The sequence below is a fragment of the Rhipicephalus sanguineus genome, chromosome 1, assembly GCF_013339695.2.
Source record: "Rhipicephalus sanguineus isolate Rsan-2018 chromosome 1, BIME_Rsan_1.4, whole genome shotgun sequence".
Classification (NCBI taxonomy): domain Eukaryota; kingdom Metazoa; phylum Arthropoda; class Arachnida; order Ixodida; family Ixodidae; genus Rhipicephalus; species Rhipicephalus sanguineus.
Window position 1 is genome coordinate 232,271,095 of NC_051176.1, and position 72,089 is coordinate 232,343,183.

The following is a 72,089-nucleotide window of genomic DNA, read 5'->3' on the forward strand; positions in this document are numbered from 1 at the left end:
AGTGAATTTGCCAGACCGGCGTCCCTCTGGCGCGAGACCCCAAAGCACCACTGTCGCCCAACAACACTTATCGAGCGCCATTTGAGACGCACACATATATAATCTAGAACGTGCTCTGCAAGAGAAAAATAATGCCGCCCTTGAAATGGGCCTCGCATGATATACACTTCGTTATTACCTTGCATGCTTGCCACGTGTTGATTATGAAGTACATACCCACACAAAATAGCGAAGTGGCATTCTTTCTACGCGCGTGCTCTGAAGTCACACATCACAAGTATAAGGTGGGATGCAGAGGTGGCGGGGAAAGTAACACCTGTTTGCTACGGGGAAAACAATGCACTCTGGGAACACTGTACGCTGGGGTTTTGTTATCCTGCTTTGTGGAACACCATTTGGTGCAGCCGGCCGGGTAGACTCGGTCGGCTTGAGCCGATTCCGTCTAAAGTGAGCCGACTGGAGTCGACTCGAGTTGACCTGGGCCAACATGAATCGGCTCGAAGCAAGCTCGAGCCGACGTCCGATGCATACAGGCGAAGCGAGCTTCCTTCCTGTGGCGCACGGATCTGGTCCGCTCCAAAAATAACGTGCCGTCAAAACTTCTCTATAGACCGCAAACGTTCACAACCTTCTTTGTCCCTTGTGCAGCCCCTGAAAGTACGCCCCGTTAACAGGAGGCGACACTCCTGCGCCGAAAGGCCCGGGCGCAAGCAAACGTTCGGATGTTATACACGCTGTGGCCAAGCAACATGGCGCTACTATATCTCGTTACGTTCTTTGCGCATGCGTCTGAGTCGCTCAAAATCTTTCGTCGTCTCCTGCTAAGCTGCGTGAATACAGGGGCGCCGGAATGCATGGACGCCGACGTTACAAGTATATATCGTATATGTATAATATATATGTACTTTGTGCGCGTGGACATAAGCGGTGCTTCTCGTGAACGTGCCTGTACAGCACACACACACATATACACACATCTGGATACCACTGTGGTCAAAGCTAGGCTATTAACTACGAGCTCTACGCGCCGCCACTGGCACTGTAAGCCGCGAACGATGAGGTGACGAGCCAATGGCGGCATTTCACTAAAACACCCTGAGTTCAATTGGTTTCAAGAACACGCGTAGAAGGGGAAAAACAGAGAAGAAGAAGGTTTTCTTACTGCTCTTCTATATAATCGTGCAAATAATACGTATATGCCGTAATTTATGCGCGTTTGAATACGAAGCCTTTGTGGCCTGCATTATTACGACGCCATCCACACTTCTAACTGTAGGTATATAAATAATGCATTTTTTTTCCTACTGTATAAGAGTTATGCTAAAGCTGAAAGCAGTAAAATGAAAGGAGAGTACTGCATTGCATAATCTCATAACCAGTGCGACATGGTTATTTGATACGAGATGTGGGCAAAAGACACCTGAGGGATGCCCACGAAGCTATTGTGGGGCAGACCTGCTGTATCAGAACGTGAAGAACTCTCTGGAGCTCCGTGAAGGAATAAATAACTTTCTTTGAAACGACGAAAGGAATTATGAAAATTACAACGTCTTTGCAGTTTTTTTGTTCCCACTCACACACATGGTTCTGTCGCGAATGACTGAATACGCATTGATGGGGGGGCCGAAAGTGTTGCGGCGAGTACGGATACATTAAGCGTGAAATCATGTGCTCCCTGCCATGTTCCGCATCAAGCTGCCTCGCGCCGCTAATGCTGGGGATCACGTGTTGTTAACCGAATGGATGTTTCCTGCACGCTGAAGAGAAGGCCTCCCGGAGAAATACTGTGTTATACAGAGAAGCCCGCCGCCTCTAAGTGGAGGAAGACCACTGGTTGGAGTGATGACGCATGCGCGCCGCCTCTAAACTTCCCGTATTAGCTCCTCACAAAGAAATGCCACGAAAAAACAGCGCGTCCACGACGGGGACGCTTTTCATTGGCTATGGTACTACATCTTCAGATACACGGGCCAGTCATCATGCGCGAGCGCCGACGTAAATCGACGGCACGTCGCAAGCACCGTGGCCCGATCTTCAGCACCGACCCGGAATGACTAAGCGCAAATCAGCGGCGAGTGTGCACTCTAGGCACCGGCGTTTACGGAAACCTTGAGCTGCGTTATAAATGAGACCAGTTGCTGTTTGCTAACATATATGCCCTCGCATTATTTCCAGCAAGGTCACACACGACGTCAACGTATGGGCGTTGCAGCGGCTATGTACACATAGGTTACATTTTTGTTCCTCGTTACATTCGCACTATGTAAAATAATGTGCGCTACGCTTAAACATTCACAGTTTTGCACGCGTATACTACATGTATGGGTTATGAACGGTGGAAGTGCAGCGCGCTTTGGTCGGAAAGCGTTTTAAAAATAAAATGCGCCACTTTGTAAAATAGAGCTTTGGCACGCACGTTGCCACGCATTCAGCAAACACACAGGGGAGCGTATGTGCCGTTGAACATTCAACGTATTTAGACCTGAATAACTCTGTGTTGACCATACTGTGTGCGTCAGCGGACTTTTAAGGTTCTGAGCTTTCAAAGTCAAGCGCCAACTGCCTGCTGCTGGCAATCATGTTATATTTTTTTTTTGGTTAGCATGATTTCTTATGCAGGTATATTATTTCTAATGAGGGAGGAATGCCAGACATTGTCGCAGGGAAAAATTGAACTTGCGACAACGAATTCTGTTGTCAGCTCTCGGACCACACGCAACTGTTGCTCGTGCTGACCGGCGTAAAGCTTCCTGTTCACGTCTGGCAGAGAGAAGATGAAACGAAAAACTAACGACAGGTGATCTTGCGCGAAGTTCTGCAAACAGCACGTCAAAAATATGAGGCCTGCGTATGACACAACACTTCGATCGTGGTCCACAACACGTCACACTACACAGAACGAGCCTGAGGCAAAGCATTACGAAGACACACAGTACTGTCTATCGGACGTCGCAAGAACGAGGCAGTTCGGTTGCGCTTAACTGGCCCCTTCTTTGGATGCTACGATGCCTGCGCATTCGTGACCTTTTGTCAAGGATTGCATGACTAACTGTGCCAACAGGAAAGCGTTACACCGCACATATAATTTAGACGAGGTTCTCGAAACGAAGGTGGCGTGCTGCAACAACGATATGTTTTGTCGCGCTCTCTACACAGTGACTGACGCTCGCCATTTGATCCACATAGTACTTGTGGCGGTGCAAGAAAGCTAACGGGACGGGACCGTGCAAGGATTCTTAGACAACTTAGGTGCAGCTCTGCATGGCTCTGGTACAGTTCGATTAAATGCGAGGCTCTGTACAGCTTCAAAAGCACGGTTATATGCAACTGCTACGACTGCGGTAGGTCCTGGGAAGGAAAACCGGGGGAGGGGGAACACAATTCCCTAACCACTGGCTAAGCTAGATCAAAAGGGTCGAATGCACCGTCACCGAACACGGGCGACTTACAAGCTAGGACCAACGTTGCGCTCGGCTCAAAAACTGCCTCTGCCAACTACAAGGAAAGGGCGCCACCTTTCTAGGACAATGATGTTGGTCCCCAATGTGACGTAGCTCGTAGTACGACTGAGTATCGTCGAGTAAGACGAGCGGGGGGCAGCGCGCTTCTATAACAGCCTTTTCAGCTGCTATTTCCATCTGGCGAGACAAATCCTTCTGCAACAGCGTGGACTCAACCTCATTCTGCGCCTCACTGCACTGCCCCACGTCACAAGGATGCTTGAGTTCAACCTTTGGCGTGTTGCATAATCCCAAAGTTTCACACCCTTCGTATAACTGTTGCCGCTTGAGCGGCGGCCAAGCTCGGCGGTGTTCGCGCTGAACCTCCTAGCGAAGTAGCCGTGTAGCACAGGTGTCCGGTCACCCCCCACATTTCCCCACAAACACCACACCGCCGATGCGGCCAGTCATTCGGCACACGGGCGGCGTTCAAGCGAGCACGCTGGCAGTCTTCCCTCACAGCTGCTGCCGTGGGAGCCACGCAGAGCAAGCACGGAGGGATGTGTGAGATAGTGACTTTGGCTCCGAAAATCTTTGGCCCAAGAAGATACACACTCCAGTACAAATGGGCACCACCGGTGCAGTCACAAAATGCCACATGTCCACAGCAGGGGTGAAGCTCATGGCAGACGCTCGACGCTTCACACGTAGGTCCAGTGGCTCAGCTGTAGGAGAAATTAACGAAGAAGAAAGAGAGAGCAAAAAAAAAAAAAGTGAGTCTCAATCGACTCTTCACATTGCGAAGGAAAGCGTTATGCGGCCCACACAGCGCGGGTGCGTGAACGTAAAGGTTCTCACGAAAATTGTATCGAAAAGAAAATCTCGGTAATAATTTCAAGCGAAAAAGAAAAACGAGGGAAGGTTAATCACGTTTAGGGGCTACGCTACTTGTGACTAATTATATACATGCGTTACAATAGGGATTTTATGTGCCATAAGTTCTAGCGGCCACCGTTGAGACATGCACACCGCCCAGAAGTTCGAGTGTCAAGAGTGCCGCGGCAGTCATAAAACGCAGTCGGGTCATAACACATGTGGGAAAAGCGTTCGTATTACTTTTGATAAAGGCTGTACACATGATTTGCTACGCGACACAAGGGAAAACGTGTGAGGTGCAGAAAGGTCTGCGAGCGTGCGTTAAGGTACGACATGAATGAACAAATTTTATGTCTCATTCACAGTCACACGAAGAACGAAGCGCTCTCTTTTTTGCTGGCAATACATGCGCAAAAATTCATCTCTGCGTTTTTTTAGCTAATGTTAACCGGTGGTGACAAGCTAGTATGCAGCAAGCGTACCTGCGTAGAACGTGAATGGATAGGTTAATCTATAGCTTTTGCTTTTATCGCATAAAGTGTGTATACTCTCACATTTAATGCCGAATATAGGCCTGAAATTTTCTATTGTACTAGGGCCACTGTATAGCTGAAAGCACTTCCGGCGGCTGGACCAAAGAAAAAAAAACTGAAGACATTCCTTGAGAAAAGTGACATATCTACGCTTATTATGAGCAGTATAGAGTACCGATGGCTTAGATTTTTATTTATCAAGGTATACCGAGTAGTTTTCGCAAACCAGGAAAGCGTTCAGGAAGAGCTTACCTTGAATCTTTCGACTGTACCCTTTTCTTTTTCCTCTTGCCTTTCAGCTGCCGGTGTGATGGTGTGTGCAATTCTCTGCAAAGATAGTTTTCATTTCAGATAGCTTCATTTTCTCACGCATTGTACGTTTGCTTTTCTTTCATCGCTATAATCACGTTTTTCTATCTTGTAAAATCGTCGTATAAATGTTATGCTATAATTTTAGTCACTATATATAAATAGTCTGCGTGCCAGGACACTCACGGGTTGGAGAATCCACGGCTACGGAAAACAAACAATTTGCCTCCGCATAAGGCCTAGTTAGTGTATATGTTTTTTCTAATGGGATCATAACGAATAATGAAAACAAATGCACCTCAGCGATTGACTGCAAGGACCTTCGTACCAGGAAAGCATTACAGCGAGTACTCAGGGCTGAAAACTCTTCTAACTTCTTATGTACACCGACAAGCGCGCTCAGCAGCGACTATACTGCGCACCAATTGAGCTCGTTTCTTGTTAAGCGTAAAAAGAAAAAGGCTCCTGAAACTTCACTCGAATCATCGACATACTGCCGAATTTTGGCCATGGACGGTATGCGACCTTCGCTGTGGTAAAAGTATTTTTTTTTTGTTTTGTTGCATATCCTTACAAAATTAAGTCAGCTTCGCACTATAGTGGTGCCAAGCCTGAATGAAGTGCGGAGCTGCGTGGCCTTCTTCGTTTCTCTTCCTTCACCTCTTTCTTTCCTTTTCTCTCTTCTCTCTCTTTTTTCTATGGCTTTTCTCTCTATCTCTTTCTCACTCTTTCTATCTTTCTTTCCCTTTCTTTCTCTCTTTCTATTTATCGCTGCCTCTTTCTTCCCATCCCTTTCTGTTCTTTCCCTTTCTTTCTCTCTATCTCTCTCTTTATATTTCTTTCTATGCTACTACTATTTTTTTCCTCTTTTTATTATTTTTTTTCCTTCCTTACCTTTCTCTCCCCCCTTACCCCTTCCCCAGTGCAGGGTAGCAAACCGAAAAACTTTCTTCCGGTTAACCTCCCTGCCTTTCACTTAACCTTTCTCTCTCTCTCTTTCTATGCTATGCTTTACTCTCTCCCCCTCCTCTTTTCCCTCCTCCTCACTCTCACTTCGTTTTCCGACCCCCTTGTTATACTATACTATACAAGGGCATGTTTTGCTCTGCTAGCGTGCCTGGATAGCCGAGTGGTTAGGATGCTCGCCGTCGGATCGTGGGTACGCGGGTTCGAATCCCACCTCATCAAGAAATTTTTTTCACCAAGAATTTTTATCCATCTCTCTCTTTCTTTTTCTCTCTCTCTGTACTCTTTCTCTCGCCCATCCGCGTTATTGCATCCCACGCCGGACAAACCGGCGCAGCGGGAGAGCATGTTTAGGTACAGCGCGAAAACGACGAAGACGAGTGGAGCAGCTTGCTTTTGCCTTCACGTGTTTTTCATACAAACTTTTTCTGCTGCGAGTCAGCGCTGTGTCCGTGTCCCTTCTGTTTTACTCCGTCTTCGTCGCTTTCGCGCTGTGCCTAAACATGCTACCTCACCAACTAGACCAACTTTCAATACGATTGCAGCGGGAGAGCGTGCGCCGGGGACACGTGTTCGGGGAGTGAGGCAGGAGATGAAGAAAAGGACGAAGAGAGCGCGCGCCGGCCGAGTTATTACGTTGCACGCGCTAGAAATGCAGAGGCCGCTCATGATGACAGTTTGCGCAAACGCGCTACGGCATAACGAAAAGCATAACAGCTCCACCGTAAAACGCAATAAACGTAAGGGTTAACATTTAGGTTTGCTTTTTTGAAAATTGATGGTCCTTGGGCGAAAGGCACAAGGCTCACCTCGGTACAGGTTCCTTTGGCCCTGCACAGTTTGATGATGGCCACTAGGGGCACCATGGAGACGGAGGAGAGCGCCAGGCCCCAGCCCATGCTGATGGCCCACGGCGGGTACCGATAGTTGTGGTACTCCACGGGCGCCTGGTTCACGATGCCGCTGATGATGACCGCCTGCACACGTGTCAGCGCGCGCTTCTGTGAGGCTGAGCACAAAGCAACGGCCGAACTCGCGAAGATTTTCTTTCGTGAGCGCTCTCGGCCATTCGTCAGCCAGCTGGTCCTTAATGATATGTGGAGCACCGGGATTGGCTGGAGTTCGCTCTTACGAACAATGCTAGCGAAATACGTTTTTGTAAGTACGGGCGGGAACTATAGGCGGGGTAAGCCTAAAGCAGATAAAGCGAAGCGCTCGTGCATAGCGCAAGCTGAATCGGGTAACATCGGAAAAGGGGTTAAGACGATGCTTCGGTGTGGCTAGCTATGTTTACAAAATGGAAGCAGTTAGTGCTATTCCGTCTCGCCAGCGTAAGATTTTCAGATGAATGTTTTTAAGCTACCATATACGTCTATAAGGACCCTCAGTGTCGATATAAGTATCGATTCTTTCTGATACTACTTGATCCATTGTCGCATGGAACGCCGATCTCGTCTATGCTGGTGACAACGCCACCGAATAAACAAGAAAAGACAGAATTTGTAATGAAGCTCGGAAATAATAGTAGCTATAAACAATCCCGGCTTACGTTTAGAAACACATTTTTTCCCACGACGGGAAAGAGCGCGTAAACATGAAAAGAAACGACAGGACAAGAAAGGACACCGTTATCTAAACACGGCTAACACTTCAACTGGAACCATTGCCCCAGAACGACAACGCATGTACTTTGTCCTCGGCGCGAGATGACACTAAGTGACTGTGGCCAATTTTATGCCATTTTTTTCCTCGCTGTCACGCCGGAGTGAAAGTAGAGCGATCTAATTAAGATTGAAGCGAGAAGCCTGAACGCTGCCATATACTGTTACGCGAACACATTATTGGCCTCGAGGAGTTACGGAGTCGCCCTCTATCGGACGCGCCTCGATTGCGCGCTAGGCAGGATACCGCCGGTGCGCTCCCCATAGTTTTTGCTGTCGGCGCTCTACAAAAACACCTCGCGGAAGTCCTCCAGGGCATTTCTGTAAGTACTTTCGAAAGGAACTGTGTTCTTTACTGTCAAAATAATCATTTTCGACGAACTGAAAGCACAAGACAGTCTACAGTCGCTGTCTCTTTGCAGAAAACCGAGCACCCGCTTCACGCTGTCACCGCGTTGGAGACCCCTGAACCGGCTTCTTGCGTGAAAGGTAGTCACTCGCTGAGTGCAAACTATGTGAAATATCTCGTTAGAGTAGACTGCCTGTATAACCAAACGGAGCATAACAGAAAGAAGCCTCAAGCCAGCGATCGCACGGGTTCGCGACGAGTGAGGGTGCCTCTGCAGGTATGAGCGTCTGCATGTATGTTCGTACTGATGGTTTCGCTTTTGCTACGAGCGCATTTTGGCACCGCGCTGTGAACTTTATAAGGCCGCAAAATATGAGAATTTGTGAGTAAACAAACAACTACTGTTGCGCGGACGCTATCAGAGCAGTTCAAAAACAATTTCCTTACAACTGCGGCTTCGGTGCGCATGGCAACTTTGTGATCTGCCGTCCCGACGATCCAGTGTTTTTTTTTTTTTCTTTTTCGGTCTAAATTTGGGTACGTTTCAATGTCATTTGACAAGTTGTCTCGCACTGCGTATTGATCGGTCTTCTCAGCGGGCAAATGCCGCTGCTTCTGTTTCTTTATTCAGCGCATTCGTTTCGTTTGGTGCTAACACAAAACGTGAGCAAGTGCGACGCCTTTTTTTTAATGCTCCTTCATTATCGTTCCGTTTGCATTCCAGTGAACTCGCCGCTCTCTGTCATCAACAAATTCATAGACCAAAGCTTCACCACTTCGAGATTGCTGGTGGAAGGAGAACCAGTCTACGAGCCCGAGCATGTAGTATCATGCGACGCCTAGGAAAAGAAAGAAAATACAGTAACGTTTGCCGGACTTGTTCTGCAAACGACGGCTGTGAACTAGGACACACATGAACTTGAAATAGCGGTGAATAAAATAGAAGGTATTGCAGCAACGAGCAGATTATTTGGCGAGTACCCCAGCAATTTTGGCAGCAGTGTCGTGTCTAACGCCAACAGGGTGGCATCTTTCCCACGTAAATAAATGATCTCCAAGAAAATACATGGGGTTGGCCGGTGGGCCAATCACGGAGGCAATGCAAAATTTATGTAGCTTATGAAGCAATGCATGCCTCATCAAACGGGAAGGTTGCCCGGCGGCGTCAAAATATGCAGATCGCCAAAATATGTAGCGTCATTATGACGTCACATAATGTGACGTCACATGATGACGTATTCACACGTCATGGTCGCTTTGCATAGCCTCCGTGATCGGTCACGGAGGCCGTGCAAAACCGCGTTAGGTGCAGAACGCTTTTGGAGGGGGGCGCGGGAGAATCAGTACATCGACTGACAAGAAAATGGCTTTCGCCTTCTAGTCATCTTTAACGAATGCATAAGGGAGCCTGTGCGTTTTTTTAATTCAACGTATCTAAACAATGACTTGCGCATCTGCAGCCGATTTTGTGGACGCTGAGAACGGGGCCGACGATCAAGAGATCGCATTGGAGGGTTCTGAGATGGCATCGCACGTGGTAAAAGGTAGCGCTTTTACCATCCTGTGGCAGATAAGCATCATTTGCCGGCGGGAAGCGCGCGCGAGTCTCAGTGCGCGCTGTCTGCTACTCACCGAACATCGCAGGCCCGACGCAGTAACAAAAGTCTTCGTCACGGAAGTGCTTGTTGCACACACTCGTAGCGGATGGCTACTTGCCGGTTCTTAGCTTTACAACCCATGCTTCACGCTGTTTCTTGTCCCGCGGTTACCAGTGCAGGCTGACACTGGGCTCCTTTGCGTAAGCGCGGCACTGCGGCACCGAGCGGTAGAGCCCCATGTTCGTCGCCTTCGGAGGCAGCCACTCTATTACAATGGTTTCAATTGAGTAGAAAATGAGAGAAAACTTCCGAATTTGAGCAGACCGCAGCGCATGTGGGACTTGAAACTCGTTTTCAAAGCGCGCGGCAGTGCGCCACAAGCAGCCGACGCGGCCGCTGAGACCACGTGATCCTGCCAAGCACGTCACGCCGACGGTGGCGCCGGCGTTTCCAGTGGTGGGCCTCGAGGCCAATACAACCGGGGGCGTCTTGGTTACCGGCAACCTGTAACCTCTGCAGTCGTGACAGCCGCATTACGGGCAAGACGGTAACTACTGTTAAAACCCGCGCGTCACGTACTGTGTGTAACAGACGCAGAGGGGATACGTGTACTTACCCAAAAATGCTTCGTAGAAAAAAAAAAAAACACACGGGGAGCACATGTCTCCCCGCGCAATACACATAACGTGACACTGCTTTTCGCTGGCCTAGCTGGAAGTAACGAACGTCGCTTCCTTACATGCTGTAACATAGTTTCCAGAGCAAAATCTATAAACCAACGAACCCAAAAGCAAGTAATCAAATATTTTTCGTAGGAATAAACGAATCGGCTGTTCAACAGGCACTGTACTACGTTTCTTAAAAAAATGTCCTATCACTTTCAATAAAGCTTTGCGTCCATCCATCCATATCACAAATATGCAGGTTGACGAAGGGTTCTGTTGCAATTCCGTGTGGTCATCAGCGCCGCCGTGTGACTTACCACAAGAAAAGTCGGAGTGATAAACTTCCAGCAAAGCCTCCAGAAGATTCCCGGACGAAAGCCCAGCATCTCGTGTATGTTTCCGCAGAAACGGTCCAATCCTGCGGGGGGAGCGAACAGGGTAATGGCAGCGTCAGGCCTTTTTTAAAATGAAGTGAGAAGTATCGAAACTTGTAGTATAGTTATTCAGTATTCGGTCACACGCCAAGGAAATAATGCCGCACTGCGCCAGGAATTAAGAAAAGAAAAAAGAAAGGAAGAAACCCTACCCTTTTCTAAGACTGAGAGTTATTTAAGTTATTTGCGGTGTAAATTCTACTTTTTTAGAGTTCTGTTCTCACAGGATACCCGACCCGTGTCTGAAGAGATGGAGGCTGTATACCGAACACCTATTCGTCGCTACTTCGACACTACAACAGACTGGAGCGACGGGTGTACCCTCCACCACACCCAAACCTGAGTAAAGAAGAAAGCGTGATCTTCAGACGCCTGCAAAGCAACACATATACACATGAAACACTGATGCACCGCCTCTACCCAACATATGCCCGCTCTGCAGCGTACCGGACACCCTGGCACTCTTGCGCCTTGAATGTCATTGTCACACAAGCCGCAATATGCAACCGGAGACGACTGGGAATGAAGCACGACAAACGAACGACGACCACCTAACGGAAACGTGGGAGGCCACGCTCGGTCTCGAGGACCTGGAAGACCAGCGACAACTCGTCACCAGGGCTAAGAGGGCAGTCGAAGCCGCAGGGTTCCTGGACTAGTGAGCCCTCCCACCTCTGCGTGACACCGGGCATCGCTCGGAACACTGTTTCGAAAATGAATGTTTATTTCTCTCTCTGTTCGAAGTACCTGTTAAGCGTGAAAAGCCTCCGGGTACACAGGCGAGCTCTCGTCTCTGCCGCTCATAACACTGTTATTCAAGCTAAATACTGCGACACGGTCAAACGCTGTAGTGTACTATCCAGCAAGAATAGGCAACCGAGGGCCTCAAAAACCGAACTTTGGTAGACTGAATGCTCGGCTCGGCAACTCATCCTCGGCATTCAAACCAGAATGGCAGTGTCGCGTGCAAAGGGGGATACTTGGGCGAGGACCAAGTCGCGCGTTGAGCTCACCATAAATCCAGGCGATGCCTATCGACTCGAACAGAGCCGCACAGAGAAGAGAGATTCCAGCAGAGTAGGTGTCCAACCATGTGATCATGTAACCGCCACCCTGTGCGAAGAGAATCAAAGGCGATTATTCAGTTTCTTGGTATTGATACCCCAATTTACATTGCCATGACGACAAATGTGCGCAAACACCCTAGCAACGGCGAACACGAAAGAAGTGAAGCGTGTCACATATTCGTGACAAGGCTAAAACGTCCTACAGTGCGAGCAATATTTACAAAGGTTTCAATAATAATTCAGGGGTTTTACGTGGCAGAACTACAATACGACATTAAAGTACGTCCTCGTGATGGATTCCGGATTGAATTTAACTTCACTGGTTCTTTAAAGTGCACCTAAATCCAAGTAGACGAGTGCTTTTAGCATATAAGTCGTGACAGTAGCGATACAATAAGTGGCGATAGCTTCTACAGCCTTTCAGCGATCGACAGAGGTGCGTGGGAATTGAAGTTGCTCCTATCGGTCACCGTAGCCTACATGCCATGGCGTAGCACTGCTGAGCTCGAGGTCGCGGCTTATATCCCAGCTGCTGCCGATGCTGCATTTCATTTGGGGCGATATGCAAAAACAAACGTGTACTTAGATATAAGCATGTCTAAGAGCCCAATGTGGTCAAAATTAATCTGGAGTTCCCCACTTCGCCATGCCTCAGATCGTGGTTGGTCACGACAGTGTTTCCCCTCCCATTAAAAATAATTCAAGCAGTAAAACAGTAAACTTCTTGCGAGTAGTAAGGATTATTGCTGGAAAACTGAATACGGCGATACAACGCGTGGTCGCCGACGCTGCAGAGCAATGTTGACAATTACAGCGTTATTGTACAAGCTTAACGGTAATTATTACATTTTACTTCGGTGCGTTCGAGGCCAACGATTGACAAATTTCGTGTCCTCGGCAATGGCCCGCTGCGGAGGTCAAGTGTGCCGAATCCGCACCGGCTCACTGAACTGGTAACTGTAACCACTTTGTAACTGCACATTTAACTAGCTATACTACTCATGAGAGCGATTCGTGGGAGAGGGCAGTCGCAGGGTTCTCATGAATGAGCCTGGATGTGCTTCAGGCAAACTTTGACGTTTAGTCAACAGACGCCTTTCCAACGTGCGCGCTTTGGAAGGACGCGGCATTTTCGAGCGAGCGGTACGTTACCACCCTCCCGGGGAATCGGCGTCGAGACCCTCAGCCCCGCTCTTTCCGTTTTTGTTGTTGTGAAGGCGTCGTCTCGCGACACGCGACTGCGTCGACCCAGGGTAAAGAAGTCCAGCCGCGCCCAGTGGCTACTCTGGGGACACGACCAATTAGGCGCCGCCTGCGAGTCAATCGCCGCGGGCCTCTTTTTATTGCCGCGTGGCGTCTGTTTGCGCGCAGACAAAGCGGGGACGGCAGTGGTAATTGCGCCCGCGGCGGAGTCGCGGTGGCCGGCGCAGCTGGACCACCCATACCGGCGACATTGAAACGCTCCCAGTGCAGTGCCCACATAGGAGCCGGCCGCCGCGCTCTAATTAAAGAGCTACTCGTGGCCGTCGCCACGCGTTGACTGCACGCCGCCGTCTGCGACAATGATCGGCTAGGATCGCTACTCCTTGCCGTTTAACGCGAGCGCAATGACGCTGTCCGGTGTGTGCCGAGGTACGCGCTTCGTGGAAGTCAGCAGTGAGTTTCCTTCATTTTATGGCCCGCTGTTCTCGGTATCAGGAGCCCGCTTCTGACTAGCGCCCGTTTGTTATTACCGTTTTTTTCGTGTCTTATTTTGATTATTGATAACTGCCTCATTTTACCAGGTTACTCATGTGGTCAGGTAGGCGTTGGGTGTTCGCAGCACTTAAAGGCGCTGCGCTGTGTTCCAGTCCATCCTTTTGCTCCTGAAAAGCGTGCTTTGCCTTGCGCATAGTTGCGGTTAACAAAGCACGCTTTCAAGGACATAAAGCCTGTGCCAGCAGGCGTGCGCGCTCGAGTGCCGAAGTATGTTCCTTCCTTTCTTAATATTCAATGAAAAAGTGTAGATGTCATTACAATTTTTATAAGCATTACGTACCCCGCTTACTTTCTAAGAAGCGAAAAAAAAAAAGCAATAAGAGCTTCATATGAACCATGTTATTGAAATAATATTACCGCTGTATTCTCTTTGTTAGTTTTCTTACAAGACGCTGTACAGGGGGTCGCATTTTAGGAGCCATAGAAATACACCGCGTGATTGAGCAAGCACGTAGTTGGCCGTTGTCATGGCGCACCCGTGCGAGCGCAAGCTCAACCCTTATCAACGCACTCTAGCGACCGCAATCCCAGCCTCATTCACAAACTCTTTCCCGCGTTGTTGTGTACGGCGCCCGAATATCGCTGCAACCCACTGCACACCATCGCAAAATTATTAGTTCAGAAGCACCATCATCATGCATGCATGGACCATCCGAGCGAAAAGAGCCATTTTATATTTAACGCTCTATCCAAGTTGTGCGCGGCGGAGTGCGAAAGTGAAACAAACGACGCCGGCCTCCTGTAACGCTTTAGATGAGCCCATAGAGCAGTGAGACGTTCCAAATTTCAGCTTTAAACCTTATTTTAGTTATCGCGTTGTCTTGAACATGCGTGGAATAAAAATTAAGTGATCTAAGGAATTTTAGAAGCGCCTTTGCGTCGGAGAGGTACAAAAATAAAAAGAAGGCATATGCTGCGCACACAATAAAAAAAAAAAAAAGGCATATGCTGCGCACACACTTGCAGGGTGAAAATAGAGGAATAGTGAGGCATAAGCAGTGGTTCGTTGTATATGCGAAATTGTTCTCATCTACACTGCAAGCAATGTATGATGAAAGTATTCAAAGTAATGCGACACGGATAAAAAGAAGCGGTTGTACAGGAAACAACGTAAAAAAAGTAAGGAAACAAAAAAAAAACGCGCATTTGCAGTGTTGATTTTTATTTGACTAACGAGCGCCCGTGACAGTTGAATGCTCTGGCTTGTTTGGTTCCGTGGTATTGAATGCCAGGAATTCAGTAAAGCGTGTACAGCTGTTCTTCTGAGTAGGAAGCACACATCAATTGGCGAGCTTGTGTTGTGATGATAGTGAGCGTCGTGTTGCTGCTTTAACAAGGCTGTCGCTTTCGTGACTATACAGGCATCTTGATGGTTCTCTTGACTAGCGAATTTTGGTACGGGTTGTTAAGGAACAGACAGGTCTTGACAATTTCTTGAAATGTTCGTGTTTTCTGCCAGCAGCCTTATGTGTGCATGCGCGCGCGCGCGCGCGCGCGTGTGTGTGTGTGTGTGTGTGTGTGTGTGTGTGTGTGTGTGTGTGTGTGTGTGTGTGTGTGTGTGTGTGTGTGTGTGTGTGTGTGTGTGTGTGTGTTCGTATCTGCGCACACTTATGAATACGCAACGCATTTTTGTTTGTATCGCGATGCAGCCTCGCCCTAAGGCATGATGGTTGGCGTGAATGTGTGCTATATTATGCACGTGCTCGAAAGCCACTGTTGTGTATTAATTGAATCAGTGTTTCGTGGCATCAGTTGTCATGTATCAAGTGATCTTAGGATACCTAACAAGTACAAGCATGTAACGGGTGTACGTCTCGTTGAATAGAAGGGTAATCACATGAAAGAGTCGTTTAAGGAACAGCGGTTAGCGGAGCGTTTTGAAGGGGATGCAAAGGCGCGTCTCGGAAGCCCTGCAATCAGCAGCCTCTAGAGTTGTTCAAGTCGACCTCTTCAGGCAAACGTGTTCCCATGTCGACTTGTGAAGGCGCACGATTGATTCGGTGCGTGCGGATACCGTTGTGGCGGCTAAACTGCATACATGCGTTTCGGTCACGGTCTCTCGCGTGTGCCGGAGGGGGCGCGTAGAAATGGTCAGCGGAAACTAAACTCACTAGCCTTTGCGTCCTCCTCCGCTGGACGCACCACGTGGAAGGGACACCGTGCCGCGCGGGAAATAGTCACAGCACTTTGCCACATGCAGCATCGTGTGGGAATATGCGAGGCTACTTCTACGAAAGCCGCGCGATGGCTATGAGAGGAGCTGAAATTCGTGGTGGTTACTGCAGCAAACGGAGTTGAGACTGGCATCCTCGGCCATCAATTGTTCCGCCAGAGCATGCCGTACGTTGTTAGCGAGGCTGCGTCGTCGCCAAGCGTTGATCATCTCAATTTGACTCACCGAGGAAAATGTTGTAGCACTCCGTTCCCTGATTATTCCGGGCACTTGTTCAGAGTAATCAGGAAAGAAGTATCGAACTATAAGCTAGTTGTGAATGCAGACGTCAGCAGTCGATGCACAGGTGACGCGCTGGCGGTGACAATGACGAAAAATAAAAGAAAGAAATACCTTACTTTCGCGTAATTAGCGATCTCAACCTCAAATATACACTTCGAAAAATTCATGGTGTAATATACAATTACGCCACCAACGGTGCTCTGTTTAGAGTCGTCTAAAGTGTCGTTTAAAGGCGAGTAAGAAAAAAAGGCCTCTTTTGCTTCCCCGTCTCGTCGTCGCAACTTTCCGTGTCGCTCATGTGACGGGGATAAGACTAAAGGCGTCCAGCGGGTGTACTGACCCTGGTGACGTTGACGATGGAAACGCAGAAAGAGGCGCAGATGACCACCGCCGTGAATACCTCCCTGCGGCAGCGCCAGCGTGAGAAGAATGTCTTGAATTCGTCCATGAGGCCCGTGATGACGCTCTCAAGGCCGCCCATCTGCGATGTCAACACCCCTCCAAGTCACCGTCAGCGGCGTCGAAGCGTACATAGCGTTCATTACTTACAAAGCTTCGATACAAGAAGTCTGAAACCAGGGCTAGCTCAAAGGCCAGGCCTAGTTCCTTAAGAAGAAACAGTTACGCTATAGAATACATGGCCATAGTTCAAACGATGAGAAGGTATGCCTCCTCATGACTTTCGCAACTGTGCCAGTAAATAATGAAGTAAATAAAAAACGCCACCTGGAAGAACCGAAAAGGAAACAAGACGGCGTGTGCGATGCGAGTGGAACTATACGCTTTCAGCTGAGCAGAGCAGAACCATATTGTAGAAAACGCCACTCATTTCCTTAGTTGAGCAGCGCATACTTGTAAAGTTTACGAAAGCAAAATATGTGAACTCCTTAAAGAGCGACAGAACGTTGCTTTAACTATACGGCGACTACAGCGGATGGTGTAAGAATGAAATGGATATAAAAGGTCTAAAGTGTTTTAATAACGCCTTTTCATTAGACGTTGCACCGCAATTAAAGCGAAATTCTAAGCGCATTTTCAGCTGCTTTGAAGTGGTTGAAGGTATTAGTACACGCGTAGTGGTGGCAAGAAAGGATTCGAGCAACGGGAGTTATGCACAGACCGCGCTGTCCAATCCGAGCGTCAGCAGCATGACGAAAAAGAGCACAGCCCACAGGGGACCTCCGGGCAGCGTGGCGATGGCCTCGGGGTAGACCTGGAACACGAGCCCGTGTCCCTCGGTGGCCACCTGCTGGATGGGCACACCTTGCTTGGCCGCCATGTAGCCCAGGTACACGAAAATCACGAAGCCGCTGTAGAAGCTCGTGAAGCTGTTCACCGCCGTCGTCATGAGACAGTCCCTGCGATAAGGCCAACACTTGCAGCGGCCCGGAAGATACTGAGACCATCGTGCGACGGCAGCTGTATGATTAACAAGATCAACACACCTCTGTCTCTCTAGAGATAATAAATTATAAACCCTTTAGAGCACATACCAAGTTTCACCGCGTGTGCTTGAATCTACTCTAAGATTCTGCTAGAATGAAAATCCCGAAGGAAACTGAGCGAGTGTCGCGAGAAAAATTTCTTACGCTATACCTGTTCGCGTAGCAGCCAGCCAAACGGGACTCCGTGCACGTTAGCAGCGAACCCGGTCGTCGAATGGCAATTTAAGAGTACTAGTGAACGCACGACTTTGGTCATTTGACCTCTGGTTTCTTAAACGGAAGTTCACTTAAAATTACTGCATCCTTAAAGTGATCGAACCTGGAATGTTGGTCGTCGGCTGGTCTTTATCATGGTTCACGTATTGAAAGGGCTACGGCACTGTCTACTTGCGCTTGTGCCACTTTTCCAATTTATATGTGGTTTTACAACATTAAGCTTCCAGTCGTGAGTCAGTGCTCGTGTTATTTTGTCATTTTTGAGTGCTTAGTTTATTTCGTTTCTGCTGTAATTAAATATGCAGCTATTTACCCACTCGCCCAACTAGTGGTATGCGATTTCTCAATGCAGAGAAAGACGAAGGTCGTTCTTGGATTAGCACAGATTTTTCTGTGGTGAGAGGAGTCAGGAAAGAAAAGTCAAAGCTAAAATTTTATTTGAGCGTACTGTTGGAGTGCCGAGGTATTATTTGAGCAAAGAAATTAAGTACGAACGAAGGAAAAGCTGTCCCTATCAACGCTAGGCGTTCATAGGAACAACTCTAAGGGACACCGATACCGAACGTGGGGTCGTAGAAGCATTTCATATCAAGAAAAAAGGAGAAAAGTGCGTCAGTGACGCGAAAGTGAATTGTGCGCCTTCTTGGTGAAACACTTTCAGCCTGTGACTCTTTCAGTGTTTCCTGGTTAAAGACGGAGACATAAAAACGCTCTTCATTAACTAAAACTTGTTGAGAGTACAGCGCTCATCGCGTTCTCTTTCTTCGCCCATGTTCCTCCAGTTTGTGCTGCTTTTCATAACTCAATATGCAGCTACAAGTACTGCCGAGGTATTAATTTCCCGGTATACGGAACAACGTTCAAAGTGCTATAAAGCTTATAACGCGACCAGAGCATATACTTACCCGTAATATGATCGTCGGCAATGCGACATGCTAATCCTGTACACTTCCTTTTGCTTTTAATTGATCGCCACGAAAAACCAATATGCGTATCAGTGTTTAGAGCCATTAGGGACCCCTCTCGATCAGGCTATAACTAAACGCTTACACTTGACTAAGCCGCTTCAGATTCTCCCGCGGACAGCCAATGAATTTGAATAACTGCATACTGACGGGCGTTCAGAGAGCGTTAAAAACGCAATTACACTGTAAATACCACCTGCAACGTACCGATATGGTTCGGTGCATGAGCTAGTGCATTTCTGTTTTTCAATATGCTTCATTCGAGGAGAGTCACCACTTTACGAGGCACGCAACCGCTGTCACAACGCCCATTTCATGCAGGTAATGCGATGGAGTTGCAAAAGCCTATTTGCGGCAGAAACAGTCACCTAACTCTTTTTGCGCGTTTTATTTTTTCGCGGCTCCCACGTACGCGCCCCCTCCCATTGGCTTCTCATCGCATAACTTGGCCTTTGTGTAAACGGCGCATGAAGCAACGGCTCCGAAATGCGTCAGGCATTCTGGCGCCACATTTCTAGACGCAAAATTTGCCTTTGAAATTTTGTCGCTCACGCAAAAGCGCTTGTCACGAAAGTCCTTCTCGTATTGACTGGAATGGAGCGTTTACCGGAATTATTCCAAGTCTGTTCCCGTTAAAGTTTAGAGACACGCACGGCGTGTGTCAGCATTCAGGTCGAATGACGCTGCTTCGACAGCACATCGCCCACGACAGGCGAGGGGCGCAGGAAATCGCAAGTGCGTAGTCAGTGGTCATTGTTTGGCTTTCTTGGTCGTCAATTTCCAGCCATGGCTATAGACAGTCCCAGCTAATCACTGCGCAGTGACTGGCCATGAGCTGCCATTTTGTGGTGCAAAGGTGACTTAACCGAATAATATACTGGAACATCGTCGATGATTGCGGACAATTTGCCATCTTTTAATGTGTATCAAACTTGATTGTTTCCTGAACGTCTTCAGAAAGCATTATGGGATGGTGGCCGCATCTGTTGCTCCTGCAAAAAGCTATTTGTACTCCACTGGCCTTTGCTGCATCTTACCATGTGCGCGTGGCGTTTGCCCTCGCTCTTTTTTCCGCTCTTTTTTTTTCTAAGACTCCTGCCACGTGTATATAGGGTAGCCAATCGGACAAGAGTATGAAAGCGCTGCGTACCTTTGCTTCTTCTTGCTTTCTCTATGGCTCTTTGAAGTAAACATGTCCTAAAACTGAGCTTGAGTGTTCTCGTTTTATTATTACCGCCGGACGCCTTTTGTTTTTCCATGCGAAGAAACGCCTTCTAGGTGAGAACGACAGCCAACGCAGAAGATGGTGCGCAATAGAGAAAACATAACATATAAACGGACAATAAACTCAAGATAACGACATGAGACATTACGGAGCAGCAATGTTTCTTGTCAGCAAGAAACAGCACTGTTTTTTGACTGAGCTATCTAGAAATCGCAAATCTGTACGACGTTCGCGACGAAAGTATTTCAATCCGACGTGGTCGGTGTTGGGCGAAGAACGCGCCTCGCCATTCAGCAGCGCAAGGGCTCGCGTCCTTTGCATCGGTGCCTTTGTATCAGCGGTGGATGTAGCGCGCTATGTTTTACCAACGAAGCTACGGCGAAGGCTGTGCCGCGGTGTATTTTTGTGAGTACTTGCGTATATCTATACGTGCATTCATAACCAAGCTCTGCGGTAGCGACAGCCACTGTCATAAGCGGAAATTCATTGCAACTCGCAGTCACTTCGGTCATTTGGCTGTACCTATATGCCCTTCACCCATACAGCAATGAACCTGATCCATAGTTCTTCGGACGCCTTTGTACGGAGTATACCGACAGAAGATACATCTAGCACTGGTGCGAGCGTCTTCGGAACCTCCTTCGAAAACGCTTGCTTAGACATGCTACGGAACAATAGAACATTGTCGGCCTAATGAACGTCGCGCACCATGCGCGATAGCCATGCCTCGCGAACTCGTTTCGCGAGGCGTTTTGCACTGGGAGTTCGGCTAATAAGGCACCACGCGGCGCCCGCGATAGAGCGGTCGCTGATACGGCGTGTGCGCGGCCACGGGGAGACGCTGCGGGGGAGCGCGAAAGAGAAAGACAAGCAGGACGTGAAGGAGGGCTAGAGTGGTGCAGATGCAAATTCCCGCCGAGCACGTGACCGCAGTCGAGAAGGGTGCGCGCGTGTGTGTACCTGTAGCAATTGTTGTGGAACGGGTTGTACGAGGCGTACGTGAGGTGAACGCCAAATCCGACTCCCACGGAGTAGAAGACCTGCACGGCGGCGTCCACCCACACCTGCGACAGAAAGACAAAAAAATGTACACGTACTCGCGGCCGTAAGCCGACTGCCACCGATCGTGCTTGCTCTCGGACTCTCGGCACGCTGGGAACCCACGCCGTGTTTACAAACACGCGCGTAAATTGTGCCTCCGCGTAGCAGAGAGCTCAAATCGGTATATATATGCGCGGGTGTCACGCGCGCTGTTGGAAATAAGACAGCTGCCGGGAAAATTTGAGATGTTTTTTTTTTCTCCTTAAATAGCCAAATCCACTTCAAGTGGAAATGAGAAAAATGCAATTGTTTGCTGCTGACAATATGGCAGAGCCTGCTCCAGAAACTTTTTTGTCAGTGTTTTCATGTCATCAAATCACCTCAAACCTGCATTGCACTTTAACATGTGGGTAACATGTGGTATTCAGGAGTAAATGTTTGATTTGACCCTTATAGATATGTTACATTAGTATTTGGCTCATTCTGATTCAGACTTTTTACTTGAGCCATCATTTTTTACGCCGATTTGTCTAAATGAAAGCGCATGAACCATATAACGTGCTTCTTTCAGTGTTATCATCGGTATTATTAGACGACTCGTCGACAGTCCTTGATGTCGCTAATAGTCCGCGGTGGGAGCATGAGTTTTCTGTTGGCCGTCGTTGCTTGACAGGGCACGGCGTATACATCAAAATGAAAACGTCACGCTACCTTTTGGATGTGCTTCTTCTTGCTCTCTGACACCCCGCGCTGATTTTTCATTCTCAAGAGCACATTGTAGATATCTTTTTTTTCTCCGGTTTGCACTTGGGAACTTTTTCTTCTCGGAACAGACCTCATTCTCTTCATCTTATAAATAATAACCTCTGGGCGTTTACGTGCCAAAACAACGATATAGTTGTGAGGCCCGCCGTAGTGGAAGGCTCCGGATAATTTCGACCATCTGGGGTTCTTTAACGTGTACTGACTGACTTCGCACAGTACACGGGCATTCAACATTTCGCCTCATTCGAAATGCGACCGCTGCGACCGGGATCCAACCCGCGACCTTCGGGTCAGAGGCCCAGCACTATCAGCACTGTGCCCCGGCGGTGGCTCAATCTCTCCATCTTCACCTTCAGCCAGTTCAGATGCACCGCCTTGGTACAAAAACAGGGCAACTGGTCAAACGTGAAACGGCCCGGAGGAGGCTATGTTTGTTGTTTCGGTCACGAGGTGCTCACGAAGCACAGCCGTCAGTTAAAACTGCATCTGGCTTGCAACCAGGTCCAGGATTTGACTCATCTTTAATTCGAAACTAATTTTGCAGCTGGCGTTTCAATAGGCAATTGACAAATTCTAATTAAGCGTCTTCTCAAAATAAAATAAACCTAGATGGGTTTCACGGTGTGTCGTAAAATTTAGTGCAATTTAGGTTTCTGGATCTGGCTCATTCTGAACACACACACACACACACACACACACACACACACACACACACAAAAAAAAAAACACGTGATATCTGTCCTGTATGGGGAAATGTTTTATCGTAGACATCAGCTGGTATCGAGTCGCCGTCCCGCTGTTTAAAGGTCAGCGTCTGTAATTTTCTCAATCGAGAGACAGATATACGCGTGAGTGTCTCTTGCAAACACAGTGGATGTCTAAATAATGGAAAGAATAAGCATACATCAGGGCAACGGAGCAATATAGCTGCTAGCCAAATGTTCGTCTCGAATCACTAGAATGGCCTTGAAACCTGCGTTCGTGTTATCGCATCGCGCTGCATTCTCGCTCCACTTAGTGGCGGTCCTGCGCCGCATACGGTAGCTTCAGGTTTTGGAGTGACGCCAGACACGATCATCATCAGCCGGCGAACGACGTTCTTCCGCGCAACGGGACATAATGATACGGCTGCAAATGCGGTAAAAAAGCAAGAACGCCGAAGAGGCTAGCACCGCGTCGGCCACACCTGCGTGTCCAGGAGCTTGTTGAAGTTTGGCTGCAGGTAGTACTGAACACCCTGGCCGGCACCCGGCAGCAGCACGCCGCGCAGCAGCAGCAGAGTCAGGATGAAGTAGGGGGCTGTGGCCGTCACCCAGACCACCTGCGTCACGCGCAGCATCTATAGCGCTCTCTGTACACACACGGGTGGCTGCTCGACAACGACGCCGGACACGTTCGCACGTGCGTAATTGCGAAAGTAATGACCCAAGTCGCAGGCAGTTTCCTTAGAAACAAGACGGCGCTCCGTCACTGCAAGGCGAAGAGATACCAGCCAATCGTGGTAGAAACAGCGATACCATAGCCAAGGCTCCGACCATTCGCAAGCCGCAGTTAAGCGAATATTTGTTAGCGCACAGTCCTTCGGAACCCTATTTGTCATTTGTGGTGTGCCGTCGTAATTATGAAAGAATTCAGCGCACGGTCACAATGAGACTTCATCAGCAAATAGTGGCGGTTACGTGTCCATGGAAAGCTCCGCCACCGCGCTCATCTGAAACATGTACTATAGGAAACGTGATGCATAGCGGCCGTGGTGCATACCTTTCCGGAAGAGCTGACGCCCTTGAAGAGCGCCAGGTAGAGGATGATGAAGACCAGGAAGACGCAGAGCAGCAGCTGCCACTTTGGACTGCCGAGGTCGTGCATGCCGGGGCTCGTGTGCAGCTCGAGCACGGCGCGGCTGTCAAAGGAAACATCGCACAATGCTAAAGAGCGGCGCGAGCTAGGCCATGCCACCGGAACTAAGACTTTGGAGAGACTGCAGTTTCAACGCGCATTACATTTAAAGCTCTGCCGTACCAGATAACTGAACTTTTTCACGTTGCCCAGTATTAGAGATTAGCTTGTGTGTTTGTCTATTGTTTCGTAGCAAGATTTTACGTGGTTTTCCCTCTTTCAGGCCTGCTTTACGTATAGATGCCGCAACTTAGCTATCGTATAGGTGCTACCCCGCAAGGTTCTTGCATTCGTGTGTAAATGCGCATTCTCTTCTGGGCTACAGTCTACATGCAGTCTATAACTATTCTGTATAACAGAGGCTCAGTCACACTACAAGAACCACACTCTTAAGAAAAAGACGGGCGAGGGGTAAACCGAGAGATTCAGCGTATAATGTGCAGTGTTGTGAAAGACACTGCCTCTTTCTCCCCCCCCCCCCTCCCCATTAATACTTTTTTATTATCGTTGTGCGCACCGGATGCGTCTTGTTCACGCGTACCTGCGATACTTATGTTATGTGTTGAATATCTGTCAGTTTCACATTGTTTACTTGATTATCTATACTCGAACCACAAAGTGAGCATCATTCTTCAGCTCTCTATTCTGCACACTACGCAACTACTGGTGGCAGGCGCCACTTCAAGGTGCCAACGTTTCCTTCAAACTGAACCAAACAAAGAACGATGGTTAAAGCTGTGAACTCAATCTGAGACCCGTGCAAAGCACTTGAAGGCGGCGCGCTCCGACTGCTGACCTGCGCCTCGATGCGCGCGTCCAACCTTCCGATATATGGGCGGTGGGGCAGGGAAGGAGTCAGAAGAGAAGGTATAAATAGCGGCGGCTGTGGGGGCCGCACCCAAGAAAGAGTCCACAGTGAGGTAAAAACAAAGGCGAGCAGGGTGAGAAGTAGTGTTAGTCGGGCACACAGTGCACGGTGTGATAGTAGCCATGGTAACCGCAGGGTCCCGTGCGCGTCCGCCCGCGGTGCTTTCCGAAATCGCCCAGACCCCCTTACCGCGGGCAGGGTCCGCGGAGGCCTGAAGCGGAAGTGCGAGATAAAAGAGTGCACGTGGCCTCGTAGCGCGCGATTCTTTACGGCTGTCCTAGACGGACCTTTTAACGGTGACCGTCTATCAGGACCGCGCACCTCTTTATTTGCTCAACGCAGCGCTTCTTAACCCAACTCGCCCCCAAAGCCGCGTTCTAACTGGGTGTGATGCCACGAATCCTTGCTCGATCTCGTCTGCGTCTCTGGGTTGTCTTCGCCGTTCCTTTTCCCGCATGCAGGTACCGCATGCTGTGAGCGGACACACGTTCTCGTATACATATACACACTCGCCGCTCCAGGAACTAGCGTGAGTCGACCGCTTCCTGCGATGCTTCTGACGTTCCTGCTAACCAAAGAGAAGTGAGAGTTATTTGCCGCCGAAAGTGTTCCTGTCTCGCTGCCATGTGCACTTTGTGTATGGGAGATCGTTTCTTGTTTATCAGCCGCCAGGCCGGCGCGCGATCGGGTGTCAGCATCGAGGTTTCGGAGGCCGGTTTTTTTTTTTTTTTCTCACGTGTGCTTGCTTTTTTTTTTTGCTTTGCTTTTAGGGTTCAGCTTTCACTCCGCTATCACAGTGGGCCGCGGGGGACTCGGTTCGGCAAGGTGGGAGACAGAGGCACGGCCCTTCTTTGCGGGTCGCGGCTGCCGGTGTCAGCTGTCGGCAAAAGCGGGTAACACAGGGCGCAGGCCGCGGTACAGTTTGAAGTAATTGTCGCTGGCAGCGGGACATTTCCTTTGCTGTTTGCACCTCAGATAAGTTGTTTATTTCCTCGACGCGACAATGGGGGGACGACAGGTTGCGAAAGTGGCGGAGAGAAAAGCTGGATTCCAGTTTCTGTATTTCTTTTTTATTTGACATCGAATGCTTCGACTTGGTGGTTCGCTTCTTCCGAACAGGCGACCCATTAGGAACTAACGTGTGGAGAATCCTTAGATAGAGGCGCATGGTGTTGGGAGACGTGGTGTCTAATTTCGGTGTTTGTATTTCTGGCACGACAGCATTAATAAATTTTTGCTACACGATGGTAAATGACTGAGTAAGGGTAAATGAGAAACAGGATAAAAAAGAAGCTCCCAACTGACGAATCAGAGCCTGCATTCATCTGCGCCATCAAGCGAGACGCGTCGTATGCGAGCACCTTAAACTACTGTTAAGTGCATTTTTAACGATGCGCTCACGACATCCGAAATACTTCGTTGTACCGGTCACTTCGTTGTAAAGGTAACGTAACGCCCGAAATGCAGCCGGGGCGCAAAGAATCCTTCAAAATATACAGTGAACTGCCTTGTCGAGGCGTTCCATGTAAAGGCGTTCGATTATATACAGATTTCGGGATATCTTGTTTGCAGATATCTTGTTTCCAACTGCCGAAGGCAGTTGGAAACAAGATATTTGCAAACAAGATATCTGACGTCGGCCTGAGAGATAGATTACGCATTGGCAGTATTCACGTTAGACCTTTTTTTTTCCTGACGTCGTTGAAACCTTCAAATGGAAATGAGGATTTCTCATATGTCTCTGACGAGGTTGCAGTGCGCTAAGCCGTATATTTACGCGTACACAACTGGGGAGACGCGCATCGCCTCCCTCAACTTTAGAACGGAAAATGGAGTCATGAGCGAATTAACTTCGAACATTTAGAAAAACCGTCTATGCATTGATTCTACATAGGAGACGCTAACAGTGGGATATGAACACGCAGTGTCGACCCTAAATGTTTGTTTGTTGCAGCGTAGTCCCGGCGGAACTATACATAAGCTTGTGTCGAAACAAGAGATGCAAGACATGCAAGCGACATTCCCCGTTCAGTGATTTCTCACCATTCCACTGACCGGCCACATTTGCTGTAACATGTACTACACCGCATTTGGTCATGATATAATCATACGGTTAGTTCTGGCACAAAAATTTGCTCGTGAATACTGGACCAGGGGTCTAGATCGTTGGCCTTCTATTGCGTAAAAAAAAAAAAGAAAGTCGGCAATTGGCTTAAGAAAAATTTTTTTTACGCTAACACAGCCGTAATGATCGCCATAATATACATAACGCTATAATGTCGGAATGATAATGGTGGCGTGATGATGCATATGACGTTATCTGCGATGGTCCGATCGTCGGATCATCGAAGCTAATAATATTTACGTTATCATTATGTTGACTATCGCATATCCTTAGAAAGGCTCTACTCCTCATGAATGAGTGCGAACGCGGCTTTAGTGGCCTAAATTTGTGAAGTTTTATCTCGCTATCCCTCTTTTTCTTTTTGGCCCGCAAGAACTTATTTTTATTGGCAGGACGCCTTAAGTAACATATCCGGTATCACGATCGGCCTACGGCCTGTTCTTGAGAATCACGCTTTGGAACTGATTTGTGAAGGCCGAGATAAAGATCGGGGACAGTATTCTAACGTTACAATTGTCCGTAAGAGCAGACTCAAGCCAAACGTTCTGATGTACTGCGTGCTATTAGCGAATGCCAATAAGACACAACACTTTCGGGCGAAAAAATAAAATTACGTGAATTGAGTCGGTAACGCGCGACACAAGGCCGCCGTCGCCTGGCTTACACTGCACGGCATCGGGCGTCCCAGCGAGAGCCCGTTGTGATTTGCGAAGCGAATGGGCTCACTTGAAGAACTCCAGCGCCGGCGAAGTGCGGTTGTCGGTGGCCGGCGCGTCCGTGTCGTTGTTCGCCAGCGTGCCGCTGTAGCAGCTGGCCGTGTTCCACGGATTGCCGCACTTGGACCACGGCAGCTCGGCCCGGAACGACGAGAACATGAAGTACAACGCCCAGCCGATGATGACGTTGTAGTAGAAGGAGACGTACCACGACACCAGCACCGAGCAGTAGCCCACGCCTGCGAGCGCAGAGGCGTGTCTATAATGGCAAAATACCTATAGACTGGCAATGCGTTTTTGGTTTTAGGCTTGTTACCAGGCGCCTGTAAAGAGAATCGCGATCACATTTATGGGCCGAATCGACGTATGCCTGCAGGAGTGATTATACCTGAGTGCATGTGTAGAGCTAGACGTATCCGAGTGTTCTTACAGGATCACGGTGCTGCATAGAATATTCGTAACTTTGCATTTTGACAACCATGGTTCGGAATAAAAAGAAGACCAATCCTTGAAGATTGGCTGAAGCGCTCGAAATGTGTAAACAGAGCTGCGCGTCCGAGATATGCCCTAAATGGCAGATAATGAAGTGTTACTCCAATTAGAACAGGTGGAAACGAGCTATATCGTGAAAACATGTCCAACTTGCCTTTAAAGAGGGGGCACACCTTCCAGACGCTTATGGGACCTTGTCTGTTATACTGCCCCAGTACGAGCTCCATGTAGAAAAGTGGCAGCGCTCCAAAGACCAGCATCAGCATATATGGTATCAGGAATACACCTGAGAATGCCAAGAAAAGAACAAATACCGAACAGAGCACGCGAATGTTGCGTACAAGAGCGAGAGTACTGTTCGATACATGCCGTAGCACGAACTGAAAAAAGACTAAAATAAGACTCTAAAATTCAAATGAAGTTCGTCGCGTCTGTATTAGCAGAACTGGATTTAGCCCGAATCCAGTGACGCTATGCAGAAATAAATGCATGAAGTGCGTGAACGTTGACTTTGTGCGTCTCAATGAAAACGCGCTTCCCGGAGGTTAGCTTCGCCCGGCCACCCGTGTCTTTTCAGAGCAGAGTCTCGTTTCAGCTGACGAACCGGAGAAAGCATCCTTCCCTCTCCCTCTTTATGCCACCCCCAAACCTTTCATTTTTCGTTTTACAAAGCACGTCGAATTCGCGCACACCTGCTTAGGGCGTAAAGCTCGCAACTTTTAAAACACGTGCATTGTTCCGATCACACCAGGCCTGGCTGTAAGACCCGATTCGGGGACAGCAGCAGCTCTTAAAAGTGTACGTCAATGTTCGTCGATCTGTCGCAACGAGAGTAACGATGCCGAGATTTACATTATAATTGATCGGGCGTATCAAACTTCACTCGAAGGGGAGGGATGCATTGTGTAGCGTGTCATTCATGTGAAAATCAGCCCGGGTCGCAAGGCCGCCCGGTGTTAAGTGGCTGCAAATTTCCTCCCGTTTCACGGCCTTTGAAACAGTCAAGCTAGCTCCGCTTTTGTTTTATGCATCTGTAAAAACGCGCTGCGCGGCGCCGCATCAGCGAATCAGCGAAGCGTGCTTTGCTTCATCGGCAACATTGAACACGTGCATACAACACGGCACGCAAATTTGCATCGCGCGCAGGCATCGCAGCCTTTTGGAGGCGTTGCGGCCCCAAAATAACCGCTCCGGTCTGCCAATTCTGTCGAGCGCTGACATATCAGCGCCGAGAAGGAGGCATTTCTGTTTCGGATCCCGAGAAGCCGGATTGCCGAACGCGCTTCACGCGATCAGCAATCTGATCCGCTTACGAGTTGGGACGAATTTCACGACTGAGCAGCGGTCGCCGATAACCTATGGACCATTTTACGGATGGGTTTCCCTGCCGCCATACTGGGCTGCTAACTTTGCCGACTCTATCTTGAACAGCTAAACGAACAGCGCTACAGTATACACGTGAAAACAGTTGGGTTGGCGCATTCGGCGTTTCCTGACCTTATCAATTCGCGTCACGAGATATAAAAATAAAACATTCGTTTAACAGCCCAAGGTCTTACGTGATATTCTTCTCTTTTTTTTCTTATTTTTACTGAATTTGTGTTTCTGAGGCCCAGCGACCAGGACAAAACTCGGGGTCGTACGACACCGAATCTGTAGCATTGCGGTAAGGATTATCGGCAATCTTGTGATCTTGCTGTACGTTTTGTAAGTTTTCTTTTTGTTTTTAACTCCGCTCATAAATATGAACGTGAACGATTTCGAAACTGCTCGAACGCATTTTTTTTTTCGTTCCTATGTCTCCAGCTGTGCTTGTAACAATTGATGAATTAACACCCCAAAAGATATACGTCAAAAAAGTCCGCACTTTACAGACAGGCTATATAGCCCGCGAACTAGGCATCGCGCTATAATGTGACCACACGTAAGAGGACGTTCGTAGCTATTCGCGTTTCATTTATTGAGCACTGTGCAAACTAACATAGGCAGATCAAACATAGGCAGATCATCTCCGCCCTAATTCGGTTGTTCCCAATTTCCCCAGTGTCATTACCAGCACCTTATACGAAAATGGAAGACAGTTTGATTACTGAATGAAATGTTCGTGTCGTGTGCAATTCGGAGTAGAGGCTTTGTGCTTGTAGTCGATTGCGAAACCAACGATTTCTTTTGTCAGGTGTAGATGTCAGGCTATGCTTAAACGCCAGAGAAATCGAACGCTACAAAGCCAACTCTGCGTCGTGGGCCACGCCACCATGGTGACGTGTCGAGCAAACCCCCTTCCACGAGCTGTTCTCGCTCATTTGCAGTAGCTTATTAAATGCAGGGTATTATGTTAAAGCAAGCAGTTATCCTTCAGTTAAGCAATGCCATGTCTGCTGGCTGTATGAATTTGTACACCGCCACATAAAGCAGTGTCAGTATGACGTAAGGTCTTCTTTAGAGCTCATGTACCAATTACGAAGAGCGTGAAGAATTAGATTAAGAACGGAATGATGTAATTTAGAAGTACACGTTGCTGAGCTAGTCGGTTCATGTTCATGTACAGAGTCGTCCACATTTAAGCTGAACACCTCATTAGTATTCAAGACCTCATTGAAGCTGTTGTTTAATACATAATTCGGAAATCATTACTGTGTTTGTCGACACCATGATTAGACGTTCTATAACGGGCATTGCACTCGTGAAGTATAAGAAACGTACTAGTTTTACCGGTTTGAATACTAATGAGGTGTTCAGCTTAGATGTGGTCGACCCTGTACAGGCCACAAAAGTATGGCTGTTTTTGCGCAAGGAAATAACGAGGGAAGGCGTCAAAGGGAGCGCAGACTTTCGATTGTTTATTCAGTATACAATACAACGAAATATATACGCACAGACATGCGCAGCGAGCTAGGCAAACTTCGATACCGCCCTAATCACAACTTGTGATCTAAGAACTTGCTCTCTGCCTGCGATAGAGACAATGAAGTATCACTGATACATAGAGAACCTCGTGCTTTTATATGGAATGCCTCCAACGATTCTCGAGTCGTGGTGTCCCTGCTTCCGCCCAGAATCTGAATCTTATTCAGGCACGGCTCACTCTTATGTGAATTGCAGTGAGTCGGCAAATGTGCCCCATCTTTACCATTCTAGCGAAAGCTCGTGTTCCCGCGCACGCTTATTCACGATAAGCACTTGGTATCGCGAAAGCGATGCCAAGCGTTCAGCAGCCCACATCACTAAGGCAAAGTGGAACCAAGTGCCAAGGGATGCCCGACGTTTCATCCCCAAGATGCCTGCTCGTACGGCCCGGGTATAGGCCTCGTTGTGCTGGGAAATGTTAGCATTCCAGAAAATATACGCTGTGTACTCAACAAAGGTCCGAAGTTTAGCCACGAACCTTCTTTGCCTGCTCACAAATTACTGGCAGAGATCTGACGAGTTGACGGAAAAGCCGATGCGGAACTTAAAGACCGTTGCTTACGAAGAGTGCGTGGAAGCTCTAGCCAGAACCGGGGAAAAAACCTTCCGTTTTACGTCACAAGAATCCTACGACGCTTGAAGTATGCCTAGCTTGCGCTCCCCTTGACCCCTTCCCTCGTTATTTCCTTGCGCAAAAACAGCCATACCTTTGTGGCTTGTACATGGTGTAAGTATCCCGGCCTAGCAAAATAGAGAAACGGCGCTACATTGGCTGCAACGTTTGATTCCTTTTCAATTCCCTTTGGAGGAATGCCACGACGAGCGAGTGCGCTCACCTCCGCCATTTCTGTAGCAGAGATAAGGAAACCTCCAGACATTGGCCAGATCTACGGCGAAGCCAATGATGGAAAGCAGAAAGTCGGCTTTGTTCTTCCACGTGGGTCGTTCTCCGGGCGCCTTGGTCCCGAGCGGCTTGCTGGCCACAGGCACAGTCGAGGCCACGCCGTCGGCCAGGATCACAGCTGTCTGACCTTCGGTGGCGCTCAGGTGGTCCACGTACTCTGCGTGTGCCCGCGTGTATACACAACCTTCTTGCAGCGCTGCGTGCAGCACGGCCGCTCGCTTTTCACGACGGGGAAACACTGCGACACCGATGCGTGCACTGCTTGATAACATGTCCGATCTCTAATGAATCCTTAAGCGCCTGACTTTGATAGACATATGATAGAGACAACTCCATACCGCAAGTGACTGCTCTGAAGAGAACTTGACAGCGAAGCTGTTCTTTGTCAACCCGTTGGTGTCCGTTGGCGTAAAGCGGGCATCATCATGGACAGAAGCAGCGCTTGCAACGCTGCTTGCGTTCCAGCGCAGCTGTGATAGGAATGGGCCACGGCCGTACTGGAAAGCTATCGCAGCGTGCCAGCGCGGCCGTGAATGAGCATATCGTCGCCCCATAGCCTAATATAGAGTGTCAAATAAAGAACAATGATACAACACAGAAATACTTGGGAAAGACCTACAAAACATAGAAACACTTTGAAAGACTCGCAAAAAAAAAAAAAACAACAACACAGGAAAGCAATAGCCTGATGAAGGGGGACATCAGCTTTGCTGTTTCGACGGCTTTCACGGAGTGGAGCTGGCTGTATTTTTTCTGATCAAGTTTTTGACTATTTTTCAAGTTAAAGACACGAATGCCTATTTGCCCAGTGATTGGACGGGAAGAGCGCTAAATTGTACAGAGAGGGGATATTTTAGAGCCAGTTGTCTACGTCTAGCTGATTCGCCTTAATTTAGGGGACAAGGCATATAGAGCATGTAGCATGACACATTTATATTCTTACAGTTCCTTCTTTTAATAGTCTGCCATTTGGCCAGCAAGCGTTGGTCAATGGCTGTTCGACTATTTAAAAGGCAGATCTTAAAAGGTAATCAACAAAAATTTGAACGAAGTAATCTCGGCACCTTATTCACCAGAAGGTTTTTTTTACTCTAATGTTGTTTGTGAGGGGAACTTACAGCCCATCCTAATGAATGAAAGAAAGGGAATTTTTTTCGAGCGGCTCGTTTCTTTGTTAGGCACAACCAAATGAATCCAACAAACAACATGAGCCAAGGAAAGCGTAGGAGACATTAATTGTTGTCTTTAGCTGTAGTGCAGTAATTGTGACGGAAGCTGCAATGAATTAATGTGAACGAAAACACACCCAGGAAAGCGTAGGAGACATTAATTGTTGTCTTTAGCTGTAGTGCAGTAATTGTGACGGAAGCTGCAATGAATTAATGTGAACGAAAACACACCCTTTCCGTCGGTGGGATCCGAACACACAACCTTCGAATTGGTCAGCTGTCGCCTCGAGCAAAGATCACCTGCTACGTGACGCCCTCTGGCAACGAGAGTGTCCCGCACTCGTCGCCTTGGCTACGAGTGGCGCTGGCTGACATTCCGAGGGATTACACGCGCAGAAATACCCATCAACGTGGACGGGGAAGCGCTTTCCGTCGTAGCTCAATGGGTAGAGCATCGGACGCGTAATTCGAAGGTTGTGGGTTCGGATCCCCCCCGGCCGAACGGGTGTTTTTTTGTCCACTTTCACTCATATCTGTTTACATCATAATCACTCCACTACAGTCAAAAGACAATAATTGATGTCCCCTATGCTGTCCTTGGCCTAATTGTCTGTTAGATTCATTTGGTTGAGCCAATTCCAATGCTCGGCATACTAAGAATCAGTCCGAAATACGCGTTGGCGTGCGGCTCGGACACCTTGCGGAGCTGGGGCCGAATTCACAAAGCTTCTCATTTGTAAGTGCTCTTTGCCATTGACCGGCGCGCATTGCTTGTGGTATGTACAGTATCGGGATTGGCTGAAATATTAGTTTCAAACTTGTTTAGTGTAAGACGTTCTTGTGAACATGGACCCATGTTCACAAAAAAGTTCTTTCGCTAGAAGTGTTGGGGGACGTCAGTTGCCGTTCAATCGTGGTCTTGAGCATAATAATACCGAAGCCTACGGCCAGTGGCGCAGATAACACTTAGAAATTAAAGCCTATATGTAGATGCTACCCCTGAGCCGCTCTCATGCGATGCGTGTACCCGTGTGCACAGCGCGATGCTCGGTGAACTTACCTGAGGACAAGGGTGTGCTTGTCGAGGAACAGTACCCGTCGTCCCGGATGGCCGAGTGGCGCAGCTTGCGCACTTTGTTCTTCTCGAAGAACACTGGGCTGTCCTTGGACGGCGCCGGCGAGCGCGGCCCGGGGCTGCTCCTATGCTGGGCCGGCTGCTGCGACCGCGGACTGGCCTCGTCGGCGGCCGGCAGCAGAGGCTCGGCGGCCGGCGGCGACTTGGCGGCCGCCACGCTGTTGTTGGCCGGCATGGCAGGTGCCTCCTGTTCAATGGGTACCGTCCGGCCGCACCGCTGTCCGGGGACCCGCCAAGCTGCGAAGCACACGCACAGTGAACGATAGCATGCTTCCAAGCGCTTTCCTCGAGGCTCGGATTTTTCAAGGGGCTGCCGTAAGTACGAAAATGAAAAATTAAAGCCTCGTTTTCACTGTCCTCACCCCTATCGTTCCCCCTTCACTAAATGATGCCCCCTTTCCAGGAGACGCGCGCAGACAACGCAGACCTTCGCAGCACCGTCCCAGTTCCATCCTCCGACCCCCTTTCACTCTGTGGGTGGAGTAGCGCAGTCAACCCATCCCTCGTTTGTTTTTTTTTTTAACAGCGGAGCTCCTTAAGCCGCGCATTGTTCCGTGACGCGTGAACAGAAATGATCGTCATGATGAACCGGCACGCGTTCTCTTCATCCTCCTCTTCATCTTCGTCCTCTTTTGCTTCGCTCCCAGAACACGTGCGCAGATTTCTCCGGCGTGGCCTGTAATAAACCTCATGGGTGACAGAACGAGTAGAGAGAGAGAGAAACAAAGAAAGAGAGAAAGAGAAGGAAAGAAAATGTTTTCTGTCTCTCTCTTTCCTTGATTCTATGTCTTTCTCTTTCACCCTATTTCTCTCTTTCTCATTCTTTCTATGCTATGCTTAACTCTCGCCCCCCGTCGCTCTCACTTCCCTTTCCCACCCCCTTCAATACTACAGTATACATGGCTACGCTATGCTCTCCTAGCCTGCCTGGACAGCCGAATGGTTAGGACGCTCGCTTTCGCATCGTGGGTTCGCGGGTTCGAATCCTGCCTCGCGAAGAATTTTCTTTCGCCGAGAATTTTTCTTTTCCTCTTAATTTATATCTCTTTCTTCCTTTCTCTCTTTCTTTCTTTCTATTTTTCTTTTTCTTCGTACTCGTTCTCTCATCCATCAGATTTATTACAGGCCGTGACGCAGAAATCGGCGCACGTGTTCTGGGAGCGAAGCAAAAGAGGACGAAGATGAAGAGGAGGATGAAGAGAACGCGTGCCAGTTCATGATGATGATCATCTCTGTAGGCGCGTCACGGACCAATGTGCGGCTTAAACAGGTTCGCTGTTAAAAGTCGTTAACGTAAGTTAACCCTGGTGAGCAGGACAGCACACGATTAATTAGATAAAGCATTAGGAGGTGAGGTTGAGTCAGCCAAGGAAGGAAAACGGGAGAGAGGAAAGACAGGGATGTTAACCAGTTTGGCATAACCGGTATGCTACCCTGTACAGGGGGAAGGGATGGGGGAGATCGAAAGAAGAGTGAAGAAAGAGAGAAAGATAGGGGAACACACACGCACACACATAACTTCACAGCGCAGAGCGGCAGTCTTGTGCGGTATGCGGCATCATTAAAAAGTCTACAGCCGCTCGTGTAAGTCTGTTGTCCTTAGGAATTTGAGCAATGCCTTGGTTGCTTGAATTCTCGATGACTTATCAGGATGACATTGGAGAATTGTTTCTTGTGTCAACGGTCTGTTGTGAACACGAGCGAGAGCGAATATTAGGGATCGTCTCTGCGCAGCGTAGCGAGGACAGTCGCAGAAGATATGCTACAAGGTCTCCTCGGTGCCGCAGGCGTCGCAAAGAGCGTTGTCGGCCATCCCTATTCGAAACGAATATGACTTCGTGAAAGCCACTCTTAGCCAAAAGCGGCATAGCAGAGTGGCCTCTCTTCGGCGGAGTCCAGATGGTATTTGAAGTCGCCGCAACTCGTTTAGGTGGTGTTGCCAATAGTTTTGGCTTCTTGAGGTATTCAGTGTTGAGTGCGAAATATTCTTTGCGATCCTTTGAAGCATGGCAGCAGCATCAGACCTTGAAAGGGGTATAGCCTCTTCCTTGTCGCCTTGCAAAGCTGACCGAGCAGCATTATCGGCATGTTCGTTGCCAAGCACGCCGCAGTGACTTGGCAACCATTGAAATGTCACTTGGTGTCCCTTCTCGAATGACGTATGAATGAGGTGTCTTATCTCGAATACCAGTTGTTCATATGGTCCACGCCGCAGGGCTGACAAGAGAGATTGTAGGGCTGCTTTGGAGTCACTAAAAATTGACCATCGCTGCGGTTGTTCGCGATTGATAACACAAAGTGCAGCGCGAAGAGCTGTCAGTTCAGCAGCCGTTGATGTTGTTGGGTGGTCGGTCTTAAAGCTAACAGTTACACCTTTCGCTGGGACAACTACTGCTCCGGACGAATCACGGATGGTCGTTGAGCCGTCTGTGTAAACATGTATGTGGTCGGTGTATTTCTCGTGCAATAGAAGCAGAGATAGCTGTTTCAGGACAGGCGATGACAAATCAGATTTTTTCTTGATTCCTGGTACACTGAGCAAGGCGAGGCACTGAAGCAAGGCAAGTCCCCACTTGAACTTGCCTCGTATCGCCATATTGAATTGGCCAGCTGAGTGGGGAAGATAATGGAACGAATTATATATGGCCGCCTGGAGTGGTATCTCGAACACTACAAGATCTATCCAAACTCCATGAGTCAGCCACATTTCTGTCCTGTGTATACCGGTCGCGCTTGCCGAATGTCACTCTATTTGGAGTAACTGTATGTGAATGAGATGGATGAATGAATAGAACTGAAATCTGATACGAACTTTTTGAGGCTTGTTTCGACGTGTTGCCAACAGGAAAAGCCGTCGTTGAGAAGTATTTCGCAAATTAAAAGTTTCAATGGCGACGCAAAAAACAAAAATCGACACGGCTCCTCAAGTTATCCCATAAAAATATTTGCATAGCTTGGCGCCATCTTTGTTTCCATTGTAGATTCGCTTATTTGAAAAAAGTGGCTGCCGCTAAATTCGAAATTGTGGTTAATAAGGACCAGGAGCAACGAGAGAGTCTCCTTGCCCAAGTTTACAAGGGTGTTTGCAGTAATTTAGGCATTTACTTTTAACCACGGTTTCTCATTCGTGTTTGTGTTCTATATTGCGTGCCTCGTGAAACCTTCGCGGCGTTTTTTTTTTTTTTCAGACTACATTTATTCGAGTCTTATAAAGCGGTGACTAATGTTAAAAGGTAGAATTGCCATCTGCAGCACAAAGCTACGAGGAGGAAATCCATACTGATTGCTCAGAAAGGAAGGCTTCTTAGTTGACAAAAAAAAAAAAAAATTCGCCCTACTGGGAGCTGAGAAATTTAACGTGCCACAGCAAAACACAAAGATGCACTGGTTCGATTTCATAACAGAGCACTACGCAAGAATTAGCGGCGATAAATAATTATCAACAAGGAAATAATGAAGAGTGCTGTTTATACCTGAAAACTGCGCTTGCATAGCAATATTAATCGAAAGAATGCCTCCTCGCGTGTCAGGCATATCACCTCTCTGCCTTTTTTTTTTATATCTCGCCCACTTAATCCTCATGAATGTATCGCAGTGCACGGCAGCAATCGTCTCACCCTGTGATGGCTGCGTACTAATCGCCCGAAAATGTATATGCTGCAAAACACGTGGTGGCCGCCATGACGAGAATATATTATAAATGTATACGCAAGCCTCAACAAATGCGCGAAAATGGGCGTCCCGCCGCGTGGTATAATAAATGGGCGTTTTGCGTCATTTGCGCCCGGCAGAGCTTCCGCGCAAATTGGAAATTGGTTTTTAAAGGCACAAAGAAATCAAAGCAAAAGAGAGCGAGGCGGAAGAGAGAGAGAGAGAGAGCCTTCAAAGAGCGCTCCGAGCGTCGAAAACGCGAGAAAAAACAAAACAAGCGCAGTGCGCGGAAGTGACGAAAAAATGTTTGGAATTAAGCTGCTGCGAACAAAAAAGCTTACAGTAACAAAGAGGTCGATATATAGCGACCACGTGGAAATGCGAGGTGGGTTAGGTACATCGCAGCAAGAACGACGAGCTGTGAGATAGAAGCACGAGGAAAAGGAAAAGCGAAACAAAGAAGATATTCAAAGCACGACGAAAGGAGGGTTGTAAATTCTCTCGGGGCCCCTTATGCATCGTTTAGGGAGTGCCGTAATCGTTATCGGCAGATAATGATCCGAAGAGAGAGTCCGGCGCGCGTTCTCCACGCCTGGCGCCCTAAATCTTGGTCAGCGAGAGGCACACCGCGCTCCAGCTGTGATCCGGCAGGTTGTCCCCCCCTTGATTGTCTTTCGCGCTGTACCGCGGCGGCGATTATTTGAGCGCGCTTCTTCGGGAGAGCCGAGAAATATGACACTCGTCGGGGAAATGCTAACGAGCGAGCGGCCTTGGGGCGGCGGCAGCGGCGGCGATTGGGCGCGCTGGCCCCGGGTACTGACCAGAAATCAATAGCTTTCCAGAACGTCCAGAACACAAAGTGGGCGCCAATCTGACCGACAGGTGACAAGCTCCATCGGGCCGGAAAGAATTCCTTTACTCTTTCGGTTAGTATGAATTTAGAGCTCTTAATACGCCTCGCCGAAAAGAGAAGTTCTGGCAAAATGGGGTTATTCAATGAGACACGGAAGAAGAAGCCCTTCGTCGTTGAGCTGACACTAAAAGTGGACGTCGCGTGCCCCGTTATCACCGGCTCGTGGAGTGAGGGGGAGGTGGATATAATCGCAAGCGCACGAAATAAAGAGGCTGCGAAGTCGGGATAAGCATATCGGGTCAAGTACAGACGAAAATATAATTTTGAGCAGGGGGGAGTCGAACCCGCGCCTTCCGCAACACGCGCGTGGCGCTCTTGCTCACGTACTATATACCTGACACCCGCGGTTAAAAGAGAGTATCCGCCGCCATTTCCGTTTGCGGCTCTATGTGTAACACTCCTATATAGGGCCAATCTTGTACGCATACACACACCCAATAGAATGGCCGGGAGGACGGTGGAGTTGGAACTTAATTGGTAAAACTGCGCTCGTGTAAGGGCCAAACCTGAAAGGACAACTTTCAAATGGATCTTCGGCGTCGGCCCGTAACACACAGGCGACGTTGGCCGCCTGTAATGCTTCGCTTTATATGCTAAAGCCACTTCGGAGATCTGGTGTGAGCGGACTCTGGCGTCGAGCGAGCGTCACATTCTTCTTGACGACACCAGCCGACGTCGAAAATTCGTCGACTTACATTGTGGTCGAAGCTTGAGGATTAAAAGATGGGCGCCCCACCTCCACTTCCATTTACTACCTCTGCGAACATTTAGCGCATTTTCTTGGCCGAGTTGTTGGGTAATGCCGTCTCGCAAAATAGTTCGCACGCAGGACAACAGCCATGTATTGAATCGGCTTGTACATAGCTTCACCTATGTTGTACCTCTACAGGGTTGCCGACTGTGTCTCCTACGGAACCACACAGCAAAACGACAAGCGGCACCTGAACATCTATAGTGCAAATAATACGTGCCCTTCAGTCTCCTTTATTAAAGTGAATCCGCCTTCTTTTGCAAACGGTGACGCTTTTGCTCTGTCGCCTTTAGCTTAATTCCTCAACCGAATGACAGTCACCGTGCGCACCTCACCTTCCTTTCTCTCAAATTCAAACAAGAATCACTTACCTTTAGCTTAGTGCGATAAATGTCCTAGTAAGCTAATGAGGGAATGATACTAGCCAATGTTTCTTTGTTATTCTCCAAATTTCAGACCGGCATGTTAGTACTGCTCATATGCAATGATTGTACACTTTTCGCCTTAGGAATAGCGATAAATTGCCCGTCATGATTTGGGAATGTCTGCCGCGTGCACTCCAGCCCATCCTTATTCTCCGGTAGATTTCCTTTCCATGAGTATGTGCTCCCCTGTTAGTAACTGATCTAGCTATACATACTGTTGCCCAGGTACTAAATGCTGGTTGCTAGTTTTGACCTCGCGCCCAAGCTATTGAGCATTCATTTATGTATTGGCTATTCTAATTGTGTACCGGCATGCCTCGTGGCTCACCGTAATGTATAATCAGGGGATGTGGTAAAATTAATGCACGTTAAAAAAAAATAGAGGAAGACGGAGATTATAGTATAGCAGTGAAAAGGTGCCAATACACGATTGCGAAACGTATACTCATCTGGCAGCACAGGTACACGAGACGCCAGACCCCCAGTGTCTGTCTTTGAAACGATTTTTTTTTTAAAGCGCAAGCGTAAATGTCCCATTTGTCAAATCATTATCGTAATGCAGCGACACCTAGATACAAAACGGAGAAGAAGAAATCCGAAGCGACGAAGCGGCGCGAAAGAGGCGCTTGTGAGAGAAGAACAACAACGCGGGCAGGCGGAGAACGCATTCGCGTACTAATTACATTAACTACCATTGTGTCTTGTTGCACAAGCAAACACGAACACATCTCACTCGACGACCCCGAACGTCTGATTTCCCAATGCTTGGGGTGAAGGGGTAGCGGGCCAACCCCTATTACGCGCAAGCGCAAATGCCCCATTTGTCCAGTCGCCGTCGTGGATTGTGTCAATGGCATCCTGGTTAAAGAGACGTTCTACAGGCAATGCACAAGGGGATAGCACCAATTCGCTTGTGCGTCGTCCGCGTTCACGGGGTTTAACGTCACTGCAACTTTTTTCACGCCAATTGAGTAATGTTAATTTGACACTCAGTGGTGTGCTTTTCATGGTTGTTTTATTGGCATCATTTACGGAGAAATTCCGCCAACGTGGAACTTTAGAAGTATCCGCTGCATGTATCTGCACTCTGGCGTTTTCGGGGGTCAGCACAGGGGTGATATCCTAAATCGAATCCTTCTGGTGACAGTTTAACTTTTTAAAGCATTCTTCATTGTAGCACGTGCGATGCGTCTAACATTATAGGACGAGAAATATCATCATCATCATCATCATCATCATCATCATCATCATCATCATCATATGTCTCCCAGAATGTCTTCCACCTGTTCAGCAAATTCAAATGGTCATACCATACAGCTATGACGCGGGGAGCCCCGTTTAAGAAACATCAAAGCTGTCGAATTTCGCCACGCTGAGGCCAATCGAACGAAGCACTATGGCGGAATCTGACAGGTGAAATGCCAGAAATAGGGTCTCTCAATTAGAAATTTTCAAAGCAGGTGTTTCAGCGGTTCGCGCTTCCAGAATTGCGCGAAGTAGTCTGACGTAACAGCACCTTCAAAAGCGGCTATATCATACGGCGTGGTTTTTCTCGTAGAAACCGTGTGCGCATGGAGAATGGTTGTGCCAAACGCTCAACGAGGTCTGTAATTATTTTCTGTCCCGCTGCGGGATTCAAGTTCACACACCTGAGACCAAAAAAAAAGAGAGACACTCGGTATCGACGACCGTTCCCTTGACCCAGTTTCATTTTCCCTCAAGCTGAAAAATATTCACGGTGGATGCGATGGCGGATTAAAGGGCTAGCGCGTTCGAGCGCGTTCGCGCAAATCCCTACACGGCGTGTAATAAGAGGATTATTTGAGATTCATTACGGATCACCTGCCCGACGACGGCGAGTTCGCATGTACGAGTGCGTTAATCGGTATTTCCTTTTTTTTTTTCATTTCTAAATCAACTTCGTGTTGCTACCCGGGCTGCGCTACAAGAACAAGTAGGTCTGCGCCCGTATCCACAAAAACCCTCTTACATTAGAAATATTCGCAATCGAAACATACAGCCAACCCTGATGCTGGACGTATCATAAGCGAAGGCAGCCGACCAATACCAATGATCACTTACGAACAAGAAGCATAGTGAATTCGGCCCCTGATGATCAGTGAGCGTTTACGACCGACCAATTGTTAGGCGAGAGTATAGGCCCCTCTGACCACTGAAAACGTACGAAAAGGAAAAATAAAAAGTAATAGAAATGATCGTCGTAACGTTGCGGCGAAACATTCGGTACTCTTTTCTTTTTTTGATCTACGTACATATGACCCAATCGGGGAATGATCCTCACGCATGAACTAGCCTGCAAATTAACGATGTGGCTAACATCCCACCCGTAGTAGTGTGCCGGGTGTGCTGCGATGAAAACCACTTCAATACCCATAAAAATACTTTTCTCTCTCTACAAGCCGTAAGAGAAACACGGGTAGAGATGAAAATGGACCGCCACGGTGGTCTAGTGGTTAGAGTGCTCGATTGCTGACCCGATCTTCGCGGGATTGAATCCCGGCCGCATTTTCGATGGAGGCGAAAGTGCTAGAGGTCCGTGCACTTAGATTTAGGTGCACGTTAAAGAACCCCAGGTGGTCGAAATCTCCGGAGCCCTCAACTACGGCGTCCCTCATGATCATGTTGTGGTTTTGGGACGCAAAACCCCAGCTATTATTATTAGAGATGACAATTACTCAACTGGGGTTTTTGGGCAATTACAGGCACAGTAGTGGAGGGATTCAACACAGTTTATACACTTTCTATCCACCGGTACTTTTGCATTCTGCTCACGTCGGAGTGCATGTGGTCGTCTTGACAGGCAGTCATACTCCCAGACGCCTCGCTTGGGGTCTCCTAACGTAAGAGCTACAAAGTCATATAGCTGCCCTGTGCAATTATTATTATTATTATTATTATTATTATTATTATTATTATTATTATTATTATTATTATTATTATTATTATTATTATTATTATTAGACCACTATGGAAGAAATTTAGCGTATCGCCATACTCGTTGCTGGGGGCTAGATGTTTCATCCATTCCTTCGAGGGTGCCCACAGCAAAGCCCGTATTGATAAAATTTCTTCTGTCTATACGCCTGGTCATCTTTTACGTGATTAGCCACCGGTATAGCTGCGGTTCTGTTATCACGCCCATCGCCCACATGAGCGGCGACCTCAGGGCAGTGAGGAAATCATGTTACGCTAGAAAAGAGTTGCGTGATTACGTACCAGAGTGTTCGAGTAAGACCTCAAGCATTAAAACAGCTCCCCTCGCCCTTGGCCTCTGGAACGACCAGGGCGGCAGCGAGAGCAATAAGGAAGTTGCATAAGCATGAAAGCTCTAGCTATTAGGCTCACATCGTGACATCGCGATTAGCATATGTAGGATACCGGTTAGGCGTATATAGTTACGCACCAACGCTCACACGGACTGTACGTACGAGACATATAAGAAAGCAAGCAATTCAAGACCGTATGCACAGAGAGAGAGAGAGAATACAGTGGATATGAGAGCACTTGCGTGTACGTTTTAAAGAACATTGTCGTTATAGTTATCACATAGGCGTCAGTATCCTTCGGAATTCGCATAAAGCACAAGTGCCGCTGCGTTGTAAGTAAAACAACCTGAACGCAGTCTGGATGCATACAGCAAAATGTCATTGACCATTTTGCTATATGCAGAAAAATGAGGTTGTGACCCGCATTGTATAAGTTGTAGAACACTGTGGTTTCGCTTACTTGACACTGCGAAACACGAGCGTGTCACTGTGTCCAGCCCGGCAGTAACCAAGTGAAACTTCATACTACAAGGCTGCTTAAACGTACATCAAAGGAAAACACAGTAAACAATCTTAAACGATTAAGAGAAATCACGAAATTAATGGGTGGGGGGGGGGGGGGGGGGTTGAAGATGCGAGGACTTGCCTTATATAGCCCTCTACAGCGAAGAAGAACGCACGCTGGAGAGAGCGATGCGCAAGCAATATTAATAAGCGAATCGGGTGGCCAGGATTGGTAGAAGCTAGCGAATCACGGATACGGACCAAGCCATACCTGCAGTGAGCTACCGTCCTCGGAGTCAGGGCCCTCCTGCAGCAAGTGCGGACGCGAGTTCAGCTTTCGAGCAGGGCGGCGAGCATTGTCGGTGCATGCAGGCTGGCCGGGCATCGGCCGCGCCACTGAACAGGAACCTTTTAACAAGCCGCTGACTGAGAGCCGCTGGTGGCGGGGGGTGTGTGTATGCCGTTAGCATGGACACCCTGCCGGCGCCCGCGAAGCATGCGAGATCTGCGATAGCACGTCACTGTGGGGAAGCAGGCGACGACGACTGCAGAACAGTCCCGCATCCGTGCACTATGCCGGAGGTACGCATGGTGGAGCTATGTGCATCGTATTCATAAGACAGTAGTTACTCTGTAGTTGTTCGTATAGTGCACAAACCTATAGATGGTGATGCTGGGCACAGTATTGGTGAAGGCTGCCGGAGAATGGCAAAGAGCCGTTCCGAACGAGGAGCGTTATAAATTGGGCCCCCGTGCTGTTGCGACATGATATGTCACATTTTTGTTTGGCATTTTCAAGCGAGTTTCCAACCTATTGTGCAGCGTCCAAGGTTACTCGTGCGCGCAGAAAAAAAAAAAATGTTCGGCGGTCGAAATGCACAGACGTTTCTCGGCTGTTACGCACCACTTTTTTTCACACAATAGTCGCGCAGCAGGTGTATACGGCTCAATGTGTCTAAAGCAAGGCCCTTAACGCCGGCACCGAGGAAAAGTCACGTGGACAGAAATTTAGATGGCCGCCTTCACAAAGCTTCGCGTTCGTAAGTGCTCTTCGCCATTGCTATAGTATTATGCCCAGTATCGAAATTGGTTGAATGTTTTCTCCTCCAAGCAATTATGTAGCGTATGAAAGTTCTTTGTCCGCATTTCAACAGAGGCGAAATGCTAGATGCCCATGTAATAAGATTTAGGGGCACGTTAAAGAACCCCACGCGGTAGAAACTTTCGGAGACCCCCCCCCCCCCAACTACGGCGCGCCTCATAATCATATCGCGGTTCTGGCGCGTAACGTCCCAGAAATTATTATTATTGAGAGATATTTGGTGGTGGTGGAAAAACTTTATTGATTGTTCAAGAGAAGGGGTAGAATGGGAAAGAGCGAATAGGTGGGTCCCTATTCCAGGACTCCAGTGATCCTGGCTACCGAATACGGTCTGAGGCTCGAGCGACGTATGCGCTCTGAAACAACAAGAATCTTCCTTTTTTTTCTCACGTTCATAAATGAATTTCTTCACGACTTTATTGCAGAAGAGCAGTCTATTCAACAAAGCCACAGCAACGGGCAGAAGTTTCAGTCATACAGCCGTAGAAAATTGAAAATGAATTCCAATGGCGGGCACATACCGAGAAGGATTATCGCAGACGTAATGCTATCGGCTGGCTGCGCCACTAGTATGATCGAATATCCCTCTTGGCTAGCGACTACTTTTTAAGAACAATTTTGTAGATATACGAACTTGTTTGGTGAATAACGGTCCCGAAATTCAGCGATCGCTTTGCGACGTTAAAGCCGTTCAGCTGTGCGAGCTTCTTTTGCAAAGATGCACGCTGCACGCGCCATGGCAGTGCATTGCATGCCAATGCACGACGATGCCGCGCGCCGCCACAGGTTCATGCAGTCGATCGCGATCTATGCACCACAGACGTGCCAGCGAGTGCTCTATATAGTTCAGACTGTTATGCCCCGGCGGCGAGAAAATTCGTTTGCGCCGCAAATGCAGTTTGTGTCTCGCTCGCCGTACGGACACCGATGCATGGCCCGCGCCTGTCATTCCTGCCAACCACAGCTTGGATTCCGGCATCGATGAGGCGGTAAACCGGGTTACGGGCCACGTGTCTTCCCCGATGGTGCGCTGCTTCCCACCGGTGTACGCACTTCATCAGGCGCCTCCGCCTGGCTGCCCCCGAGGTTTCCGGCCTGACTCGTGGATATGAGTTTTCGGTGCCTATGATTTTTTTTCCCCTTTTTTACGCACTCCCTCATAGCTGCAGACAAAGACCAACTGCCGGCCGATGCGCGGTGGAATCAAGCCGACACGCGCCGCACAGCGTATGTAGTTTACAGCTATACGAATCCGTAGTCACGGCATGTGGTCGAACACTCCGAGGATTTTCTCGGGGGTGGGGAGCTTGATCTGATCTAAGTGCGAGATTCTTGCTTTCTTTTCATTTCCTCTCGTTGTCCCGAACGCGGGGCTCGGTCCTTCTCGTGCTCTGGCCCTGCAGATGGGTGTCGCACCCGTTCTTAATACTCGGAGCCGCGCTGTGTGTACTTACACGCCGACTTTCCACTGAGAAACCCTCCGAGCGGGATGCATTAGAAAAGCCGACCGGAGGATCCACTCCTCTCGTACAATCTTGATCGGAAGGAAAACTCCAGGTGTGAAGGGACAGTTTCGAAGTTATCTTCTCGTTCTTTCTTGTTCTCTTTTTTTTTTTCGTGCCGATAGTACGAAAAAAAAAAGGGACGTAGCGAAATGTCCGCCGAGGTCAATTGGGTCGAACACACGGGACGTTGGAGAGGAGGTGCAAAACAAAAGGTCCTCGAAGTCAGGCACTGTGATCGCGGGCTTGATTAAATAAAAGGTAACCCAATTTGTGACGACGACGCAGTCAGGTACCTCGCCGCTTCCCGTAGCCCCTTTAGCGCGCCGGAGGCAGGCGGGCCGGACGCCCGCGAAGACGCCGGGCTCCGGGAGCGCTTCATGTTCAGTTCGTCATAGGAGAGCATGAGAGAGTGAAAGAAAACGAAAGGATGCGGGGTGCAAACACACGCGCGGGCGTGGACTTGCGCCTGATCTGTCGAGCACTTGCTCCGAGCTCGCCCTATATGCTATAGCTACCCGGCGCAGCACTTGCGGAGAAAGCAAGAAACACAAGCAAATGCTCTAAAAACGACGGAGGCGCGAGAGCACGTCCACCAGGAGAAGGGAAAGGCTGCGAGTAACGAAGTGTAACGCACGCCTAACTCCGTTTGTCCGTACAATGTTGATTCCATAGCTGCGCCGCTACCTTGACCCAGTGCGCGCGATCGAGGAGCAAAGGTGTTTCACGAACAAAGGAAATTATAGCCCCAGGACGCGGATTTCGTTCTTCCTCATTCTCTCTTTTGTATCGCTTAGTCATCGGTGAGCTAGCGCGCTTCGCGCATCAGTATTGAGCCCTCCCTCTGATCTTTTTGTATTTTTTTTCTTACCTCACGAAAGGATAACAAAAGGAGCAAAAGAAAGTCCAGGGTTTTTTTTCTGAAGCAGAAGTTCTCGTTGCCTTCTTACGAGATTATCAAGTAGATTCGTTTCCCTGTTTCTAAGTTTTCAAAAAAAAAAATAAAATAAAATCTCGCATTTTCTTGCATCCACCACCTCCTGTACCTACGCTCGAACTTCTTTTTCTTTTTCTTTCAGCTCCGCTTTCTTCCACCCCACGGAAGCTCTTCCTGAAGTTAAAAAAAAAAAATAAAAATCTTACGAGACAGCGCTCCTTGAGCAAGTTACTTTTATATCATCACAACACACCTTCCCTACATACCGAATTATATTCTCCTTCCTGGCTCACTTCTTTCGTTTGCCTTTGCAGCTTCTTTATTCCATTACGTTGGAACTTTATTGATCAAGCAAATACAATAAAACGCGATGATAACCACGGCACTTGTAGCTCTCGGTAACCTGAAGCTTCCGATTCAACGCTCGATATAAAACAAAGCGATCAAGAGGCCGTATCAGGTTTATAGGTCATTACGGTCAAGTTTTCTCACAAAGTTTGACTATTTTTCTGATCTTTTTTTTTTCTTTTTATCTGTACGTGTTGTTAATTTATTTAGGTTTAGTGCGCGGTTATTGTGTTTGATTTTTTTTTTTTTAGTTTTTGCCCATCTGAATGAAACTTGCGGGAGATCCCTGATTTGCGAAGCCCTTTCAACGCGGCCTTAGTTCTTCGGTCCTTAACATGGCTTCTTTAATACTTCAGTACTGGCCTGTGTATTGTACTCTGGCAGGACAATTACACTATATATACACGCTCGTACACACCGTCCTGAACAATGCGGATGGAGTACGATGTATTGTAGCGCGATAGACGTCACACAAGACACAAGGCAAAAGAAACACATACAAAACACCCTTTGTTCTTTTGTAACCCCTTTATAAAAAAAAAGATACTATGTAGAGAAAAACCTTTTGTTCTGCTTACTTGAACGAGGCGGTTTTTACGTTTGCTTGGCTTTTCTTTAGGTCACTGATGATGCGATTGGTCTTCCTTGAGACTCAGGCTGCACATTTCATCACTGAAGTATAACTTGAAATGAGATTAAAGACGAACACTTCGCAGAGTTATCAATTTAGCGTGTTGGTTGTTGTCAGATCAGTCGAAATGCTGTCTTGTACAGCGCGAGATAAGGGGGTTGTGTTACGGACTGTTGTGTTTAGTATTGGAAACGTACGAATGAGATGAGAAATTTTGATGATACCAGGAATGCAGGGAAGGACTAAGTACATGGAGCACCGCGCGAACTCGACAATTGACACTCGCACGCTTCGCAATCCGTATACAGTGACTAGGAGCTCGTGAGCCGCAATCAATTCGATCGAATGAAATATGCGACGGCCAGATTTATCAAACAAATTTGCTCGACTTTGTAAACAGATTTATCGTCAAACTTGTACAACAAAGACTCCCAGAGTTTGTAGCACACGGCTTTTCTAGCTGGTTCTCCTTCCACTAAAAGGACAAACCGGGACTAACGCTGCGTGCCTTGTTTCGGTAACACGACGAAAATGGGCTTAATCAGCGTGACACTCTGGTATGACACTCTGGTATACAATGTATCCACATTGAGCGAGTTTGTCACGGCTTCAACGCCAGTTGATGACAGCTCACAGACGTACTCTTTTTCTGCCTTTCTACGACGGCCGGTCGATGTAGGTCAACATACGATAGTCACAGAGGCCAGGGCCGTACCCAGGAATTTTTTTCGAGGGGTGTTTGCGTGTAGAACGGCGAACTTTGGCAACTGGTGGTCGCTGTGAGGGCGTGCAAGTATTTTAGTGTCACCTGAAAAGTTAAAGCATGAAAAAATTTCGGATGGTGTCAGAACTCCCTCAACCCCCCCTTAGTTACGGCCCTGACAGAGGCGATGGCAAAGTGACAGCCAAGGACAAACACACCTACGTTAAATAACTTTTGGGATTCAGGTTACAGATTCGAATTTAAAAAAAAAAAGAAACACCCTTCTATAAGAGAACAACGTTCCTTGTTGGGCGAGTTGGGACAAGTCAGTCATAATGATATTTAGCGCAAACACTAGATAACAGACAAAGGAGAGGACGTAGACGCAGCGCATTCTTTTAACTAAAATTTATTCGAAAGGAACACACATACATATATATATATACGGACCAAAGGACCAAAGAAAAAAAGAGAAGAAAAAAAAAACCTCGGAGTGAAAAGAAAAAGAAGATAAAGCCAAAAATGTGCCCGCTTGGAAGAGAATAACACGTCAGCGCCGTGCCGTGGTACCGCGCCCCTCCCTACGTCGCGCAAGAAACAAAAGTTCTTTGTCGGAAAGGTGCAGCGATGGCATGCTTAGGCATGCATCGCCGGACCATGCGAAATTTTATTTGGAAGAATGCGCTGCGTCTACGTCCTCTCCTTTGTCTGTTGTCTAGTGTTTGCGCTAAATATCATTATGACTGACTTCGATAAGAGTTCGCGAACCATGTTAGGCCTAACTCTTTCATTGCAAGTTAGACAGCTTGCTTTTATTTAGGCGCGCTTTGCCATGACGAATGTTCAGAAGACTCTTGTACCCGGTGATGAGCACAAGACGCTTATGGAATGCGCCTTTCGACGTCGGTATGCGCGCCTGTGATGTACCGATGTGACTAGAACAAAAAAAGTCCGCTTCACCGCAAGGGCGAAGCAATGAATGCGAAAGCAACAAATTGGAATGGTATACGAAGTAAGGCTAGCAACCAACTCCTTAGCATGCGACCTGGCGTAACTCTACAAAACGCTGGCGGAAGGATACGCGTCCACTTCATCGAGCGAAACGACCTTCGTGCTGTCTATCGCTGCAACGCAAACTAAGCGGTGGGAACACAGCATGCAGAAAGGTATGAGCCGTTTGCCGATAGCTCAAGATAGGGCGCGCGCAACCGCGCTCGGTCGTTCGAACTACGCAGCTCTTCCCGGAGCCACGCACCCCTCCCCCCAACCATTGTGGGACCCCCATGCGTCTTTCGTGTGGCTGAATACGGCCTGCACGTTTTCTCTCTGCTTGACCCGCGGTCGTCGGCTGCCTTCCCACGCTTTCACTCGCACGCTTTCACCCGCACGTAGAACATACGACGCGCGGGGCGATATTATCGCCCTTAGACTTTATACGGAACCTCACGGCGATGGCGACGGCAAAAATACGCCGTAAGTGTCCGTATAATTGCTATAGCGATAAAACGTATACAGAGGAAGCCTAAAGAAAGGTTCTAAACTTCAGTGCGCCGCCGTACTGCGAATGCGTCAACGTTGAGGCGGTTAAACTGGACTGCTATTCACAAACTCCTCTTGCGCTAGAAATATTCGTAAGGGTAAACGTTAGCCGATCCCGTCACGGGGGTGTGAAGACATTCGACCAATAGCGAAAACCACCTACGAACGAAAAGCTTTGTGAGTTCTGCTCCTGATGCTGTGCCCACGGTGGTGTGACCCGAGTAAACAAACATAAGTTCATCCCCACTCTCTAACTTTGGCTGCAGCCTTCTCCTTCGCCGCATGCGGTCTTTTTGGGCACCAGGCAAATTATTTTTACGAAAACTGCGCGAAAAAAAAAAAACACCGGAGAAAAGGAAGGAACGCGGAAGAGGCGCACACTAGGAACCGAAGATTTATTGTCGGATACATATAAATAGTACGAACACACCTGAGAAATTCTCACAAATTGGCGGATAAATATAACATTTAAACCACACATTTTGCTTCTCGTTATTTGTCAACCGTCAGACGCAACGTGGAGAGCATCATGCATCTTGGTTTAGCAACACACGGGGTGGCAACGTTGCAGGGACGGTCGTTTTACCGGCGCCCCTGCACTGATCGACAGTGTAAGCTAATCGATAGTATACACTGTCAAATTAAATGTATATTTAGTTACTATGGCAGATATTGGTACACTGTTTCTATGTAGAAAACGCCTTTTTTTTTCGTTGTCGTGTGCTGACAATGCAGCCTTTGTCACCCCCCTCATTTTCTTACCTTTCAGGATCACATGATGAACTCGCCTAGAGGGAACGGTGCACTGTGCACGCGTGCACGGTGCCTCGTATTATTCCACCACTGATTAAAATAGAAAGAGCGACACGACGGCGAAAATCAATAAAATAAGAATAGCGAAATGCGCGTGCGGGCTGAGATATGGAAAGGGAGGGAATTCGCGTCAAACTCGTCCCGGTTATGAGGGATTCGTTGGGTCCGAACCGTGTTTGGTTCAAAAACGGGGGAACCAGAGACGAACGCTCCTGAATAGGTGGCACGTCGGAACTAAAATTAAAAGCCGCTGACGTGAATTGCAAATGGGGCCGGCCGGGTCGTGAGAGCGCGCGCGTAGAGGACGAGGAACACAATAGCGGCAGGGGTGCCAAGGGATTGGGATGGACGGGGGTGAGCGGAGTCCCTATTCTTTCCCCTCGCGAGAGACGGCCGCGTCTATTTCGGACAGCGCGGTGGGGCAATCCGACGTCAGGCCCCTTGGTTGGGGCACGGGGGGGCTCCGCGTTATGTAAAGGGCGCCGCACGGTGATTCTGACCGCTGTCGGGGCCAGAAGAAGCCGCAGGCGGACCCCCGCCGTCGCCCGGAGGCGCCTCTGGCCCTGGCGCTCCGCATTCGTGGCCAGCAGAGCGAGATGAGGTCGACCCGAGTTGGGAAATCGGGTCTTAAGGGCGCGGGAAGGAAATGAAAGAGGGGCGCCGCCGTTCCAGCCACGCAACAGCGGCGAACCGAAACGTCATTGGCTCGCTGGAAACGGATAACAGCAACCATTCAACAGGTTTTGTTGTGTATACAGGTGATACACTCAGGAGTAGAATATATTGGTAAGGAAGAATAGTGTACCACGTGTAACGGCGAGTCCGAATGTCGCTTACGAGCGTCCGATACCTTCATTTGTGAACAAGCGTTCTAGAAGCAGGACACGTTAATGAAAGGCTTTGGTTCTTCTAACCTTGACCATATGGAACGACAGTGTGTGTTAAAATAATAACAGAGCAAGAAACACGGACGAACGAAGGACGCGCACCATTTGTCTCTATTTTCGCGCTGCTCTTTTCTCGAACATCAATTACCAACACACCAAAGTCTCCACCCTTCGTAGATATTGCGTGGCTATTATACTTAACCGGCAAAAGGATCGTGGTATTTACAGAGATATATTTGGAACGACGTACACCTTAAGAAAGATGTTTTACGTGAACGTAGGAAGGAAACACGCCATAATTCATCATCATTTATAAAGTAACGAAGTACCCACTGCGCGTCTGCAAGGCAATATGTGCACCGTAGCTGCGCACTGTGTTGATGCTGTGACTGATGATGATGATGATGATGATGATGGTGATGATGGTGAATTATGGCTGGGCCGTTTGTAATGGGTGCCCAGCTTTAAACCACCATGCAACTCGTCAGGCAATTTACATGGTCCGACGCCTGGTGGACGCTTCTGCCACGCAATAATTACGTCTATGTAATTACGTTTGTATGTATAGTATAGAGAGAAAGGAAGGGAAGAAAGACAGAAAAAGATACAAAGACAGAGAAAGAAATACACACAAAGAAATAGGTAGAAAAAAGAGAGAGCAAGACGAAAGAGAGACAATGAAATAGAGAGAGAGGAAGGGAAGAAAGCAAAAGAAAGGCGAGAAAGAGAAAGAGATAGACAGAGAAAGAAAGAAATAGAAATAAACAGAAAAAAGAGAGATAGAAAGAACAGAGAGAAAGAGAAATAAAGAAAGGAAGAGAATAAAAATTATGGCATCTTAGCACTAGTGGTGCCAAGCCTGAAGGAGGAGCGAAGCTGGGTAGCCTTCCTTGTCTCTTTTAGGGGCGAAGCTCCTTAAGGCGGCACCCGTTCGTCCCTCGTAGTCGTCGTCGTCGTAGTAGTAGCAGTAGTAGTAGTAGTCGTAGTCCGTAACAAGTCTTACGTTTTGACCTCCAAAGTGGTGCCGGTGGGAGATTTTTCCTGTGCGTTGTTGAACAATAAAAAATTCGCAGCGTGCGCGTTAACTAAAAGCCGAATTCTTCTCTCATTCCCCATTAGCAGCCATTGGCATGTTCCAGTAGAAAACGTTAGTAGAAGTAGAAGTGTAAGTGTTAGCTAAAAGCCGACTTCTTCTGTCTCTCATTCCCATTAGCAGCCATTGTTTACCTCCAAGGTAGTGCCTGGTGAGATTTCTCCTGTGCGTGATTAAACAATAAAAATTTTGTTCAAAACGCCGTTGATTGATGAAATAAACCAACGAAAGACGCCAGATGTTTTGTAAAAGCAAAACGAAAGAACGCCAGATGTTTCTAAAGCAAAACGAAAAGACGCCAGCTGCTTAACGAAAGACGCCAGATTTTTCAAAAGCAATGGTTTTCTAAACAATGAAAATTCACAGCGTACATGTAAAATTAAAGTGAGCTGCAAGTCGTCATAACTCATCGAACCTTTAGTATAAACGCGCCCGATCTCACGTCGGTTGGGCAGGATTCACGGAAGATTCACGGTTTACCGATGAACCTCCGCAGCTTCGCCCACTCATCATTCACTCCGTGGATATGCTGTGATTTTTATTTTTCTCTTTCTTTCTTGTCTCTCTTGCTCTTTCTCTCTGTTTCTTGTATCTCTTTCTTGTATCTGTCTCTTTCTATTTATTTCTTCCTCTCTCTATTTCTTTCACTTTCTCGCTCTTTCTATCTTTCTCTTTCTTCCCTTTCTCGTTCCCTCTCTTTCTATTTATTGCTTCCTCTTTCTTTCTATCTCTCTCTCTTTCTCTTTGTTTCTCTCTATTTCTCTCTTTCTTTCTCCTTCTGTCTTGCTCTCTGCTTTTTCTATACCTTTTTCGTGTCTGCTTCTTTCTATCTCTTTCTATCTATTTCTGAGTCTTTCTCTATCTTTCTATCTTTTTATGTCTTTATTCCCTTTATTTCTCTCTATTTTTCACTTTCTTTCTATCGCTTTCATTCTCTCTCTTTATTTCTCGCTCTCTTTTTCTTTGTCTCTCTCTCTCTTTCACGTGTTTCACGTGCTGCACTTCGCCGAGCAGTTTCTTTCGTTTAACGCTCGCACCTGCTGTACACGAAAGTGGCGCTTGCCCGATTCCTGTGGCGCAAACCCACCTCAGGAGTTCTGCACGTCGGAGTGTAAGTTACCGATAGCTTAAACGGCTTCATTGTAAAGAGAATGAAGAGAGCGCGTGCCGATGATGCTTTTTTTACGAGGGAGTTTACAAGTTAACGACACCTTAAACAGCTTCGCTGTTCAAATGAAGAGAAACGAGGAAGGCCGCCCGGCCTTCAGGCTTGGCACCACTAGTGCCAAGATGCCTTAATTTTTGCTCAAGGCCAGTGTCTGACGAGGCTCTTAAGGCCTAAATAAACGCCTCAGAAGGAGCGATTGTCTGGGGATCAGCGACATTGTACTGCGAAGTATGCGCCTACACTCGAACTGAACTGGTCCAAATTTTTCTGCTCGCGTGCCATCGAAAAGGAACGCGACGAGATAGTGACGAATGACAAGACAGACGCACGCGAAGGCGATCATACTCTGAGAAAGGGTCGGCAGCAGTAGAATTGTGCGTCAGTACACTTTTTGATACCTCACATAGTTTCGTGTTTTTCGCAGAATTATCCCTGGCACAAAAGCAGTGTAGTCAAACAAGATAGATAGATAGATAGATAGATAGATAGATAGATAGATAGATAGATAGATAGATAGATAGATAGATAGATAGATAGATAGATAGATAGATAGATAGATAGATAGATAGATAGATAGATAGATAGATAGATAGATAGATAGATAGATAGATAGATAGATAGATAGATAGATAGATAGATAGATAGATAGATAGAAAACTACTTGCGTTTGTGGCGTCTGTGAGAGTGCGAGTGAGTGAGAAAGTCAAAGATTGGAATACTGAAACGCCGCGACCCTCTTGATAACGCAGTACTAATTCTGATCAACTACGGATAACGTTCTTGATTCGCAATCAAACACTTTCATTTGGACGTACAGTCGCGCTCAATATGACTTGCAACATGGGAACGCATAGCCTCACGAGCTCAAATATTGCGCACAGCTTCGGATAACCATTATTTCCACAACTAAACGCTGTTCTCTCACTCGGAGAGGTTTTGCAAATAAGAAAATAGCATTTAGTTACGGAAATGAAGGCAAGTTGATGTCATGCGCAATCTGTGAACGCCATGCGCTCCCGTGTTGCAAGTCATATTGAGCGCGACTGTACGTAGCAAGCCCACGTACGCTGCAAGGCTGCGGGAGAGAAGTGCGCATGCGCAGTACGTGACGTATCTATTCCGTATAATAATAATAATATCTGGGGTTTAACGTCCCAAAACCACGATGTGATTATGAGAGACGCCGTAATGGAGGGCTCCGGAAATTTCGACCCCGCGGGGTTCTTTAACGTACACCTAAATCTAAGTACACGGGCCTCGAACATTTTCGCCTCCATCGAAAATGCAGCCGCCGCGGCCGGGATTCAATCCCGCGACCTTCGGTTCAGCAGCCGAGCGCCATAAGCACTAGACCACCGTGACGGGGCATATCGATTCCGGAGATGCGTGCGTACGCCCGTAACAAGACACTGCGTTGCGCTCTCGCAAGACCTCGAACAAACTAGAAACGAGAGCACATGATGGCTGCAGTGGCGTCCGATGCATGCAGCAACAGCGAACCCGACGCAAGTCGTGTTTACTTCACCTTGAAAGACCGCGTTGCTATGCGAGACAAAGTACAAACAAGCGGCACGTTCCGGCGTCCTGGCGTGTGGGAAGACATTGCCTGGCGTCTCACAAAAATTCTCAAGAAACCTTCCTCGACAGGTTGTGTGCGGGAACGCGTTAATATCCATCTATTAGAAAGTAGAAAGTAAGCCTGGTCCGTATGTTTATTGCATGCTGCAACATAACGCGCGTTGAGCGTTGTGCGAGATTTAACTCCTTGAAAGTCTTGCGGCGCTTCGCTTGTAGCATAGGCAACGTATCGTGCGCTGCGTACGCAACTTCTGCGTGCACCCTAAAAAAAAAAAAAAACGCTTAACTAAAAGTGTCTATTAAGTAAGCGGGTTACGTGGGAAAAGTGCCACTTGAGAATTTGCGCTGTTTCGGAAGGCTCCCGCACGTAACCCCCGCTCTTTCAGACCGAGAAAGCTCTGGTTTTTCGCTTGTCACGCAGAGAAGAAGCACCATTCCCAGCCTGCACGTGAACTGCAGCCTGCCGATGCCAGGCTGCGCACATGAGCTGCGAGGAAATTCGGCTCGCTTTCCACCCTGCAGGAAAGTTCTACAAGCGTCTGCGCGGCTGCGCCACGGCGCTTCTCATCACTCGATTCCCATTCATCCTCACGGGTGCCCGACCTTGACGGATGACTGAGGATCTTCATCTCGCCAGAACGTGTTGCACACACTCCCGCATATCTTTCTGCGTGAGAGCGCGCCGCGACAGGCGGTTGTGCGTCCCGGAGCTGCCGCGCCGCCAACCGCGCCGAGCACGTGGGCGTCTCAAGGTGTCGAGACGACGAAGCAGCGCAACGCGCAACAATCCCTGGGCCATCGGCGCATAATATACGATGAGACGTGTGCTATATTAGATGCTGCGGGAGATAAAGAGCTTCTTTTTTTTTTTGCATATTTGGAGAGGCGCGAAGAGGACGCAAACTTGGCTACTGTCTTGTAAACGGCTCCCGGCATGGTGCTCGACGCACTACGCGACGATAACGTTTTCTTTTCGGTGAAGGTTGCTTGGCGGTCGACTGAAGAGTGGTGCGAAGCGTTCGGCTCCGAAATAACAGATACACTCCATCGTCAGGGCTCTCGATGATAACGGCGCAGGAACCTTCCAAAGGCCTTGCACAACTGTTTCGCTTCCTCTTCCTGCTATATCGTTTACGTGCTGGAGCTTGCGCAGATCGCAGCTACTGAGTAACCGTAAACAAATGCAGTAACGGCAAAAAATTCAACTACAAACCGAAGAAGCAGAAAAGAGAAAGATACTGACGGATTTGAGTGTCGTCGCCGTGAAATGCTTCAGGAGTAATTTGGAATGAGCAGCCTCAGAGCACCTTGTATGAAGTACTGAAATCTTTAGAACAGCGGGACCTAGTGAGATCTCTTTACGAGAAAGTTCCCTTCTTAGCAGTTCCCTGATGGATGCAGCGAAAGCACAGGAAAAGCCCATGTGTTGCTAAGGGGACCACATGGGCATTACTGATAGTTCCACACGAATAGGATACATTTGGGCTCTTTTCAAGCCCAACTGCACAGCTGAATGAAAAAAAAAAAGAAAAACGTATAATCACTTCGCACTAGAACTTTTTATTAAAGTATGATCTAAGAATGAGTCTGGAAGTACATAAATGCCCTTGGAGTAAAGTGAGAGTGAAAAAAGTAGCTTCAATGCTCAAACGCAACCGGTTACAACGCTTGTACGAGACTAACGAAGGGTGATGTTTGTATAAGCTACTCCCCGCGTGGCATGGAGTCTCCCGCCGGAAATTAGCGCATTTGATTACTAAGTATATAACTTATTCACCGTGAGAATGATTAGTCGCACATATATTTGTACACAATACTCGTGCCCGTATAGCGTCGCACATTCTTTTGACGTCGTTTAGAACAACTTATTTCTCTGAAATTCAAGGCAATCGTAGTTTCCTAAACTCACGTAGGGAACGAGCGGCTACCGACGCGCATAATCGCTGCGAAATGTGCTTTTAACGCAGTATTTTGTAGAAAAGGGCGAGTTTACGAAGTAAAGATTGTCGCCAGGGCGAAATTCAGTTCGATTCACTTACATCATCCATACGCTGAGAGCTCCCGTAGACCCTATAGCGCTAGTAATTTTTGTGGTCTAGTGGATACGGTGGTCTAGTGGTTATGGTGCTCAACTTCTGACACGAAGGTCGCGGGATCGAGTCCCGGCCGCGGCGGCCGCATTTCGATGGGGGCGGAATGCTATAGAGGCCCGTTTACTTAGATTTAGGTGCACTTTAGAGAACACTAGATGGTAAAAATTTCCAGAGCCCTCCACTGTGGCGTGCCTCATAATCATACCGTGGTTTTGGGACGTAAAACCCCAACAATTACTAATTAATACACTGTTGACCGTGTGCGATCCATACCAACACGAAGTGTTGGTATGGATCGCACACGGTCAACAGTGTCATGTCGAGCTAAAGGCACACAACACAAGCTTTCCTGTTTGTCCGGAGACCATGCGGCATCTTACCCGCCTCCTGGTGGGCCTTCCTCCGCAGACGTGTGCCTTCGTTGCCTGTCGAGCCTCCGTATCCACCAGAGACCCATCAACGACGCGTCTATACTGCCTCCAATGATCGAGTGAGTAGAGAATATGCCGCCGATTCAGCGTGCCGTCCTTACCCCGGCCGAAGCCAGTCTGCCTCAGAGTTCTTCCGCGGGCATCTGCACGCTCTTGAAACGCGTCCCCGAGGTTTACCAAAGGCGACCCTGGATCAATAGCGGCTCCTGGCCAGTGTCAGTCTCCGAGGGGCATTATCTGATGCGGGCTGCGTTTATGTATAGACATGGTGCAGTGACTGATAAGATGAGAATTCACCCACTCGAGTTTTCTATCTTGCTACACATAAACTCGCTTTCGGCTGGTAGAGAAAGAGCATCCCGGATGACCGAGCTCAGCTCACGTGCCACAGCGCACCTTGTGCCAGTCACTTCTTCGAAAGGGAAACGTCTATGTGATCTGAAGTAGCTCGATTACGCGGTATCGTATCGTGTGGAGTGTTGGGATGTCTACGCCGAAACGCAACAGCATACACAAACGTATCTTTATAGATAATTGACACATAATACAGATTTGACACTATAGCAAATGTATAGTGAATCGCATGTAAGTGTATCAGAAGGAACTGTTAAGCTGCGCAAAGCCATTGGATGGCGCCCTGCTAAAGACTAGCGCCAGTAAAGTGCTCTGAGAAAAATGCGTTTGGTACATTCTGTACGTTACTTCGAGCGATTGCTTCACTCATAACGCATGTAACGCTTAACTATACAGATAAGTGCAACTACAAAAAGACCTCTTCTGCCGAATTCCGAGGTTTATTTTAAAAGTTTAGCGGACGCCTTAACACACCACCAGGTTTGGCTGAGCGCAATGCTGGCTCCTGACAGCGTCCCCAACGTAAGCGATAAACGAGAACGATGGGAAGCTTACTAAATATACATCGCGCATATACCGGTGCTCTCTGCGCAGATCACAACTGCTTCTGACCGGAAATCGTGGATACCGCCACACTTGCAACAAACCGTCCATGCACGTCGTTGCATTCTGCTGGTTATGTCTCTTATGCGACAGGGAGATTTGTTTGCGTCATTGGCTTTATGCTCGTTAAAGTTTATACGAGTCAGTTGGTGCTTAAATGTGCTCTGTGCACATTTTGCTTTCACAGAAGAGTTACATGTGCCGAGGCACGCGTTCAAACGTGCGACAGGCACTATGGAGACATGCCTCTTTTTTTTTTTTACATTGGTGAAGGTTATTTTCTTTTTCTACTACATTACAGCAAAGCGAAACTCTCAAACATTTACGTATACAGAATGGTCACAGCCCAATGAATTATACTACGGCGGGATGCGCTCTGACAAAATTCGTGACGCAACCGGAAGCGGTGAATACGTGGCTCCGACAACTGCCCTTCGCGATCTCTCATCTGACACGCAATACTTTTTCTCCCCTCCATTTGTCCTCCAGCTGCCGGCGTTGGTTCGTCATTTTGCGGGCTCTAGCTGGCACGTTCATTTTGCGCGAACTAATTTCAGAACAAGCTCGCACCGCGCCTCACCGCGGCTCCACCATAGCCGCCTCTTCGGAGCATCCAAGATTGATGCTTTTCGTGGGGTTTCATAAAGGTCGATGTGGACAGCTTCCTATACCCTCCTATTCACACTGCAGCCGGCCTGAAAAGTTGAGAGGCTGCCGCCACGAACGTGCGCGTAGGTCTGAGCGTATACTCGAATGAGAAGTGAAAAACAGAGTATAATAGATTGACTTGATGAGCGCTCAAAGATCTATGCTTATGTGGGAGCTATTATAAGTACGGGAATCGTGCTCACGTTTCAAAAAGTGACCTGTCTATAATAATATACAGCATATCTTTAATTGTTTTTATGGGAGGTGGCGACGCTTTAGCTGAAAGTTCAGCATCCCGTCACAATGGCCCATATTCGCAAAGAAGCTTCTTACGCTATAGAATTGTTCGCATAAGAACAAAATTTAGCCAATCCCGATATTCGACATTGTCAATGTCGAAGCTAACTGATCAGTGGAACTGAGCACTTACGAAAGAAAAGGTTTGTGAATCCGGTCCCATAATTTGCAGCGCTTTTAGGGGACAACCATCTTCAACCGTGGCCATCGGGAACTGCCGGAATGAGCGTAATAAGAAACGTAGTATGTTGGGCTTTTCGTATCACGTGCTTGCGGTCCGTGTTGGTTCTCACGGTGGTTTTGTCGTCAGTTTTCCCGCCATCAGATTGGCAGTCAAGCGCGGGCTGCACCAATAGCTGGCGATTAGTGTCGAAATAAAATTCGCTGCCTCTAAACGCGTGTGCGAGTGTAACAAGCTGGTCTATAGTTCCCGCGTGTGCTACATAGATTCGTATAATGCAACTAGACTATACTTTCGTAGAAACACGAATTTATATCGCGTTTGATAGATGCACCTTGGCCCAGATCGTTTCCGTTCGCTTTCACTACTGCATCTTTTTTTTCGTGAATCGTGAGCAGTGTTCAATACATGACCATGACAATAATTGCGATTCCACGTGCATGTGGCTTGTGCTGCGTTTACTACTGCGGAATATCGGGCGAAACGCTACGTGCGGTGAACGCTTGTTGAGCGTCAACACCACTCGTGGGAGGCAGCACGATAGCCGCGTTTCACAAGAGCTGCGTGCCGAGCAAACGCCGGGCGCACAAAAAAATGGGCGCATGACAGTATAGTTCGCGTCGTATCCTTGCATCACGCACCGCAAGCAACGTTGACAATGTCATCCAGTAATGAGCAATAAATTCGTCCCCGCCGCGTTGCGCGAACTCGACATACCTTGGCCGCCGGCCGAAATGCATAAATCAGAGGCTGCTATCGAAACGAACAGTATGGCCCAACCACATAGCACGAAAACGCGGAAACTCTCCGATGAGTTATACCCGTGCCGCCTGAGCAGAATATTACGGCAGCCTTTAAGTCTAGCTCAGCCATATATAAATACACCTGATAGCCTGTCCATAAATCTGGCCGAAAAATATAGCAGAAGTACGGATATGCGCGCGTTCAGTTGCATAAGCTCCGAGCTCCAGCAATTACAGACCGATTTGTGAGTAAGCGCGGATATGTCAACGTTACGGATTATATTGTTTTTCTGCGCGCCGACGAAAGTGAGGTTTATGGTTTCTGGCAGTGCTGGCATTAGGCACGGACGAATAATTTTTTTGTAGCCGAGCCAATATCATATAATTTATTGCATCCATCCCACCGACCGGTTTCATTTCCCTAATAAAAAAAAGCTCAAAAATGAATTACAGAAGACGCGCACGGGAATTCGCGTGCGTGATTTGCGTGCGCGTGTTTCGTCATCTCCATAGTATATCCCCATGCAGAGCTGTTTCGCTTCGTTGTTGGTAGTATTACGGAGCCCTATTTGACTCAAGATACAACGTGAGCGGTTTTGAAGATGATGAGGTGGTTATGAAACAAGGCAACAGTGTTTGGTCAACTCGTTTCACAATCGCGCCGCATTTAATAGGAAACGAATACTAACTAGCCCGAATGTCAGTTGTTCTGATAAACGCGCCAAACGAAGTGGGACGCCGTTTTCTGTTACTGCGTTCTCCGAGCTCCTGCGTGGCGTTTTTGCGGCCTCGACATTTAATAAAGTGCAAATAAATAAAGGATCTGATGCTACCGTTATATGCCTTGCTCATCTCAACCTGGCTTATATGATCAAATGTGCATAAAAGTATGAATTGTTGCAATGGTGCATTGGGGAGTACCTAAATGAAACAGAGCAACATTTAAAACACTGACAGCGAAAGTTTCTATCGGAAACTGTCCTTTTAAGCAAAGTCTTCACGTTTGGGTTACACAGCTAGCATCAAATGGGATACAACATACGCGATGCAGGGGAACCAATATGACTCGTTTTCGTCATTTTGTGAAGTACTCTTGATGGCCCTGGGTCAGCACCTTGACAAGTGAAGAATGCCGGTGATAGTCGTTTAAACGCAGTTCACGTTTAAGGGTAGCACGCTGGGGACAGGCGATTGGTCTCACTCCCTATTTCCGCCTGCGGTCCTTTGTATATTTGTTACGTTTACATATCTCCTTGATCTAAGTGGGGGCCGGGCAGGCAGATGCGGCCGAGTGTCATTTTGAACTGCGTATGCCATGGCAAAAAAAAAAAAAAAAAACGAGGGGGGGGGGGGCACGGGCCCGGTGTGCCACCCCCTGGCTACGCCAATGGTCTAGTGTGAAGAGTGCTGGGCGACTAGTCGACAACGGTGGCGACACGTTTACACGTTTCCGATTACATCAAAGCGGGATCCTCACGTCTCTATAAAAAAGTGCTGCAGAAGCCGGCAAGGCAGAGGAGCGTTCATGAAAGAAGAAAAAACGTCATCCGCGTGCCTGTAGCTCGAAGCTATAGATAGAGCTATAGCCTCTTTCTAGCTACGCTCGTATATGTTTTTTATATATATATATAGACAGGAAACCCACACGTTCTTTTTTTTTTCTTCAGAAACAGAAACCCACGATTAGGCTATACTTGTTCACGGCATAATAGAGGCTTTGTGGTTTCTTTAGCATTGGAAATCGCTGCTGACCCCAACTGAGGCCACATTTATATGATAACTTGCCAGCTTCCTGCTTTGAATCGATGTTACCTTCGAAACTTCGAGGCATACGCGCAGGCTGCGTGCTTGTAGCTGCGAAAGTCGGCGCAGAATCTTTTGTCGGATGAGGGCGCAATGGAAGCGGATTAGCGGCGCAGATGATCGACCAATGCGGCGTAGAACATTCATGGTGGCGGTGACATTATCTTCAAGATGAGATACATATGGAGTCTATCTGATCTGGCTGACTCTGGAACCACACTATGCTCGCATACGACTTCGGTTCTCTGGCCGTCCGCAAAAAGTTTCTCTTGTGAGCGGCAGAAGTACAGGCATGGCGTTATAGAAGTCTGCCTACCTCGCTCATTGAAAAAGTCGCCTACTGCATTAAGCTCTCCTTTAAAAAAAAATTCACCGATGAATACGATACTGCCTAACGCGAATTCTGAGCGCAGCTGTTTAAGTGTTTTAATTTTGCGAAAAGTTGAGCGAATGCGCATGCGTGAAGGCGACGCGGCGTGGTGCGAGTGGGAGTATAGAATGCTCGGTTTTCGCGTTAACGTAACGTGGTGAACGTGGCGTCTTCCGCCGCCGGTGGCTGACGCGAACGGTGCGCCGGACTGTAAAGGGCCCTTAAGAGTCTGCTAGAGCGTTCCACACACAAAGTGTCCCTTCGACCAACGCACGTTTTCTTCTCTCAAGCCTCGCAGATCAACCCAATTTGTCGTGCCCATGCGCGAGAGGCATGCGTTGCGCTGTCACAAGAAGCGCGAACAGGCACGAGGCATTGCAGACGCTAACACAGCGTCTCGCTGGCTCTCATGGTGGAAAACTCCTTGGGGCAGTCTCTCTTTCGCTCTCTTTCGCCCTCGTTCGCTCTATCGGTTACGCCGACGACAACGGCGACGCCGCTCAACGCAGGAACGGGCGCCTAAGAGCTGCGCTCTAAAACGGTTCTTGACAATTCCAAGCGACTTGTGTGATGTTTATGAATATGCCATCTTCGTTCATGCCTAAAGCTTGAGGCAGCACCACTGTAAGCCCTACCACTACAGCCTTCAAGCCTGCTCGGGGTACTCCTATGCGCCCTTTGAAGGTATATCCAACAGTATTCGCTATAATTCGTTAGGATATAGATTATCACCTAGCAGAAAGCTTATGATGCAATTTATGTTACAGCCATGCATTATACACAATGCAAGCCAGTGCTAAACTGATGTGGATGACCGATTCGAACGCTTTCCTCATTTTTATCACAGCAACAGCGACGTTTCCACACGCGATGTAATGTCCCACAAACGTGACCAGGTCAAATGTGCAGTCCATTGTGTAACGACGCCTTCGAATGCCAGCCATTTCTTCGGGAAGGCTAACTGAACTCAGTCGAACGCTGCCGTCTAAAATGAGTAGCTTTTCCCCGATACTGTTGGGGCCGAGTGGACGCAATGAGTGCGGCAACAGGGTGCGATGCACCTGATTGTAGTTATGGAACGAAGTTCTTGATCTCACAAACGACGAAAGGTATGCTGCCATCCACATATCACTGCATGTTTTTAAAATCAGCGTGCCGCACGGTGGAGCCGAACTCTTTCATAACGCAGTACGATCAATACGCAGTACGCAGAACGCAGTACGTCTAGGCTGGTCGCCGTTCTCAATCGGGCTTTAACGCGGTACGTTTTCTGCAATACAGTGCCGACCGTCTGAATGAACGTGATGCAACACGCAAGCAGCTTTGAGTTACGTCGAAACGCATTCAGCGTATCCATAGGCAGTCCAGGTTGCCGAAATGCCGTCGGGATTGCACAAAATTGATTAGCAGCGTCTCATTAAGATAAACGATGTACTGCGGTCAGAGCTATTCCCGCTTGACACACCGCCATCTCGCTATGTTTAAGGATTTACGTGTCATTATGTGCAAGATGGTAGGGTTTAAAAAAATCTAAATGTGTAAAGAAAATGAGGAGTGCGCTTGTCATGGATAAGCTTTATTCTATAATGTAAAGGGCCTGTCAAGTTCCGTTTTCGGGCCGTCAATCGCGGTAGTAGGCATTGGCTCCGGTGGCGTTTCTGTGGCGCGAGGGAAGAAAGTTCGAATTACTCCATCCTCCAGCGTTGCAGCTTCCTCCCGCGGGAACAGTTCCGTGAGAGGAGGCGCGCCTTTCTTTCTCCCGAGCAGGCTCCTCAACCCCCCTCCCCCTCCCCGGTGTGACATGAAGTTGCTCATCACCCTTTAATCCCCTTGCCCCTTTCCCGCCTCATCCGCAACAGCGGCCAAGAGTCATCCTTTTATTTCAATAAAGGTCACATTCATTCATTCATTCATTCATTCATTCATTCGTTCTATAAATGAAGCCTTAGACATGCAGTCTCCATGTAGTATGCAGTTTCCGTACACGCCTTCGCCAGCGGACTGCACAGGGCAAGTCATCATCTTCTTCATTATTGTATTAATAGTCATCATCATCATCATAAACAACAATGCCGACGACGAAGCGGCTTCTCAGAAATGTTTAGTAGCCTTAAGCACGCTGCGCCACGCACATACCGTGGCAAAAACGAAACCGAAATTGCCAAGTACGATGATGATCACACTTAGCAACATTTGTTTTTCATGTGTGGAGGCGCACGATTTCAAGTGCGGTTGCCAAGCGCTTCAAGCTGGCAGTAACAATTGGTCATTTGAACGGAAGCATATTACAGTCCCAGACGATTAAATAGCTCAATAGCTCAACCGCCCAATTTCCCAAGTGCTTGTGCACGTGTACGATAGTAGCTGTATAGGGGTGCTACTAATGGCGGAAACAGCGGATACGACACAGACAAAAATAAAAGGGTGCTGAGGGAATTTACCCTCGTATTAATTAATGGATGCATATTGTCCAAATTAAAGCAGTTTCTATCTTTTGAAACTCTATACTCTTATGTAGCGTATCCTTGTGAAAGTGAACCACTTTGGCGTGTATAGCGAAACTGAACAGCAAACAAGAGACCGCATGCACTCGTTGCCTTGTTGATATACGCAGAATACATAATTCCCCCAGGAAAAACAGAAGCAAGTCATCTCTTTTAAAAACCATCAAAACCTTGCTGCGTGGTTTCCAGTCAGGTTCGCAGACGGGATGCACCCAGAATAGAAGTTAAATTTGCGAAAAAGCGCGTGCGCCATGCAGAGTGAAGGTGACAGATCTCACGTTTCCTGAAGCAACCTCATTGTGCGAATTCATTTCAATGCCATCAGCTTTCCTTAGTTCAATGCCATCGGCTTTCCAACGTTTCGGGCGCATGGCGGCCGAAACGTTGGATCATACATACATACATACATACATACATACATACATACATACATACATACATACATACATACATACATACATACATACATACATACATACATACATACATACATACATACATACATACATACATACATACATACATACATACATACATACACGTTCACTAACGTATGCTTGCTATCACAAGTGGCTGGTTAACACGGACCATTCTAACTTGCCAACTGCTTTGCGAATATTGATAGAAAATTTCCTGAATGCGGTCCTGGACTATGAAGGTAACAAAGGTTTGCGTTCGTATGGAAGCTCATTACCACTGACTGACTGCTGCTTCTGTGTACTACGTGCTATAAAACCCATACAAGCTTGCTTCTAACTAAACACTGAAATGGAACGTACCCAGGATCTGTAAGCCGTAATTAATAATTGCATCATGCTTTTTGGGCTCTGACGAAGACGCGCCATCGTTATCGTTAAAACTGGCCACTTGAAGTAAGAAAAGCAGAGTGGAAAATGGAAATAGATTGTCACGAAACACGGTCGCTGATCTATTGATAAGCAGTCCGTTAAGCTTGTCACTGTTGCCGCTTTCCATAGATATATGTTTACAACGTGGTCTTCGGGTAGTTGGAGGGCTTTGCAAACTCACATCGCAACTGAGTTAAATCAACCAGATGATTAAATTCCCAACCTTTCATTCCAGACAATCGTCTGTGAACAAGCTACTCACGCAGATGAAGGAAATTCGTGGGCTCAAACATACGTTCGCCGGTCAGATTCAGATGTTGTAGGTGTTCCGGCGTAGATGGGCGTGTTAGTGGGTGCCCATAGGATTGCCCGTGTAGTACACTTCAAACGCGGCCACTTACACGTCGGCGTAGGCTTTTCTTATCGCTATAGGACGCACCACAGTCGCACAGCGCACAGATCTAAATGTGACCACAAGCGAGCGCCGATATGTAGACGAAGAGATTTGTTGGTGAACCGCATCTTTATTTCCCGGTCCTTGGACGCGCACGTACTGTGCTCGGCTTCTCGCTGCTCGCGTTTTTCTATCTGCCTACAGCATATACAGATCGTATCCCCTCGCCGTCATATGGCCGCTAGCGGTGTCTGGCTTCAGTTAGCGCGACCTTGTTCCTTGCAATGAGTTTTGTCCAGGCTTTAGATGTTTCCGTGTAGATCGAGTCGCTGCTCGCTTCTGGCATTTGACTACTCGGGAAGTATCTGCCGCTGAATCGTTCTTTCTCACCGCACCGCTTGACCTCGGTGACCTTTAACTGTGCGCCCTGATGAGCTTAGTGCGGCGAAGGTCTGACACGCGCCCTTGCGCGGCTTGTTATACCATAGCACCAATCGTGTGATTCAGCCGCTCTACACTTAGCACCTTTATATGCGTGTGTACGTACATGCGCTTCTGTGCGTTTGTGTTTATATATTCTTTGTGCACTTATGTGTGCGTATTTGTGTTTGTCCGCATGTGTTTGTGTCTTCACGTTTGTGAGCATGTGTGCATGTGTGTTTTAATTTTTTGTTAGCCCGAATGTATGTGCATTTTTGTCTTTTTTTGACGACGTGACCATGGGTGTTAATGATTTGCGTCCGTGGGTACCTCTGTAATTATTTGTTTTGTGTATGCATACATATGCATGTTAACAGTTTTGCTTGTGCGCACGCATCATCGTGCTCATGACTCGCGCATGTCGAGGAATATTGTGACTGTAACCTTTCCTGAAAGTTTTTTCCTGCTTCACATATGTTACAAGGTCGAACACACAGTCAGAGTCCTTCGGCGAAGATAAAAACGAGGTATCTGTTCTAGGAATCACGCAGTTTATCAAGCTAAGCTGTCGAAGTGATAATAACAATACCTGGGGTTTAACGTCCCAAAACCACGATAGGATTATGAGAGACGCCGTAGTGGAGGGCTCCGGAAATTTCGACCACCTGGGGTTCTTTAACGTGCGACTAAATCTAAGTACACGGGCCTCAAACATTCTCGCCTCCATCGAAAATGCAGCCACCGCGGCCGGGATTCGATCCCGCGACCTTCGGGTCGGCAGTCGAGCGCCATATAACCACTAGACCACCGTGGCGGGGCGCTGTCGAAGTGAGAATACCGTACTCGGAAAGTCTACAGGGCGCTGCATCGGTAACTTTAGCAACCATTTAAGTTGGTGGACCGTACTCACACTCTCAACTTTTAAAGTACATCTCAGGAAGAGCTTTCCGGCTTGAGATTACTGAGAGTGTCGTACGTAATTCCGTTTGCCACGCGAACTTCTTGTGATGCTGTTCAGTCCTTATCAGTGATTAAGAAGGCCAAGAACTGCATCTAAAGTGACATGACTACAATCAAATATAAGTTTAAGCGTCTGCCCCGTACTAATTCTGCTCACTATGCATACACAAGCGGGATAAGCACGAGGACCGTTACTTTAAATATGGAAGCACAGAGTAAATCTGTGATAGAGTCCTCCGTTTAAGTCTTCTTGGAAGGATTGCCACGAAAAGTTACTCTGAGCTGCGGTTTTTTGAGGCGTGAAATAATGAGAAACTTTTGAAAGTGAACGTGTGCTCAGTTATATTTGCTGAATTTCTTGCAGTAAACGGACAGGGCTTCATTGTTTTCTGCGCTTGGATAAAAACACTCTGCGTACGCTAATGTTAGGCTGAAGAAACGCTGGCACGCTGTCGAAACATCTTCCGATTTGTGACCTGTACCACAGGCACGCGCAAAGGAAGGGGAAGGGGGCGCGGGGGCACTCCCCCTCTCCCCGCCCCCAAATTATGGGCGCCAATTCTGCCCCATAGCTTTACTAAGTCGGACCTTTCACCTAATATTTTTTTTAATGTGCAGGGTTATGGCTAGGCATTTTTCTTCTTTTTTTGGCATTTCGCCCTTATTTAAATATCCTCGCCACAGCCGCCTATTGAACCACCACAGCGAATCAATAGCAATAATGTATTGGTTGCCACAATTCAAACTTCCGCCGCGACCGGCATCTTGACTATCAGTGAAATCACCTCGTATTGAAAAAAAAAATCCTTTTGTAATATTGTGCCGTTGTGCATTCAAACACCAAGCAAATCCCTGATGCTGGATTCAAACTGTTTACTCCCCACCTTTATCCCGGAAACCCGGGGACCAATGACAGGAGTTTGTGAAAAGCACGTCATCACTTCATGTTGATTTTTGCATCCATCGCGGATCTCGTTTTCTTTCCCACACGATCAACGGGGAAGGGGGTCTGCGGTGGAACTTGGCTCCCCTAATAGAGAACCCTACGCACGCCTTATCTGTATACGCGTGGGCAACTCGAAACTTTTTCGCATAGGATGTGCGGACACGAATCACAAGGGGTCGATGGTTGCTTCCGTAGGCCTCAATTTTCGTTGTCCAGAGCAAGTCGTCCATCCAACGCAAAAAGCACAACGCTTCCTGAAGATCTCCCCTAGCAATAGTTAACGAGGCAGGCTTGGTGTTGTGTCTACCATGAGCGAACGCCAAGTGGCGTCGTAATGCGCAACGGTGTATTAGTGGCTGCGCTCGCTAGGGCGCTGCGAATGTACTACATATAGACAATAAACGTATTACGTGAGTTGGGGACGAACCGTAGCAGTGAGTGGTCGTTTCTTTTGCGCTCCGGTGCCGTGCGCTACATGTGGACGCTGGCGTCCCCGCCGGCCCCGTCAGCCTGACTGTCGCCTGCACAACACTATAACTACACTACCACTACACAACAATGGCGACAAGGAAAACGCAAGAGGAATTTCATACTTCGCTACATATGCGTTCTACTGCTTCCGCTACTTCGTCTGCTATATTCTAAAGAAGAGTACAAAGTCATTTGTTCCTAAACACCACACAGAGAACGCGATGTCTTGTGCAAGCACGCCAAGTTTCCTAGCGCCATCTCGCCTCGACAACGTGGCGTCACTTACTCTGTGCCGTGTTCCAGAGATGAGTGAGCAGAATCATAGGTAAGCTAATTAGCTATATCGCCACAGGGATTGAAATAGCAACTGAAGCCACTGGCGCCCTTTCCGGGCCAAGATACGCATTAGCTGTCTAATGTCGAATGGCACTTCTTCGTGGAGTCCGACGCTGTAGGCGTGATGGTAAAAACTGCAGCGCTGTCTTCGAGTTGCTCCATACGGCCCATATTGGAATTATTTGGCTGGAAAGACGAAGTACAGCTCGAAGAGTTACAAGTTCCGCAATGGTCCAAATCACTAAGCGGCGCGTCTTGAAATTGACCTTTTCCGAGAGCAACCAATGCCGGCCAAGCTGCCGCTGTCCGCACAACTATCAATCCTCCTCATAGCGTGAAAGAAAAGTTATCGTCCACCTGTCCGTAACCCGAATTTACAAACGGATGGACATGGTCGGTGTACGTCAAGACGTGCAGATTTGGCATGAGGCGTTGCTTTCCCGGTGAGAGTCCCCACCGTTAGTGTCAAGGAATGACAAAAAATAGCGCAGGTAGCACTAAGTCGGGCAAGGCTGGGTCACAGCAGAGCTGGTGGGCACCTAGCTGGTCCTGGCTTGGCTATGCTTTTACCGTCTCACCTCTCTCTTTCCCACCCCTTGCTATACGATAACATACTATACATGGGTATGCTTGCTACCTGTTTTTTTTTTCTATATTTTCTTGTGCCTGTTTATTTATATCTCTTTCTCTCTCTGTCTATTTCTTTCTCTATCTTTTTCTCTGTTCCTTCTCTTTCTTTCTATGTCTCTCTCTCTCTCTCTCTGTAGTCGTTCTCTCGCATTCTATGTTCTTCTCTCTTTCTTCCCTTCCTTGCTATCTATTTCGCTATTTCTATCTCCTACTTTCTCTCTCTCTCTGTGTACTCGTTCTCACCTCCTCATTCCCCTCCTCCTCACCCTCCCATCTGTCCTCCTCATCCTCACTTCCCTTTCCCACCCACTTGCTATACTATACTACACAAGGCTATACTATACAAGTGCCTGGATAGCCGAGTGGTTACGACGCTCGCCTTCGGATCGTGGGTACACGGGTTCGAATCTCGCCTCACCGAGCAATTCTTTTTTTCCGTATTTACAGCGCGAGACGATACCAGAGAGAAGAAGGCACACAAGACACACGGAGTGCCGACTGAAAAATTGAGACCAGCGAGCCTTTTATTAACACTGGTGGCCGGAAGAAACGTACAAGACATGCGCGGACGGAACATTAGTGCCGGCAGAAAACAGACATGCGTCAAATTCCACAGTCAAGTTACCTGATTCCTTTTTGCGACAGTGCTACTGAGGGTGCGCTTATACACCTATCCACAACTTTGCTATCACATGTGCTTCCTGTATTTCCCTTGTTGGAGCATCCCGATGTTTGCCTATTACATTGCAATCTTTGTACATCGGTTCTCAAGGTTCACTGTCATTCTCTTCAGATCGACAATTTCTGCAGTATTTGGCCACATGGCCACAAGTGGCTGCGCGTGCGACATTGTTGTGGTGCTCTTTTAATCTTTGGTTTAAACATCGTCCGGTTTGTCCCACGTACTGTTTTCCACACGACAACGGCAGGGAATAAATGACACCTTTCTTAGACTCGACAAACTGCTTGACATGACTAACTGAACATTCACGTGATTCACCATTCCTACAATTGACCTCTTTGCACATGCTAGCCAAGTTTTGGGGTGCCGAAAAGACGACTTCCACACCCGCACGTTTCCCAATTCTTTGGAAGCTGTGTGAAACCTAGTGAAGGTAGGGCATGGCAAGAACTTGTTTACTTTCTCTTTGTGTGACTGACTCGCTGACATCTCGAGTTCTAAGGTTACACTGTTTTCTGCCGGCCCTAATGTTCCGTCCGCGCATGTCTTGTACGCTTCTTCTG

The 72,089-nt window shown here is 48.0% G+C and overlaps 1 protein-coding gene across 1 annotated transcript; it reads right to left on the minus strand.

Annotated features, from left to right (window-relative positions):
- Positions 1-265: 265 nt before the first annotated feature.
- LOC119374508 (sodium-dependent noradrenaline transporter) lies at positions 266-34,215 on the minus strand. Its single transcript, XM_037644639.2, has 14 exons — positions 33,906-34,215; positions 31,609-31,833; positions 28,020-28,151; positions 27,384-27,612; positions 23,530-23,668; positions 22,955-23,089; positions 20,923-21,026; positions 17,232-17,469; positions 16,452-16,592; positions 11,845-11,944; positions 10,715-10,815; positions 6,934-7,101; positions 5,102-5,176; positions 266-4,165 (listed from the first exon to the last, which is right to left on the minus strand). Exons 1-14 carry the CDS (start codon positions 34,153-34,155, stop codon positions 4,142-4,144), a joined length of 2,061 nt encoding a protein of 686 aa, XP_037500567.1. The 5' UTR covers positions 34,156-34,215; the 3' UTR covers positions 266-4,141.
- Between the last annotated feature and the right edge of the window lie 37,874 nt (positions 34,216-72,089).

What these genes read in the sequence shown, in the direction of transcription:
- LOC119374508 (XM_037644639.2), bottom strand. Translation starts at nt 34,155, where the DNA reads ATGCCGGCCAACAACAGCGTGGCGGCCGCCAAGTCGCCGCCGGCCGCC. An exon ending in CCATCGTCAACGTCACCAGG is followed by an intron (nt 11,945 to 16,451) that starts GTCAGTACACCC and finishes CTCTTCGCACAG; the next exon opens with GGTGGCGGTTACATGATCAC. An exon ending in CCAAAGGAACCTGTACCGAG is followed by an intron (nt 5,177 to 6,933) that starts GTGAGCCTTGTG and finishes CTATCTTTGCAG; the next exon opens with AGAATTGCACACACCATCAC.